The sequence below is a fragment of the Musa acuminata genome, unplaced genomic scaffold (genome assembly GCF_036884655.1).
Source record: "Musa acuminata AAA Group cultivar baxijiao unplaced genomic scaffold, Cavendish_Baxijiao_AAA HiC_scaffold_1139, whole genome shotgun sequence".
In the NCBI taxonomy this organism is placed as follows: domain Eukaryota; kingdom Viridiplantae; phylum Streptophyta; class Magnoliopsida; order Zingiberales; family Musaceae; genus Musa; species Musa acuminata.
Window position 1 is genome coordinate 637,409 of NW_027021351.1, and position 71,279 is coordinate 708,687.

At 36.6% G+C, this 71,279-nt stretch overlaps 3 protein-coding genes and 1 non-coding gene across 9 annotated transcripts; 2 read left to right on the plus strand and 2 right to left on the minus strand.

Moving 5' to 3' along the window:
* Window positions 1-463: 463 nt before the first annotated feature.
* Window positions 464-7,144, minus strand: LOC135671513 (LIM domain-containing protein HDR3-like). Of its 6 annotated transcripts, none has more exons than XM_065179698.1 (12): window positions 6,695-7,138; window positions 4,791-4,942; window positions 4,540-4,621; window positions 4,282-4,396; window positions 4,074-4,194; window positions 3,853-3,936; window positions 2,919-3,038; window positions 2,562-2,774; window positions 2,420-2,482; window positions 2,235-2,350; window positions 1,774-1,832; window positions 464-1,054 (listed from the first exon to the last, which is right to left on the minus strand). In XM_065179698.1, the coding sequence occupies exons 1-12, from the start codon at window positions 6,738-6,740 to the stop codon at window positions 726-728; spliced, it is 1,500 nt and encodes a 499-aa protein (XP_065035770.1). In that variant the 5' UTR covers window positions 6,741-7,138; the 3' UTR covers window positions 464-725. The 6 variants fall into 6 exon arrangements, 5 of the variants coding, with proteins under 5 accessions (XP_065035770.1, XP_065035769.1, XP_065035771.1 ...); XM_065179697.1 differs by having other exon boundaries at window positions 4,282-4,402; XM_065179699.1 differs by having other exon boundaries at window positions 4,074-4,402; window positions 6,695-7,144.
* A 25,925-nt stretch (window positions 7,145-33,069) lies between these two features.
* On the minus strand, window positions 33,070-33,228 carry LOC135671528 (U1 spliceosomal RNA). Its single transcript, XR_010512764.1, has one exon. It is a non-coding gene; the product is annotated as a U1 spliceosomal RNA (small nuclear RNA).
* A 355-nt stretch (window positions 33,229-33,583) lies between these two features.
* Window positions 33,584-50,369, plus strand: LOC135671507 (uncharacterized). Its single transcript, XM_065179680.1, has 2 exons — window positions 33,584-33,981; window positions 49,614-50,369. Exons 1-2 carry the CDS (start codon window positions 33,654-33,656, stop codon window positions 50,147-50,149), a joined length of 864 nt encoding a protein of 287 aa, XP_065035752.1. The 5' UTR covers window positions 33,584-33,653; the 3' UTR covers window positions 50,150-50,369.
* Window positions 50,370-59,761: 9,392 nt separating this feature from the next.
* LOC135671390 (probable transcriptional regulator RABBIT EARS) lies at window positions 59,762-60,514 on the plus strand. The gene has a single exon (XM_065179493.1). It carries the CDS (start codon window positions 59,762-59,764, stop codon window positions 60,512-60,514), a length of 753 nt encoding a protein of 250 aa, XP_065035565.1.
* Window positions 60,515-71,279: the final 10,765 nt, after the last annotated feature.

A 71,279-nucleotide genomic window follows, 5' to 3' on the forward strand; every position in this document is an offset into this window, starting at 1 on the left:
AATTGATAATAATATAATTATAAATAGTAAATTAATATTTTATTATTTAAAAAAATCAATAGTAAAAGGGGATGATGAACAGTAAATTTTTATTATAATTAATTCACTTTGTGAATTGATTAATGTAAAAGAAACGTGACGACGAAAAGTATATCATTCAAATAAAATTGACGAGTTAAATCACTTTACACCGATTAATGTAGAAGACGAAAGACTTGTTTTGGATATCATATAAAGGTATTTTCAACACTAAAGGGAAAAAAAGGGAAACATTGATGAGGAGAAATAGAAAAAGAACGTCGATTGGAGGGGAGAGAAAAACTCAAAACGAAATTTATCCTATATAAATTTGATATTATCCAGTCGGTCAAAGGATGAGCCAACCATCGAGTGCGGTATGGCCTTCAGCCTCCAATGAATACACCATAAAGCAACATAGCCATCACCCAAAATGCTAAGCACATGTACCGAAAAGCAATGACAGATGATAACAAGTATGAAATGTGACTGAACATCTCATTCAGCCTCTTTCCTCCCATGCAAGTTGTGACAGAATATATGATTGTTTGAATGAGCAGCAATCACAGCATCTCTCAGTCACAAACGTTGCTTATTTTAAGACATCATTCCAAGCTTAGTTTACAAGTGCTTATTTTGCTCGCAACATAAAGCAATGCCACCCATTTGGCTCCCCATGAAAAATTATGGGACTAAGCCAATGCCTTTCACACAGGGAAAGCTCCTGTGAAGTGTATATGATCAAGGGTTCGACGAAGCCCATACTTGTTGACGGCGGCATTAGCAGCTCTGAAGCCTTCGCCATAGGCAGTGGAAGTGTCGTGAGCAATTTGGTGCATGAAGAACTCTCCTAGTTTTTTCTCGGTGTCAGACTTTGCTGCTTTCTTAGATGATGGCATTGCGGATGATGAAGATGGAGCATAACTTGATGAGGATGGCACACTCGTTGAACCTGGCATGATCTCGGATTCGAGCCACATGTGGGAGAGAACCTGGCAGATGCCTTCCTCCACCTCAGGGCTTAGATCACGATAGCCTGATTACATATAAGAAAATGTATAAGACAAGAATTAAGAAAATGTCATAAATTTACATGTAGCAAGATTGCATATAAACTAAGAGAAGTACAAAATCGCAATGCAATTTAGCATCTCTTATGGTGCTTTTGTAATCTTTGGTTCATCAGCTATAAAAGTTCACGGAAAGGAATCTTAAATCACAGATTAATTCCTGAGGAGTTCAGAAAATCATAAAAGATATGGTCATTCTTGGTGGCACTAATACGATGGTCATTCTTGAGGAGTTCAGAAAAGATATGGTCATAAAAGATATTAATTCCTGAGGAGTTCAGAAAATCATAAAAGATATGGTCATTCTTGATGGCACTAATACGATGGATTAGGACAATTATTCACTTTGAGGCCTAGCAAATTTAATGAGCGGTGCTCACTCAAATTTCATTGATGTAGGCTGGGCATAAGATCTAGATTGGATAAAATAAGAGACTCTCCTGGCTGCAGTGCTCTGAAATTGGCAGTCATTGATATATACCTGATTGGCAATCACAAGATTCAAACTCAAATCTTCAGTAAAGAGATCAAGCAGTTTCCCAGCCAATAAGTAGATGATGACTATTTGTTTGTTGTATCATAGTGACAATTTTGCATTCAAAGGTATAGCATAGAACAACATAATTATATGAAATTTAACATCGAATGATGTAATAGTTGTAACCCCAAAAAATAGAAAATATACCTTTGAGACGTAACCAACCATGCATCAATTCATGAGCAAGAATTGAACCTGTTAATAGTCTGCATTTAGAAGGATAAAGAAAGGTGTCAGGATACCCGGTATAATTTGCTAAACGAAATGGATATTAGCAGTTTAATGAACAAAAAATTTTTGACAAATTGACTTCCATTTATCCAATTCAGTCTTCATAAAGTTTCACCCTGATTAAAAAAGAAGCATAACTTTTTTCTACAGCATAAGCATTCTTAACATAATACAACATGGTAAAATGCCCACATCTTCAATAGATTATCATGTTGAATGATTAATTTGATCAACATGAACTTTTAAGGAGAGGAACATAATGATCACAGCACTTCAGTGAACTATGATCATATGACTCAAAACAAAAATTGTAATAGATAGATACCAGTATAAATAAAGATATCTGACTTCCAGCCTGTTATCAAGTTGATAATAACCTGGGGAGGCCATATAAAACAAGAATTGCAGTGACTTCACATCTACGGATCAACTTTTGTGGGTGTGTCCGCATGTCCAGAATTTTGTTTCCCCCAATTCTTGGCCTTTTATGTATCTGTATGTTTGAAATTGGCTTAGAATTCATTCTAGTCTAACTTAAACAAAATGGAAGGAGATTACTCACACTGCTGACGGTTTGTTCCTCAGAAAGACATAAGCCTCTTGTTTCAGGCATGTGATGATGACCCTGTTGAAAACAGCTTCAGAAATTAGAACTATCTACAAGAGGAGAATGTTAAAACTCAAGACAGCCAAAGAAAGCTTACATATTTCTCCCCTTCCATGGCCTCATTAAGCGCCTGCCTTTCAACCAAAAGCATGGGAATTTGTTGATCTATTCTCATGTTCATTCCTTCATAATAATCTCTAATTGAGTGGTACAGGGGTTGACAGTCACCAGCATCCATGATAGCAGATTCAAGGCATTCCAGGCACAAGCTACGGCCTTCTCCTAGATAGATATATCTTGTGTTTCTTGACTTCAATATGAAGTAGTGAAAGCAAAATTGAGATATTAGTAAAGATGAATGTTCTATTCATCACGAGCAATTATTTTGCTTGACCATTTACATATATGAAAAAAGATTTGGAATTTTCTCCGGTGAAGCAAATGTCTTCCATACCTCCATTCTCTCACAACTACAGCATCGAGGTGTGTGGTCATGTTCATGTGAAGGACAATACTTTTGGCCCCAAAAGGGGTGAGCTCTATACTCAATTAAACCAGCCCTGTTTGTTGGGATCTGTTGGGGAAAAAAATGAACAGAAACCATTTGCTTGCTTGCTTATATTATAGCATGTTACTTCTAGGTCAATTTTTGATATAGAAATATAAATAACTTCGTCTGGAAAGTGAAAGAAGATCATTTTCAAAAGTAATGAAATGTTAAGCTTTCAGCTGATTGAGAAGGTTCAATATTTCTAGATGGAAAAGAGAAAGACATCAAAGATAATTTTCATCATTTTAAGAACGTAAGTATAATTGCTTGTGACAACTGACTATCAAACAGCAGATTCAAGTTTTCATTATCCAAATAATATCATTGGTAATAGATACAAAAGTACAGTTACTTGCAACAGCTGATACATATGGTGAATATTAGAGGATTCAAACTCGCATGGGATCCTAATCCAGAAATATAATTAATATAAGAAATAGATGGATCTTTTAGAAGCTCAATTTCTTAGCTGTGGTATAGATTTCATTCAGGAAAGAGTTTAGAACAAAGTGACATATCTAAGGACTGCAGTGGTATTAAATAAATGTATATGCTGGTATTTAGAGGAAACATCATTGCTAATTCTCATACTAATGATATCTAGTCAAGTTGAAGAGGGAAACAATCCACCGAAGAATTTGTGCAGGAAGAGGAAACATAATAAAGGCCAAACAGATTCTCACTAAAATGATAGCATGAAGGACTCAGAAACAAGCAATCCAGAACAACATGAACTTCTGCACTGAAAATTATTTAATCTTCTGATGACACAGTTTGTTAGAAAAATTTATACAATAGAAATGATAAAGTGCACAAATATAGAAAGATAAATTCTTACAAATTCATGGCAGACATCACATTTGGGGTGATGCAACTCCTTATAACATGACTTGTGGTATGGGTAGGTGCCTGACAAAGAAAACTAAAACAAGCACCATGTTTTAAGATCTTTTTCACACTAAAAACTACTCAGAGAAGACAGATGCCAGTATATTATGTGACAATTCTTACAGAAGTAAAGCAACACTTTTTTACTAAAAAGCTAACAGATTAACACACCTCAGTCTCACGGATAAGCTGACCACAAGCATAACACCGAAAGCATTGTGGATGCCAAAATGTTCCCATGCAGCTCAAGTAATGTCCATAGCCTATTTCATGGTGACAGCCTCCACAAATTCTGCAGGACACAATGCACAGGCATAGTTGTGTGGTGATGTGCCATAGCAAGATAGCATATAGACCAAGATGAATGACAAAATCAAACCTGTATCCTCTTGGTAAAAACTGCACAGGTTGATATGGTTGATAGGAGGGCATGCTCAGACTTTCTTGGATAGCTTTAGCTAGCTCGTCATCATCAATTCCCTGGCCCCTGTATCCTGGAGCTATCACAGAAAGTGACCATACAGTAAGGTATCAGCACTTGAACCAACCTCTTCAGACATGGAAGGGGAACTGCTTGAGACATGATTCCAAGATGTCTGAAAAGTCGAATTTCAACACCCCAAATAGTTGAACTTACCATTGGGTTTCTTGGCATCCTCGACAAGAGAAAGTGCATTTGCATGATCCAGGTCTTCATTTGCATCTTTAGATTGGTCATCCTGGTAAGAGCTTGTGCACGAGAATTTCATACAATGATATAGAACAAGAGGAAATGGACACCTAAATGAAATTCAGATAAATTTTTGGAAACTAACTAATGTGTATTAACAATTATTATGAGAAATTTGGCATGCGGTCTACATGATCAAATCAGAGAGGAATCTTTACCGCTGGTTTAACTGGTCTATGCAACATGCTCTCTCCCCCAATTAGATGTGAATGGCGTCCATTTGACACTCTACAACCTGTTCCTTTGAAAAACTTGCAGAGCCACCTCATGAAGCGTGACCTTCTCCAAGGATATGATGGAGCTGTATGTCCTGATCACATAATGAGATTCGACATAGTTACTATAAGATCACCATCAGACATGAAATTCACTGATAACATGCCCATCATGTTATTTATCTTTCTTAACAAAAAGAAGACATGACAAGATCTGTGATATATACAGCTGATATCATGAGCATGTGAAGCTTGATTGATTCTGTGTCAAAAATGTATACCAAAGAGAACCGAAACAGAAGAAAATTTTAACAGAATACAGTATATTCAGATGAATTCAGGGTGCTGATGCTTCAGATTTTATGACATGGTGACCACATGAAGTTTCCTACTGCAGAAAATGAAATTCTCTGATTAAAATGAGCCTCCTGAAATAGAAAATGTCATAGAACTCTTCATATTTCCAACATAACCATCATTTTCTACTAGATTAGAGTCATGAACTCATAGACTATTTTGCTTCTTTAGCCTCTTGTAGGTTTTCATTGTATAATGACTTTCTCAAGTACTGCAGAGTATTAATTCATATAATAATCACACATGCTACACATCAGAACCCTTACGATGATAAGGCATTTAAACTTCAAACATCAGACTCCAACACTCAGAGAGCTGGGCTCAAAAGTGCATATAGTTCTCCACTAATTGCATAAGATGTTTGTTTTGGTCTCAACATAAATTGCATTTCCGCAGATCCATTGTTGCAGTGGCTATCCCTTGAAATGGAATGAGGATAGGTCTTGTTCTAGATCATGAACAGTCGATAAGATGCTGGTGATGCCCTTTCCAAAGTATCGAATGAAGGTTAGGCAAACTGTGTTTCTAGTTTAAAAACATTGGGTCAGTATTATCCTTCATTTTAATCCTTGGGGGATTCAAAGTTCCATCAATGGTTGTCTTTTAGTTCTTCATTTGCTCCATTACCAAGCAATTTTCCATAATTTCCTTTATTAAAATCCTCTAAAGCCAGGCTAGCAGAGAGAAAGTTTGGGTGCTCAAATCAAAACAATGGTTTGTTCTGCTGGTGGCTAACTTATGCTAAATTATGTGTATTCCAATCTTCGGTGAAACTGGCTAGAAACTTCTTAAAATTCGTAACCTTCTAGGAAGATCAGTCTTCCAAGCTTTGAGGAATGAGAAAGCTGCACCATAGCTATGATGCATGAATGAATGTGACTCTATCAGCTTGGGAAATATTAAGCAAAAGCCAAAAGTTTATGTGCATGTCATTGATTGACCTAAAGAAGGAAAAGTTGACGTACATGACAATGATTTCTCTCAAATGACAACACTTTTGGATGTGTGCCTTCATATCCATGTAGAAAATCATTGATCCTTATCGCATTGGATTGTAAATTCGCTTAATCTGAAACTTCTTTTTCTTTTACTATAAACAGCAAAAACACAGTTATAGACTATGGTGTAGATAGTTGACTGAGTGGACCGACAATTTCTCATGATTAAAACAGGGATTTTGATGCCCCTACAAATTCTGGTGTCAACGACAAGGAATTAACGATCATATGCATCAATTCCTGATAATACCCACAAACTCACCTCAACAACCTCGAATCACAAGTGGAATCATCATCGCCACACATAGCAATCAGAAATTTCGACGATGATCACAATCTAAAATTACGAATACCACCAATCGATAAGCAGCCCTAAATACTCTCTCTCTCTCTCTCTCTCTCTCTCTCTCTCTCTCTCTCTCTCTCTCTCTCTCTCTATCTAATCAGATTTTTGAATCAACGAAACTAAGAAATAAGCCATCAGATGGTTACCATATGCGCGAGGCCGGGAGACGTAGCTGGAGTCCGAAGAATCCATTGCGGCGGCCAGGACGGGAGCGGCGACTCCACCACGGAGAGGGAGGGAGGAAGAAAAGGACCTTTGAGAGGGGAATAAAGGAGAGGGGGGGTTGGAAAGGAAGGGATTGAGGTGGAGATGAGGAGGAGGAGGAGGAGGATGATGGGGGAGGGGGCGGCGGCTCGACGATAAGGCATCTCTAAAAGCTCGGGCAATTATATATATATACACGCACGCACATGCATTACATATATGATTGTGATGGCGACGACAGGGAGGAATCGGGGGATGGGAGGAGGGGAATAACGTGAGAGAGACGGGGGAGGGAGGGAAGGAAAGAGAGATTCCTTTGTCGCTGCAAAGGGAATGCGTCCAGAGTGGAAAGGAAGCGGGGGGAGGAGGAAGATGACGATGAAAGAGTAGGAGGCGATAAGGGGAGGGAGCGCGTTCGCTTCCGTTTTTGCTTTGGGTTGGAGCCCTTTTTCGTCCACGTGGCTTGAATCATTTGAACCCGTTTTTTTTGTCGCGGTGGTTTTTACTTTTACAGATATATCCTTCCAAGGTTCAAAAATAACATATTTGTCACTGTAAAACTCAAAATAACTTGTAAATCCTCTAAAGTCATTTTCTTGTTTAGTGTAATTGACTGTTTGCTTCTATAGCCCTCTTACAAAACAATTTAATTAAAGAAATAGACTAAAAAATATTAGAAAGATCTTTATAAACTTTATTTGAGTTTCAAATATGTATAGTTCTTAGTTTATGAAAATAAATAGAATTTTTTAAACATGATTATAGTGTTTTTGATATATTTTTAAAAATAATGTAACCTTACTACAAAACACTAAGGGAAATGAACTCAAAATATATTAGGAAAAATACTTAAGAACCTTATTCGGTTTTCAAATAGGTATGGTTCTCTATCTAACGAAATAAACATATAAATAATTTGACTCTTATATGAGTTACAGTATTTTTCAATATGATTGCAATGTTTAAAGTATATTTTGAAAAACATTGAACAGAGAAAAATAAATTAAAAATATTAAATAAAAAGTACTTATGATTCAGTAAAATATAGAATGGATTTCAAAAGAAAATTTGATAGTACAGTTATATTTGATGAAATAAGTTTTTCAGATAGAAAAGGAATGAACTCACAATAATACTTGAATAAGATCGAAAAATAACTCACAACCAAATTTAAAATCAAAAGAGATACAAAAAGTTTACCACCCAAAGAAAATTAAATAAGGATACTGAAAAATAAAAGATTCACCAGTCAAAAAAATATCCAAGAGATACAAAGTTTCGGCCAATAGAGCTTCTGTCAATATCATCAGTTTCTAAACTCATTTCTAACCCCTAAACACCAAAATAAGTATTAGTGCATGAAACAACCCTTCATGTATAGGGAATTTTAAAATTAAGTGTTTTACATTAGGTAATCAATTTCTTTAATGCATTCCTTGGTCATGAAGAAAAGTACCTTTAAACAACTATAATTTTATCTAAAGAATGTGCTAATGAGCGGTCATATTTGAGTGAGCTGAGTTGAAAAATATGAGGCAACATTGTGGGCTGAAAAAAATACCATAGCATCAACAAGGTCCATATGAGTATATTGTAGCAAATTAGATACTCTCGTGTCAATCTCCCCTAGTTGAAAAAGACTTGTCCTCAAGTCCTTATTTGTTTCATCAACATGATTATGAAAACGACTTAAATCAGCCACATTAAATGTTAGGGACACTCCATTGTTGAATCTCAGATTTTGATAATTAAATCAATTGGTGAATTAAATAATATAATCCATGTGTAGAAATAAGTGATGCACGACTAACTACGATCGTGAGAAAGACAAAACGATTAAAGAAGAATTGAAATTGGGCCGGAGTCAATAATCGGGCATCAGGCCGAATGAATCGAGGGATATACCAAAGGATCAGATGATGTAGTGAAAGCTCACCGAAAGTTTACCGGGAGTTCATCGAAAGCTCGTCGGAAGTTCGCTGGGAGTTCACCGAAAGCTCGTTAGGAGTTCGCCGGAAGTTCACCGAGAGTTCGATTGAACAATTGGCATGCCAGACAACTTAGATTATGTATATCATAATTATTTTAGCCTTAACTATCATATTTAGAACTTTAATTTGATTTAATTTTGGAAGAAATCCTACTAACTCAATTAGGGGTTAACTAGGCCCAAAACAACACTGAATTGGGTCGTTGGTTGGTCCATTCAGCCACTTGGAGCCAGACAAGCGATGGTACCGCCTAAGGCTCAACCTCGCATATGGCTTAAGTAGTGATACCACCTAGACTATGCGGTGGTACCATTGACAATTAATGCTGCTAGGCGATGGTACAACTAGAACCCGATCTCTGAGGCTTTGTCAAGAGATCGTACCACATAGTATCAGTCTGCAGGTGGTGATACCACCCAATACTAGCGGTGGTACCATCCAGTACTGATGAGAGTACCGCTAGTACTCTAGAAACCTAGGATGAGACACTTTTTGACTTTATTTTTGAAGCTATTGGGGCCTATAACTACCCTACTCTTTCTTGCATAAAAAAACAACAAAAGTGTGAACAAAAATGTTGAGATTTTAGATTTTAGATTTTAGATTGTATAATGCTAAACAAAGAAAACAAACAACTCGAGGAAAATAGTGCACTGGTGGTGGCATTGCTAGACTGGTAGTAACACCACCAGTACACACTAGTTGTAGGTGGTAGCACCGCCCAACTAGTGATACCATCGCCCGCAACTTTGCCCTATAAAAACTCAAGTTATGGCTGGTGGTAGAACTGCCCCAACTCTCTCTACACCCCTTTAAACCTCTCCACACCCCTCATTCCTCTTACTATCCCTCTAGAAACTTAAAAAAAACCTTCATCCTTTGCAAATCTAAGGATCAATCTCAACTTTCCAAGAAATCATTACAAGGGTAATCCTTAAAACCTTTCTCTCAATTCATTGATAGATCTTGATTCTTATATATAGTTCTCTTATTGATAATATGTGTAGTTTCATGACCTCTAGAAGATCTAAGGGACAAAGGAAAGAGGAGATTAGATGAAACCTATAATTTCATACTCTTTGATTCCCCTAAACATGCCCTTAAATTTCCAACCTTTAAGTCTATAAGTGTACATAAGGGAAAATATGTAGATTTAGAATAATTGAGTAATTTAGAACCAATTTAATGGTTCATTAACTTGAATGTCTTTCTGATTCTTCAAATGAGTGAACCCATTTACCCAAGACTTGTTCGGTTATTTTTGTTAGGATCAAGAATGGCACTAAGAGGGGGAGTGAATTAGTGCAGTGGAAAACTTTTCCGATTTCAAGTATCTTCATTTAGATTAAAACCGATTCTGACGAAAATAGTTTTGATTCAATCCGTTTCGAAGATAAATTGAATTTAAAAGCTTTCGTAAAAGTGCAAAGAGAAGATTAAGGAGGTTTGCAGTAATGTAAATTGCACAAATGAAAAATCAAACCAGAATTTAGAGTGGTTCAGTCGATGTGACTAATATCCACTTTCGGATTCCTCCTCCGTTGAGGTCACCGGCATCTACTAAAGTCCTTTCTTTAATAGGTGAAGACCAAACACCTCTTTACAGCGCTTTCTCCTTTTTCCGAGTTTAGGAGATAACCTTTACAAGCCTCACTCCTCTTTCTTGGATGTTTACAAAGCTAAGAGAGGGAGGGGAGGACTCTTTCTAACTTTTACAAAACTGAACACCCCAGAGATTCAAGAAGATGTTTAACACTTTCTTGCTCTTTCATGCAGAAAATGGTAGAGTTTTTATAGGCCCCAATGGCTTCAAAATTGGAGTCAAAAAGTGTCACATCCATGGATTTCAGGGTATTGGCGATATCATCGCCGTTATTAGGCGGTACTACCATCGTTGGTCTGACACTAGGCGTTACCACCACCTGACAAGGGCAGTACCACCGCTAGCAGCATTCATTACCGACGGTACCACCGCTTAGTCTAGGCGGTACCACCATCCAGACAACCTGAGACACTGTCACCCAGGCGGTGCCACTGCCGACCCTAACAGTGCCACCGTTGGCCAAGAATTTAGGTGCTGAATGGGCTACTTAATTCGACCCAATTCAGCCTTGTTAAGGGCCTAATTGGCCCCTAATTAAGTTAGTGGGATTACCTCACAATCCTAACTTAATTTACGATCTAACTACGATAATTAAGACATAATCATAGCACTTTTTGTTCCTGTGTGTCAATTGCTCTTCCGGCAAGCTTCCGGCAAACTTTCAGCGAACATCCGATGAATTCTCGGCAATGTTCCGGCAGACTCCCGACAAGCTCCTAGACTTTACGACGATATTCTTGGCAAGTTCCGATGTGATTCTTTGGCAAGCTCCTAGACTTCTCGGTTGGTTCTGACAGAACTTCCGACGAACGTCCGGACTTCCGACGAACTCTCGAACTCCCAATGAGATCACGATCTTGACTCTGGCACAACACCTGCTTTATGTCGTACTGTTATCGTAGTTAATCCTACACACTTTTCTCAATATATGGATTAGATCAAACAATTTACAATTGACTTCATCGTCAAAATCCGAGATTTAACAATCTCTTCCTTTTTGACGATGACAATCAATTGATGATGGAGTTAATCTTAACTCCCCCTATCTATATACCATACTTGAGAAAAGATATTCTTAAATTCAAGGCCTTTGAATTCAAGAAACAAACTGATAAGATAAATTTATTAAACTTATCAACATGCACATCATGATTCCTATCATGATCTAACATTCTCAAAATACGATGCTAAGTATTTATCAAAATGATGTTAAGGCATGACATCCATTTTCAAGTATGATATTTCAAATATGAAAGATGACAAAGATAGTAATTCATTATTTTATGGCAAGATATCAATTGTAAAATAACAAGTTAAGCTTTAGATATCTTATTATTTCTCCCCCTTTGTCATCAACAAAAAGGAGAACAATTTAACAATGCAAGTGTGGTAAAAAAAAAATTCAAGCAAGTTTCACACTCAAAAAGTTCTCATTATTAAATATTATCAATATTAAAGCGATAGATTCTATCAACTTCTCCCCCTTTGTCATCACAATTTTGCATAAAGAAGAGGAAAGAAGGTAAGGAGGAAATCCATTAAGAACTAAATTTATGAAATGATTTGAATCAAGTCAAAAATGACAAATAAGTTTTCGTTAAAACATGCTTTCAATTTGACAAAGAGAAGAGATTCATGAAAAGGATCGAGATATTCATATGAAATCAAATCTCCAATCTTGCAAATAATTATCACAGACGAAAATTCATCTTACAAGGATTAAGATATCCATTGTAATTCCTAAAATTTATCTTTTATGAGAAGAATAAGGAAGAATTCATGGGAGAGGAGTATCACATGAAGGAGAAATTCACGAATAAAACTTCATAGTGAGAAGAGCATTACATCAAATCCATTTCTTATTAAAAATTCATAAGAGTGATATCTGTGAGAGATGCATTTGTCAATGACTTCCATGTATCAAACATCAAGATATTTAAATGCACAATCACTTTATGCATGATAAAATATTTTGGCATAGCCTTTCATCACTCTTTGTATGAAATATTATTATTGCATTGTAGCATTTAAAAGTTCACAATATTAAGATATCACAACATCATAAAATTTTCAGCATAGAGTTTTGACATTAAAGTACGAGTTATAACATCGAAGTAAGCATTTTATTGTCATGAAGCACACAACCTTATTTACATCATCATATAAAATTTGCATTATAAGAGGAGAAGATTCGTACTCAAACATCATATAAAACTTGTATGGGAAAATGCATATGGCTCATTGCGCATACTATAAGATCATGATTTAAGTGAGTAATCCAAAAAATCAAGAAAGTCCAAAAACAAATTTTAACAAATTCATGTATTCGGACAAATTAATATTCCTAATTCTCTTCTAATAAAATCAAATTATTTTTCACTTAAAGGCTTTGTAAAAATATTGGCTAATTGATGTTTCGTATCAATAAACTCTAAGATTACATCATGATTATTAACATGATCTCGTATAAAGTGATGCCTAATATCAATATATTTAGTTCTAGAGTATCAAATGAGATTTTTTGTTAAACATATTGCACTTGTGTTATCGCATTTTATAGGAATGTTTTTAAGATGAATCTTATAATCCTCTAAACTGTTTTTCATCCACACAACTTGTGCACAATATGCACTAGCTGTAATGTACTCAGTTTCGGTTGTAGATAGTACAATCGAGTTTTGTTTCTTGGAAGACCAAGAAATAAGTACGTGTTCTAAAAATTGACATGTTCCGAATGTGCTTTTTCTATCTAATCTACATCCAGCAAAATCCATATCAGCATAAGCAATTAGTTCAAAGTTCTCGAATTTTGGATACCATAATCCTAGACTAGTGGTACCTTTAAGATATCTAATAATTCTCGTAACTACTTTAAGATGAGATATCTTAGGATTATATTGAAACCTAGCACAGAGTCTTGCACTAAACATGATATCTGGTCTAGTTGCGGTGAGGTATAGTAAACTTCCTATCATACCCCTATAAGCTTTTTGATCAAAGCTTTCTCTACTTTCATCAATGTCTAACTTAGTGGAGGTACTCATAGGAGTATTGATAGTCTTTAAACTATCCATATTGAACATTTTTAGCAAATCTAAAACATATTTTGTTTAACTAAGAAAAATACAATTACTTAATTTGATTTGTAAGCCTAAAAAGAAAGTTAATTCCCCTATCAAACTCATTTCAAATTCAAGACTCATACTTTTAGCAAATGATCACATAAAGATTTATTCGTGGAACTGAAAATAATATCATCAACATAAATTTGAACAATAAGAAAATTATTTTTAATTTTTTTGATAAACAATGTAGTATCGACCTTGCCTTTAGATAAATTATTTTCGATAAAAAATGAGCTGAGTCTCTCATATTAAGCCCTTGGTGCTTATTTCAATCAATAGAGAATTTTAGTCAATTTAAACACATGATTATGGAGATTATCATTCTCAAATCCGGAAGGTTGTTCAACATAAACTTCTTCAGAAATAAAGTCATTAAGAAAGAACTTTTAACATCCATTTAAAATAACTTAAAAAAAAAAACTTAAAATTGTTACTACTAGCATAGGCAAGGATCATCCTTATGGTTTCTAATCATGCCACAAGAGCGAAGGTTTCTTTATAATCGATACCTTCTTCTTGGTTGAAACACTTGGCTACTAATCTAGCCTTATTTCGAACCATAATACCAAATTCATCTTGCTTGTTTCTAAAGACCTATTTAGTACCAATAACTAAATGGTCATTTGGCCTAGGAACATGCTTCCACACCTCATTTCTCTCAAATTGATTCAACTCTTCTTACATTGTGATAACCCATAAATCATCTTTCAAGGCCTTGTCAATGCATTTTGGTTCAATTTGAGAGAGAAAAGCAGCGTTGGCACAAAAAATTTTAAGAGAAGAACATGTTTGAATCCCTTTTAATGTGTCTCCTATGATTAGCTCCTTAGGATGAGCATCTATATACTTCCATTCCTTGGGTAAGGATATTTCAGAAGAATATGCATCCAAGTTGCTAGATAGAGAAGGGGTTTTATTTAAATTCAAAGCATCAAAATCATTTTTCTTGACTTTGAAAACTTTATTGAAAACAACATGAATAGACTCTTCTATAATTAAAGTTCTTTTATTAAAGATACAAAATACTTTAGAAATAGAAGAATAGCCAAGAAAAATTCCTTCATCGAATTTTGCATTAAATTTTCTTGAGGCATCTTTTTCATTCAAGATAAAACACTTACACTCAAAAACTTTAAAATATGAAATATTTGATTTTTTATTGTTCTACAACTCATAGGGAGTTTTGGCGAGTAATGGTTTTACTAGAACTCTATTCATGATATAGCATGTCGTATTTATGACTTCAGCCCAAAAATATTTGGGTAGGTGATGTTTGTTTAACATGGTTCTAGTCATTTCTTATAAGTTTCTATTTTTTCTTTCTACTACTCTATTTTGTTGAGGATTTCTTGGAGTAGAGAAATTATGATTGTATCCATTAGATTCACAAAATTATTGAAAATCATGGTTTTAAAATTTACCACCGTGATCACTCCGAATTGATGAAATCATAAAACCCTTTTCGTTTTGAACAAGTTTACAAAACTTAGAGAAATACCTAAAGCAATCACTTTTGTGTGTCAAAAAGTAAGTCCATGTGTATCTACTATAATAATCCACGATGACAAATGCGTATTTGCTTCCTCCTAGGCTTGATGTAGTAATTAGTTCGAATAAGTCCATATGGATTAATTGCAATGGCCTAGAGGTGCCTATTTGGTTCTTTGGTTTGAAACTACTTTTTATTTGCTTTCCTAGTTGACATGCATCACATACATTATTTTTGATGAACTTAATGTGAGGAACTCCTCTTATAAGTTCTTTAAATGAAATTTGAGATATTAGTTTCATACTTGAATGACCTAGCCTCCTATGCCAAAGCCAAGCATCATCATTCAAAATCGAAAAACATATTTTATTACAAAGATTATTAATGTCGATAGTGTATATATTATTTTATTTTAGAGCAATCATAGATGTATTTTTGTATAGTTTTTTAATAATGCAAGCATTGGATTCAAATCTAATGATGTATATTTTATCACACAATTGACTAATGCTCAAAAGGTTATACTTTAAGTCATCAACTAATAACATATCTTCAATAGAAAAGGTGGATTTGTTACCTATGGTTTTTTGCCAATGATTTTACCCTTGTTGTTATCTCCAAAAGTGACATATCCTTCGTCTATGCTAGTGAGCTTAGAGAATTGAGATGGATCTCCGGTCATATGCCTTGAGCATCTACTATCAAGGTACCATCTCTTGCTCCTAGCTTGTGACGGTAAACATTTCTACAAAAAAGGATGATTTTTAGGCACCTATTTGACCTTGGGTGCCTCAAAAATTGATCTACATAGCTTATCATGTTGCATTGAGTCATTTGAGATTCTTTTAGGAACCCAAATTAATTTGTGCAGGCTATATTTCTTAAATGAATAATGATAAGCTATATGCCCAAATTTGTAATAAAAGTTATATTTATTTCGGGGTAAAACATGTAAAGTAGGGTCTTTAACAAAGGTGGTTGGATTTTGGTAAGAACTACTCACAAATCCGATTCTGCCTTTTCTATGAACGTGACCCTTGTTGGCAAGGATCATGTTCAAGGACTTGTTACCAACCTTAAACTTTTTAAAGGTTTCTTCGAGTAACAAGTTGTCCTTTCTAAGTGTTTCTACTTCATGGCATTTTATGCAGGGAGCTAAACTATCATCATGCTCAATTTTAGTCTATCAAATCGCTAATAAGAGAGGTATGTTCCTTTTTTAAAGAGTTATACTTTTTACTCAAAGTTCTACATTCATCAAATAATTCATGAAATAAACTTAAAAGCTCATCAAAAAATAAAGTTGCATCTAATGAACTTATTACCTCATCTCCAATAGCCATTAGTGCATAGTGAGCAACTTGCTCGATATTGGTTGGCTCCTCTTCTTTGGATGAACTTGAGTTGTCCCATGTTGCTTTAAGAGCCTTCTTCTTTTTTGGTTGTCTCTTCTTTGCTTGGGGACATTCGCTCTTGTAATGTCCCTGCTTCTTGTATTCATAGCACATCACTTATTCTTTCTTAGGTTCAATTTTATTTTTAGTATCACTTTTAAATTTATTTTTTTTATAAATTTTTTGAATCTTTTTGTTAAGAGTGCGAAGTCTTCATCACTTGAATTTTCTTTCAAGTGGTCTTCTTGAGTTCTTAGAGCCATATCCTTCATTGTTCTTTGGAAGGTTATTCTTTGGCTCTTCATGAGCATTACAAGTCATCTCATAGGTCATTAGTGACCCGATTAGTTCTTTGAGAGGAAAGTTATTTAAATCTTTGGCCTTTTGAACGGCCGTGACTTTAGGGTCCCAACTCTTTAGAAGAGATCTTAAAATTTTATTAACAAGTTCAAAATCCGAGAAACTTTTACCAAGTCCTTTTAGACCATTGACGACATCCGTAAATCAGGTATATATATCTCCAATGGTCTCATTCGGTTTCATCCGAAATAACTCATAAGTGTGCACTAAAAGATTAATTTTCGATTCCTTCACTCTATTGGTGCCTTCATGAGTCACTTCAAGTGTGTGCTAAATATCAAACGCAGTTTCACAAATAGATACATGATTGAACTTGTTTTTATCTAAAGCACAAAACAAGACATTCATAGCCTTAGCGTTTAAAGCGAAAGTCTTCTTCTCCAATTCATTCCAATCGTTCATTAGAAGAGATGACTTTTGAAACCTATTTTCTATGATATTCCATAATTTGAAATCCATTAAAATTAAGAAGATCCTCATTCTAGTCTTCCAATATGTATAATTCGTCCCATTGAACATAGGCGAATGTGTAATTGAATGACCCTCTTGGTTGTCGGCAAATACCATCTCTTTTGGGTTTAAAACCAAATGAGAGTGAAACTTGCTCTGATACCAATTGTTATGATCAAGAGTGGCATTAAGAGGGGGGGTGAATTAGTGCAGCGAAAAACTTTCCCGATTTCAAGTATCATCGTTTCGATTAAAACAGATTCTGACGAAAATAGTTTCGATTCAATCCGTTTCGAAGAGAAATTGAATTTGAAAGCTTTCGTAAAAGTGCAAAGAAAAGATTAAGGAGGTTTGAAGTAATGTAAATTGCATAAATAAAAAGCAAACCAGAATTTAAAATGGTTCAGTCATGTGACCCACATCCACTTTCGGATTCCTCCTCCGTTGAGGTCACCAACATCCACTAAAGGCCTTCTTTCAATAGGTGAAGACCAAACACCTCTTTACAGTGCTTTCTCCTTTTCTCGGATTTAGGAGATAACCCTCACAAGCCTCACTCCTTTTTCTTGGATATTTATAAAGCTAAGAGAGGGAGGGGAGGACTCTTTCTAACTTTTACAACACTTAACACCCTAGAGATTCAAGAAGATGTTTAATACTTTCGTGCCCTTTCATGCAGAAAAGGATGGGGTTTTTATAGGCCCCAATGGCTTCAAAATTGAAGCCAAAAAGTGTCACATCCTCGGATTTCGGGATACTAGCAGTACCACTATCATTACTGGGCGGTACTACCATCGTTGGTCTGACACTGGGTGGTACCACCGCTGGTAGCATTCATTGCCAGTGGTACCACTGCCCAGACAACCTGGGACACTGTCTCCCAGGCGATGCCACCACCGGCCAAGAATTCATGTACTGAATGGGCTACTCAATTCGGCCCAATTCAGCCCTATTAAGGGCCCAATTAGCTCCTAATTAAGTTAGTGGGATTACCTCCCAATCCTAACTTAATTTACGATCTAACTATGATAATTAAGACATAATCATAGTACTTCTTGTTCCTATGCATCAATTGCTCTTTCGGTGAGCTTCCGACGAACTTCCGCTGAACATCCGGTGAACATCTGACGAACTCTCAACAATGTTCCGGTGGACTCCCGGCAAGCTTCTGGACTTCACGACGATCTTCTTGGTAAGTTACGACGAGCTTCTTTAGCAAGCTCCTAGACTTCTCGGTTGGTTCCGACAAAAATTCCAACGAACATCCGGACTTCCGACGAACTCTCGAACTCCCAATGAGATCTCGATCTTGACTCCGGCACAACACCTACTTTATGTCTTACTACTGTCGTAGTTAATCCTACATACTTTTCTCAACATATAGATTAGATCAAACAATTTACAATTGACTTTATCATCAAAATCTGAGATTCAACAATTTTAACAACTTGCATGTGGATGAAAATAATAGGGTGTCCACTTATCTCCTAGGGCATCACATACCCATTATGGATAGTGTAATTTGCAACCTTATAGAAATTCCTGAAAAAAGAAAGGTTGTTACTTTAGAGGATAATGGGACATAGAATCAGTTGGGGCTATATATTCTGAGGCATTAGGCACTATCTTTGGTAAACCAAATTTGTCTATTGTTCTAAAAAGTTATGAACATTTACTACCCTTTAGCATAAAATTACTTCATCATATTGTAATAAGCATTCTACTTCCAAAACAACATCATCATGATGAAGTCAGTCAAACGAAATTAGGAATAATGTATTGGATTATGGAAGGACATAAAAATTGCTTTGGATATCTGATACGACAAAACATGATTGATCTGTCCACAAAAGTTATGATACTTTCATATGGTGGTTTAATTACTAGACTAATGCATGCCCATGACATAGTTATTCTACCTGAAGAAACCTTAAAACTAGATCGATTCAATGGCATCAATAGAAATCTATTAAGAAGATTAAGATATATAGTAAGAAACAAAATTTGGACTAGATTACCCAAGAGGACTGAACCTCCCCCACTTGAACCAAAACTAAAAACACATATATAGGGAAAGTCATTATCCTCCTATTAGTCCCTTTGAGGCAGCACCTCTAGCAGAGCAAGCACCCTCCTCATATATCGATTCAATAGTGACTCAACTAGATCAAATTGAACTACGTCAAGTTCATATCTTAACCGAGATGCAGCAAATTCATCGGCAACTTAATACTTTATTTAGGTATTTTGATTTACCACCACCTGAATAGGTTGTGTATTTTCTTTTACTAATAAAAGGGATTAGGGAACTAAAAAGTACCATGATGAGTTGTACTCTTTAATATACTATATTTCTTATATTCTATGATATACTTTTTGATGTTATGTGTTTTTCAATATTATGATGCGCTTTGGTATAATGCATGCAACACTCTAAGAATTAGGCATGATAAATCTTTTGAATGCATAAATTCCTTGATACATTTTTTGAATTTCTCATATTTTCATAATTTGAGTTTTCTTTTTAAATCAAGATCAATTTTTCTTTCTCGTGATATTTATAAAAGAAAAGATTCGACTCATAGACTTTTGGCATTTACAACTTGATGTGTTATTTTTCATTTGACGATGATGAGTCTTCCTCCTATTTGCAAAAGAAGAGCCTTGATTCATGGATTTTTTATTAATAACTTGATCTTTTATCAATTCCTATGAATCCTTCTTCCTTATATTTACAAAAAAAAGGATTTGATTTATGAAGTTTTATTCATGAATTTTTTATCCTTCATTTAATGATCCTTTCTCATAAATTCTTCCTCACTCTACTTACAAACGAAGAATTTTTATCCATGGACATTTAGTATGTGATAATCATTTACAAGAATAGGGATTTGATTTTTTTTTTTCTGGACATCTTGATCCTTTATAATGAATCCTCTTTCTTTGCTATAGTGGAAACTTATTTCAATGAAACTTAACTTTCATGAATTTGGTTCTTGATTTTTCATGGAGAATGAATTTCTCCATTACTCTTCTTCTTATTTTTATCACAAAGGGAGAAAGAAACAGGTACATCTCAAGAAGAATCAAAAACCTCTTGCACATGTAAAGCAAAAATGCTATCTTGCCCATTTCAAAAAGCAAAAGTAGTTATCATGCAAAGTTTTTGCTTAACTTCTCATTTTTGCTAGCTTTGATAAATTGGTGTAAAATTTACTTCAATAATTTTTAAATACTTGCATTGTTGAATGATTCTCCTTTTTGTTGATGACAAAGGGGGAGAAATGATGATTGGTATCAAAATGTTGATTTAAGCATGAGAAATAATGAATGTTTGGTATCATGAAATGATGATTGGTCTCATGATCAAAATGTTGATTTAAGCATGAGAAATGATGAATGTTTGGTATCATAAAATGATGATTGGTATCATGATCAAAATGTTGATTTAATGCATGAAGTGAAAAATGCTTAAAATTTTAATATCTTCACATTATGTATGATATGCCCAAAATAATGTATCATAAATGCTTTAGTATCATGTGTGATATGCCCAAAATGATGTATCATGAATGCTTTAGTATCATATACCCAAAGTGATGTTGATTTATTTTTGGTATCATGCATGAAGTGAGGATAAAATGTAAGGTTTTGAAATTATGCATGAAAATATAATAATACACAAACATATGAAATTTTGATTTGATATATTATACTCTGATCGAAATTATTTCACTTGAATTCAAAAGTCATGATTCCTTTTGATTCAAGTTTGGTTATCTCAATATGACATATAGATAAGGGGAGTTAAGGTTAACTCCATTATCAATTGATTATCATCATCAAAAAGGGGGAGATTGTTGAATCTCAGATTTTGATAATGAAATCAATTGATAAATTATTGATCTAATCCATATGTTGAGATAAGTGTTGCAGGTTTAACTATGATAATGCATAATACATAAAGCAAATATTGGGCTAGAGTCAAAGATCGGATGATACGCCGAATATTCGGACGATGTGTTGGAAGCTTGCCAAGAGTTCGTCGGGTGTTCGTCGAGAGTTCGTCGGGAGCTCATCGAGAGTTCGTCGGGAGCTCACCGAGAGTTCGTCAGGAGCTCATCAAGAGTTTGTTGGGAGTTCGTTGAGAGTTTATCAAGAGTTCGCCAAAAGCATGCCGAGAGTTCACTAGAAGTTCATCGAGACTTTATCGAAAGAATAATTGACATACTAGATAAAGATTGCTTAGTTAATACCTTAATTATCGTAGTTAGAACTTAGATTGAGTTAGGATTAGGAGGTAATCCCATTAACTCAGTTAGGGACCAATTGGGCCTAATTTAGGGCTGAGTTGGGCCGGATGAAAGGCCCATTCGGCCACTTGGAGCGTTGCCAAGCGGTGACACTACCCAGGGTGGGCGGTGGAACCGCTTGAGGCTCAACCTCCCAGGTGGTATGGGCGATGGTACCGACCAGACTGGGCAGTGGTACCATCGACAAATGTTAGGATCCCTTTATTTTCTAACCTTTTAAATAATGTTTATTGAGTATGTTTAATTCAGTTAGAGTCGGATAGAGTTTATTTAATATTTATTTATTATTAGAGTCCAAGTCCTAGTGGACTTTGGGTGGAACTTTATAAATAATGATGTAATCGTTTCTCTTGGGTAATTAATCAATCAATGAAATATTATTCCAGTTTGTTATGATAAACCCTAGGAGACCGATCCCCTCGAAGTGATCAAGGAGGCTGATCCCCTCGAAGCGATCATTATCAATCCCTTTTCTCCCCTTTCTTCCACGATAAGATCTTAGGATCTTATCATTTGGTATCAGAGCCTTATCATTTCTTTCATTTCTTTTACGATAAGACTTTAGGGTCTTATCATTTGGTATCAGAGCGGCGATCCTTGGCATTCTCGCTGTAGTGTTGTCGTAGCCATAAAAAAAAAAAATTGTGTGAGGAAGGGTGAAGCCAGCAGCCACAAACGCTGATCCTTCTTAACCGAGAAGGAACCTCTACGTCTTGGTCAGCGACCATCGTTGCCCCTTCTCCACCATCGTTGCTACTACCCAGCCAGTAGCCGCCACCACCGCCGCTGCCCCCTTGCTGAAGTTATCTTCATCTTCGGGAAAAGAAAGAAAGAAAGAAAGAAGAAGAAGAAGTCGTAGCCATCCCTACTCCTACCAGACTCCTGCCTCTGGCCAGTCCACCCGCCGCCGCTGCTTCCCGACCGAGGGACCACCACTACTGCTATTGTTGCCTAGCCAGTAGCCACCGCTGCCCCCACCTGGCCAGCGACCTCTCCTTCTCGCTTCCCCATCTCGCTCGAGCGAGAAGGACTACCGGCGCTGTTTCCTAGCCAGTGGATATAGAGCCCCTCCTTGCAGTAGTTGCAGAAACAGAGCTTCCTCTGTTGTCGCAACCCCTCGTCGATCGTAGCCAGCAGACCACCCCATCGCCGCTTCTACCATCGGCGACACTGCCCTAGTCCGCCATTATGCCACTCCCTCCTTGGGTCATAGCCGCAGTCGACAGTTGCCGCAACCCCTCCTTGCAGCAATTGCAAAAACAAAGCTTCCCTTGTTGCCATAGCCCCTCGTAGATCGCAGTCGTGCCTCCAACAGCCACGCCTCCTCTAGCACTCCTCTTCCCCTCAAGCGCCGTCGCCGACCAACCGACCCACCACCGCTGCCAGCCACTGTGCGATGACTATCGCTCGCCTCCCAACCACCGCTCCCCCTTGCTCTGCATCTTTTGTAACCGAAATAGAGCAAGCATAGGCAACTCACCTTGCTGCCCTTGTTTCCAACCGCACCACAGTCGGGGGTCCCCTTGCTGCTGCGAATGTCGGCTGCCGCCATCATCACTACTACTGCCCAGCCAGTGACGACATTGCTCGTCGCCCAGTCGTGATCCTCGCAGCCTCCCCCTTGCTATGGCGACAGAAACAGGGCAAATCACCGATTGCCCTTGTTCCCGCAGTGCCATCGTCGATTACTATTCTCCACTACAATCTCAACCCCGGCCACTTCAAAGCTGCCTCTCCCTTGCTCTACCTCCGCTATCGTAGCTGCCGGATGCCATCATTGCAGCCTCAACCTGACTATTTAGCGATCACTCCCATGAGTCATAACAGTTGCAATCGTCGCCTTCCAGCCCCCGATGCTCTCATCTCATGTAGTGACTGAAACACAGGGCAGCACCTCTTTCTCCTCGACAGCATTGTAGCTACAGTGCAGATGCTCTTGACTAGATATCAAAAACAAGAATTGGGGATTACCGACTTACAATCGTACGCAATGGCTGCTGATAACTCAGTGAAAGCACAAAAGGAAGCATTAGAAATCAAAACTGAGAATCGGCTATAAGAAACCCTTCATGATTTCAAAAAGAGCTTATTGGAGCACTTTAGCGGGTTTCAACAAGATGGAAGCTCAAGTTCTACGTTGAAAAGGGCCCCAGAATGGTGACAAACACTACCCACGCATTAGGGTAGAATTTTCATGATGGGAAGATGGGGATCCGGCTAGTTGGATCTCTAAGACGGAAAATTTTTTTCGTTTTCACAAAACCCCAGAAGAATCTAAGGTAGAAGTGGCCTCAATCTAGCTTGATGGAGATGCGATCCAGTGGTATGATTAGTATGAAACTTTTCACGAAGTTCCTCCATGGGAGTAGTTCAAAAGAGGGCTTCTTGTTTGCTTTGGTCCATCCGAATATGAAAATGTTGATTGCCAGCTTGTCAAAATTTGTCAGACTTCTACAGTGTTAGAATATCATATTAGGTTTGAAAGATTATCAAATCAAGCTAGAGATTGGTTGGACCAACAACTTTTGGATACATTTATTGAAGAGCTTATTCCAGAGATCCAATGTGAAGTTAAGGCTCATCAACCCTGCACTATAATAGTTGTGATTTTATTTGCATATCTATATGAGAAAAAAATTAGCAAAGAAAGATCAGTAAGGGGTTTGTACTAGATGAAAAGTGGAGTATGGAGCACCGATATAAACAAGGGCAACTTCTGATGATTAAACCTATTGGAGAGGAACCGAAAGCTAAGAATGTGGACTCCAATCATGAAGGTATAGATTCTAATAAAGATGTTGGACCTATCATATATACAATGCATGCATTAGCCGACTACTCTAACCTGCAAACTATGGAAGTTGGCGGAACTCTAGAGCATTAGCCTATTATAGTTTTGATTGATACTGGTAGCACTAACAATTTTATGGATAGTGAGACTGTTGATCGATTGGCCCACCACATTGAAGGCTATGACAGATTCGAAATAAAGATCGCTGATGGGCGAATTTTCATTTATGATAGCAAATGTTCAAAGATAAAAGTGATTATAAAGGGCTAGAAGTTTTCTACAATGATTGTTACACTGAAAGACCAAGATATTGCTTATACTAATCAAAAAGTGGAGACCATACTAACTTGATAAATGGGTTGTGATGCGTTATAAATAGCCTATGATTGAAGTGCTGAAAGAGAAGCTCCCCGAGTTTAATGCTGCTTAGCCTTGAGGACAAGGCTGATTTGAAGGAGGCATAATTATTATGATCCCTTTATTTTCTAAGCTTTTGAATAATGTTTATTGAGTATGTTTAATTCAGTTAGAGTCGGATAGAGTTTATTTAATATTTATTTATTATTAGAGTCCAAGTCCTAGTGGACTCTAGGTGGAACTCTATAAATAGTGATGTAATTGTTTCTCTTAGGTAATCAATCAATCAATAAAATATTATTTCAGTTTGTTATAACAAACCCTAAGAGGCCGATCCCCTCGAAGCGATCATTATCATTCCCTTTTCTCCCCTTTCTTCCACGATACGACCTTAGGATCTTATCATTTGGTATCAGGGCCTTATCATTTCTTTCATTTCTTTTATGATAAGACTTTAGGATCTTATCATTTGGTATCAGAGTCTTATCATTTCTTTCATTTCTTTTACGATAAGACTTTAGGGTCTTATCAAATTAATGTTGTCAGGCGATGGTATTGCCCTATCAAGCTATGGTACCGCTAGAGCTTAATCTACGAGTCTCTATCAAGCGGTAGTACCACCAGACTAGGCGGTGGTACCACCCAATGTCAGAGTGTCAAGTGGTGGTACCGCCTAGTAATGGCGGTGGTACCGCCAATACCTCGAAAATCTGAGATGAGACATTTTTTGCTCTAATTTTGAAGTCATTTAATAAGATTGAAAAATAGCTCACCAAGTTTAAAATTACAAAGGGATATAGAAAGTTCACCACCTCAAGGAAATTAAACAATGATATAGAATTGAAAAATAAAAGACTCACCACTCAAGGAAGCATACAAGAGAAACAAAGTTTGAGAGAGAACTGCCAAAGAACTTCTATCAATATCATTAGTTTCTAAATCTATTTCTAACCCCTAAACACTAAAATAAGTACTAGTATATAAAACAATCCTTCATGCATAATTAAGTATTTTATAGTTGGTAACCAACTTCTTTAATGTATTCCTTGGTCATAAAGAAAAGCATCTTGAAATAACTGTAACTTTATCTAAAGAATGTATTAATGAGCTGCCATATTTGAGTGGGTTGAGTTAAAAATTATGAGGCAACATTGTGGGCTGAAAAAAATACCATAGCATCAATAAAGTCCATATGAGTATATTGTAATAAATTAGACATTCTTGTATCATACTAGTTATATGAATCAACTTTAAAAAATTCAGTTTTTAGTATTGAGTTTCAGTATTTTTAGCAATACCAAAAAATGACTATAATATAGTAAAAAAATAGTATAACTAATATTGATCCATAGAATCCTAAAAATTGATCCATAGGAATTATGAGAATCAATCTAATTCGATGGACTGATTCATTATATAAATCGATCCATAGGAAAAAGGAAAGGAAAAAAAGAGAAAAAAAAAATAGATGGGTGGCTATTCATATGCCAAATTAGGCAAAGAATAAAAAGCTATTAGAAAATTTTAAAAAGAGGTATTTTTAGGAAAAAAAAAATCCAAAAATAAGATTTTTTTTCCAAGAAATCATTCTACTTTGTGTCACGCACTACCAAATTTTTTAAATATTTTATTTATGTAATCTCCTTAGTATTTATTGATAAAATCATATTAATTATTATTAATACTTAAGGCTGTGCTATTTTTTATTTTATTTATATATCCCTTTCAAAGTTTGAAAATAATGTTTCCTTTTATCACTATGAAATTTACTATGACGTCAGATACTTGAATTTCTTTATATATGTAACTCTCAGCATCCCAATAAAGATAGAGTAATTACTATTAGTTTAGATATGATTTATAGCTGAATTTAAAATTTTTAATTTTTAAAAAATATAAAATGTTGATTATCACTTAGACTTATTATTTGACTTTTTATTTTTTAAAACTTACTTTAAGAGTCTAAATATGAAAATTATTAATTTAAGATAAATATATGCGATTCTTAAATGGCATTAATGTCAATTTTTCAATATTGATATGTTGAAGTCGGAGTTAAGAACTTTAAGAAAAAAGCTAAGACAATTCAATCAAAATACTTTCATTTAGAATTATGTAAAATAATTTTTAGCATTGATGCTCTACATATAAGGCATGGGCAATTGTAGCTATAAAAAGACTTACCAAGTTTATTTCCTTATAGGACTTGGATAAGAAGAAATAATATTTGAGAAATTATATAATTAAGTATTCTTGAAGGAAGGAGTCTCTTATTGAATCTCGGATTTTGATGATAAAATTAATTGATTGATGAGTTTATGATCTAATCTGCATTTTAAGAAAAATAATGTAGAATTAACTTTGATAAGAAAAAAGTAAAACGATTAAAGCAAGAAGAATCAAACGTTGGGATGGAGTCAAAAATCGGACATCGGGCCGGAAGAATCGGACATTACGCTAAGATCAAATGTTGCGGGAGACAACATGCCGATAGATCGGGAGATACGTTGAAGGTTCGAACGACACGTCGAAAGTTCGTTGGGAGTTCGGATGAACAAACAACATGCCAAACAACTTAAATTTCTTGTCTCGTAATTGTTTAAGTCTTAATTATCATAGTTAGGTCTTAAATTGAGTTAGTTTTGGGTGTAACCCTATTAACTCAATTAGGGACCCTTTGGGCCTGATCTGGGACTGAGTTGGGCTCATTCAGTGACCTATAGTTAGGTCAAGCGGTGGTACCGCTAGAACGTATCAAGTGTACATTTTTCGAAAGACCCGACGATGGTATCGCCCAGACTGGTGGTAGTATCACTAGTACATGGTTTCCCATAAAGTCTAGCGATAGTACCGCCCAGACTAGGTGGTAGTACCATTAGTTGTCAGGGGTACAGGTGGTGGTACCACCCAGTACTAGTGGTAGTACTACTAGTATCCCTGAAACCAGGGATGAGACATTTTTTGGCTCCATTTTTGAAGTCATTTAGGGTCTATAAATATCTCACTCTTGTTTGCTTGAGAAAACAAGAAAAGTGAACAAAAACTCTAGTGATTCTGAATTGTAAAGCTTTGAAAAGTGCTAAGTGTCTCCTCCTCTTTAAGTTTTGGGCTTATTCTAATAGATGTGTGAGACTTGTAAATGTTCTCTCCTAAATATGTAAAAAGGAGAAAGAGTTGTAAAGAGGGTAGTTAGTCTCCGTCCATTGAAAAAAGATCATTAGTGAACATCGATGGCCTCGACGGAAGATGAATCGAGAGTGAACATAGGTCGCGATGACCAACCACTATAAACTCGGTGTACACTTTCTTCCTACTTTTCATTGTCATTACTTATTGATTCAATTATCTATTATTCTCACTTGCTTTCTAAGTTTAAATACTTTCTGATACAAGCTTTATCGAATAAAAATTTTAAATCAATGTTTTTACGAAAGCATTAATTCATCCTCTCCTAATGTCGATATGGTCCTACTAATTAGTATTAGAGCCAGGTTTGCTTGTTAGGGTGGAAGTGTAAAATAATTTTTAGCATTGATGCTCTACATATAAGGCATGGGCAATTGTAGCTATAAAAACACTTACCAAGTTTATTTCCTTAGAGGACTTGGATAAGAAGAAATAATATTTGAGAAATTACATAATTAAGTATTCTTGAAGGAAGGAGTCTCTTATTAAATCTCAGATTTTGATGATAAAATTAATTTATTGATGAGTTTATGATCTAATCTGCATTTTAAGAAAAATAATGTAGGATTAACTTTGATAAGAAAAAAGTAAAACGATTAAAACAAGAAGAATCAAACGTTGGGACGGAGTCAGAAATCAGACATCGGGCCAGAAGAATCGGACATTACGCTAAGATCAAATGTTGCGGGAGACAACATGCCGATAGATCGGGAGATACGTTGAAGGTTCGAACGACACGTCGAAAGTTCGTTGGGAGTTCGGATGAACTAACAACATGCCAAACAACTTAAATTTCTTGTCTCATAATTGTTTAAGTCTTAATTATCATAGTTAGGTCTTAAATTGAGTTAGTTTTGGGTATAACCCTATTAACTCAATTAGGGACCCTTTGGGCCTGATCTGGGACTGAGTTGGTCTCATTCAGTGACCTATAGTTAGGTCAAGCGGTGGTACCGCTAGAACGTATCAAGTGTACATTTTTCGAAAGACCCGACGATGGTATCTCCCAGACTGGTGGTAGTATCACTAATACATGGTTTCCCATAAAGTCTAGCGATAGTACCGCCCAGACTAGGTGGTAGTACCATTAGTTGTAAGGGGTACAGGTGGTGGTACCACCCAGTACTAGTGGTAGTACTACTAGTATCCCTGAAACCAGGGATGAGACATTTTTTGGCTCCATTTTTGAAGTCATTTAGGGTCTATAAATATCTCACTCTTTTTTGCTTGAGAAAACAAGAAAAGTGAACAAAAACTCTAGTGATTCTGAATTGTAAAGCTTTGAAAAGTGCTAAGTGTCTCCTCCTCTTTAAGTTTTGGGCTTATTCTAATAGATGTGTGAGACTTATAAATGTTCTCTCCTAAACATGTAAAAAGGAGAAAGAGTTGTAAAGAGGGTAGTTAGTCTCCGTCCATTGAAAGAAGATCATTAGTGAACATCGATGGCCTCGACGGAAGATGAATCGAGAGTGAACATAGGTCGCGATGACCAACCACTATAAACTCGGTGTACACTTTCTTCCTACTTTTCATTGTCATTACTTATTGATTCAATTATCTATTACTCTCACTTGCTTTCTAAGTTTAAATACTTTCCGATACAAGCTTTATCGAATACAAATTTTAAATCAAGGTTTTTACGAAAGCATTAATTCATCCTCTCCTAATGTTGATACGGTCCTACTAATTAGTATTAGAGCCAGGTTTGCTTGTTAGGGTGGAAGTGAAAAATAATTTTTAGCATTGATGCTCTACATATAAGGCATGGGCAATTGTAGCTATAAAAACACTTACCAAGTTTATTTCCTTAGAGGACTTGGATAAGAAGAAATAATATTTGAGAAATTACATAATTAAGTATTCTTGAAGGAAGGAGTCTCTTATTAAATCTCAGATTTTGATGATAAAATTAATTGATTGATGAGTTTATGATCTAATCTGTATTTTAAGAAAAATAATGTATGATTAACTTTGATAAGAAAAAAGTAAAACGATTAAAGCAAAAAGAATCAAACGTTGGGACGGAGTCAGAAATCAGACATCGGGCCGGAAGAATCGGACATTACGCTAAGATCAAATGTTGCGGGAGACAACATGCCGATAGATCGGGAGATACGTTGAAGGTTCGAACGACACGTCGAAAGTTCGTTGGGAGTTCGGATGAACTAACAACATGCCAAACAACTTAAATTTCTTGTCTTATAATTGTTTAAGTCTTAATTATCATAGTTAGGTCTTAAATTGAGTTAGTTTTGGGTATAACCCTATTAACTCAATTAGGGACCCTTTGGGCTTGATCTGGGACTGAGTTGGGCTCATTCAGTGACCTATAGTTAGGTCAAGCGGTGGTACCGCTAGAACGTATCAAGTGTTAATTTTTCGAAAGACCCGACGGTGGTATCGCCCAGACTGGTGGTAGTATCACTAGTACATGGTTTCCCATAAAGTCTAGCGATAGTACCGCCCAGACTAGGTGGTAGTACCATTAGTTGTCAGGGGTACAGGTGGTGGTACCACCCAGTACTAGTGGTGGTACTACTAGTATCCCTGAAACCAGGGATGAGAAATTTTTTGGCTCCATTTTTGAAGTCATTTAGGGTCTATAAATATCTCACTCTTTTTTGCTTGAGAAAACAAGAAAAGTGAACAAAAACTCTAGTGATTCTGAATTGTAAAACTTTGAAAAGTGCTAAGTGTCTCCTCCTCTTTAAGTTTTGGGCTTATTCTAATAGATGTGTGAGACTTGTAAATGTTCTCTCCTAAACATGTAAAAAGGAGAAAGAGTTGTAAAGAGGGTAGTTAGTCTCCGTCCATTGAAAGAAGATCATTAGTGAACATCGATGGCCTCGACGGAAGATGAATCGAGAGTGAACATAGGTCGCGATGACCAACCACTATAAACTCGGTGTATAATTTCTTCCTACTTTTCATTGTCATTACTTATTGATTCAATTATCTATTACTCTCACTTGCTTTCTAAATTTAAATACTTTCCGATACAAGCTTTATCGAATAAAAATTTTAAATCAATGTTTTTACGAAAGCAATAATTCATCCTCTCCTAATGTCGATACGGTCCTACTAATTAGTATTAAAGCCAGGTTTGCTTGTTAGGGTGGAAGTGTAAAATAATTTTTAGCATTGATGCTCTACATATAAGGCATGGGCAATTGTAGCTATAAAAAGACTTACCAAGTTTATTTCCTTAGAGGACTTGGATAAGAAGAAATAATATTTGAGAAATTACATAATTAAGTATTCTTGAAGGAAGGAGTCTCTTATTAAATCTCAGATTTTGATGATAAAATTAATTGATTGATGAGTTTATGATCTAATCTGCATTTTAAGAAAAATAATGTAGGATTAACTTTGATAAGAAAAAAGTAAAACGATTAAAGCAAAAAGAATCAAACGTTGGGACGGAGTTAGAAATCAGACATCGGGCCGGAAGAATCGGACATTACGCTAAGATCAAATGTTGCGGGAGACAACATGCCGATAGATCGGGAGATACGTTGAAGGTTCGAACGACACGTCGAAAGTTCGTTGGGAGTTCGGATGAACTAACAACATGCCAAACAACTTAAATTTCTTGTCTCGTAATTGTTTAAGTCTTAATTATCATAGTTAGGTCTTAAATTGAGTTAGTTTTGGGTGTAACCCTATTAACTCAATTAGGGACCCTTTGGGCCTGATCTGGGACTGAGTTGGGCTCATTCAGTGACCTATAGTTAGGTCAAGCGGTGGTACTGCTAGAACATATCAAGTGTACATTTTTCGAAAGACCCGACGGTGGTATCGCCCAGACTGGTGGTAGTATCACTAGTACATGGTTTCCCATAAAGTCTAGCGATAGTACCGCCCAGACTAGGTGGTAGTACCATTAGTTGTCAGGGGTACAAGTGGTGGTACCACCCAATACTAGTGGTAGTACTACTAGTATCCCTGAAACCAGGGATGAGACATTTTTTGGCTCTATTTTTGAAGTCATTTAGGGTCTATAAATATCTCACTCTTTTTTGCTTGAGAAAACAAGAAAAGTGAACAAAAACTCTAGTGATTCTGAATTGTAAAGCTTTGAAAAGTGCTAAGTGTCTCCTCCTCTTTAAGTTTTGGGCTTATTCTAATAGATGTGTGAGACTTGTAAATGTTCTCTCCTAAACATGTAAAAAGGAGAAAGAGTTGTAAAGAGGGTAGTTAGTCTCCGTCCATTGAAAGAAGATCATTAGTGAACATCGATGGCCTCGACGGAAGATGAATCGAGAGTGAACATAGGTCGCTATGACCAACCACTATAAACTCGGTGTACACTTTCTTCCTACTTTTCATTGTCATTACTTATTGATTCAATTATCTATTATTCTCACTTGCTTTCTAAGTTTAAATACTTTCCGATACAAGCTTTATCGAATAAAAATTTTAAATCAATGTTTTTACGAAAGCATTAATTCATCCTCTCCTAATGTCGATACGGTCCTACTAATTAGTATTAGAGCCAAGTTTCTCTCGATTGATTTAACATCTAAGAGTGACTAAATAGCTTTTGCTGGTAATGTAGAAGGTCACTCTATTATTACTATCATTTAAGGTTTGCTTGTTAGGGTGGAAGTGGAATCGAATGCTTTGGTGCAGCTGTTTCTTGCGGAGCAAACCTCACATGGAAATGGAACTGGACTGCTTCCTTGTTGCCCGTGATATGATCGTCTTCTTTCTTCCACTCCTACAGCAACAAGTCTTGGCAAAGTCTGATCGTAAACGCCAAGCCCGCACTGCAGCTCAGCCTGTACCGACATAAAGAAGCAGAAGCAACGATATGAGTTACAAAAATGGTGGCTCTCAGCGTGGTCCTCACGGTGGCGGCCTTGTTCTCCTTCTTCCACCTGCAGCTATGAAGCCGAGGCCATGAAGGCGAGAGGCGCAGGCAGCGGACAAACCCATGCTGCCACCACTGCACCAACTCCACCCCGCCGCGGTGCAACAGGTCGTGCCGGCGCTGCGTGGGGCTACCGACGCTAATAGTGTTCAAATGGAATTAGAAAATTGAATCAAATCGAAACCACCTAATTAATTATCCTAATTGATTTAAATTAATTAATCAAACCGACCAAATTAATTAATTTTAAATTATAGACTAACTAACTAAATCGAATTAATTAATTTTAAATTAATAAATCCAAATCGATTCCCAGCGAATCCAACTGGTCACATTGACCCAAAAGATGAAGTCGAACGAACACAAAAGTTTGGTATAAACTTGGTAGGGGCCGCGCGTGCGCGTACCCCCCTATCACAAATTATGACGTCCACTCTCCCACTTGGGGAGATGGTAAGCCAATGCTCCTCCAACGTGCAATGGAGGCCATTGGCTTAGGCCATGAGCCTTCTTGATCGCCCATAGACCCCGTCCAGGTAAGTATGTTACAATCGTAGCACGAATCTTCTTTTAAGCATCTCTGCGTTCTCGCCACCCTTAGATTCCTCGATGTGGGACTAAACCCCTCGTGTGAACGAAACGTTGATTAATTGTGATATAGTTAATCGTAAGGTAAGCAATATATGATTACGTCACATTATATGTACACATATGCGATCTTTTCTCTGTTATGCCAACAACAATTATGAAGTATGTCGGGCCACTGGGTCCGATCAGATTAGCCTCATAGTTGGCACGAATGTTGAGGCATAAGAGTGTGGTCCAATTAACTACGATGTTATGGTTAACCAAGTCAAAATTCTCCACCGGTCCGACCCGAGTCGGACTCGAAAACGGCTTAGGGTTGTCCTCAGATGTAACTCACCCTCCGTATGTCGCCGTTGTTCTGAAGGAAGCGGAGAGGGGAAGATGGCGGTGGACATGGGGAAGCTGCGATGGGGGGAGCTGGAGGACGACGCGGAGGACCTGGACTTCCTGCTGCCGCCGCGGGTGGTGGTGGGGCCTGACGAGAACGGGGTGAAGAAGGTGATCGAGTACCGGTTCGACGAGGAGGGGAACAAGGTGCGGGTCACCACCACCACCCGCGTCCGCAAGCTCACCCGCGCCCGCCTCAGCAAGCGCGCCCTCGAGCGCCGATCCTGGCCCAAGTTCGGCGATGCCGCCCACGAGGACGCCGGCGCCCGCCTCACCATGGTCTCCACCGAGGAGATCATCCTCGAGCGCCCTCGCGCCCCCGGTTCGATCCTTTCCCTTCCCTTCCTCCTCGTTACCTTCTTTCTCCTTTTTCTTTCCGGGAGACTCGGTAGTCATCTTTTTAGGGTTTTCTATTAATACTCGATCTAGTCGTTTTCTTCATGGGTACGATCGATCTCGTTTACACTAAATTCTTTCTGAAGAAGAAAAGAACGTCAAAAGGTCATTATTTGTGATTGGTGATGCCAGTTTCTTTTTTCCTTCTCCTATTGCGAAAAAAAAAGAAGGTTTTTTCATGTAGGAAGTTTTCAGTCCTGGATCTATGGCGCAAATCCATTTCTTTAAGGCACTTAGTGGGACTTGGTTGAAGTTGCGTGGCGTAATTTAGGGGATCAATATGGGACCTTGCCTTATCCTTTGTTTTCCTTGATTACTTTTATCTGGATCTGAGTTGAAAAGCCAATTACAATATCTGATTATGTTATGTGAAGCGAATTCGGGCTGCTTCTTGATTCCTTTGTATGTTTCACTTTTAATTTTCTTCATGAAAAGCAGGACAGTATTGTACCATTTCCAATAATTCCGAATACAGGCCTTTAAAGAGAGCCTGAAGTTTCAGTGCAGTTTGGATGACAACTTAGCTAGGTGATGGGTGATATTGGCCTTTACCTTGTAGCATTCGACAAATAATTATAAGGGGCATGTTCTCTAACTTATGGGTTTAAGGATTAAAGGCAAATCAAGTGCCTCACAGGTTCTTTTCTAAGAAGCACAAACACGTGCTTTTGGTTGACGCATCCGGCACGTGTCAAGACACATGGACACATGTGTCAGATACTTGCTTGCTGCACTGCACTCGTGTGGCCCTCAGAGTGCCATATGCTTTACAAGAAAAGAAATCTGGAGATGGTCACAAGAAAACATATATCAATTATATTCAAACATTCTTAAATATTATTTGACGGACTCAACTTTTGTTTTGGATACTTAAATTTTGATAATTTTAATTGTTTTAACCTGTATAATGATATTTATTTGTTCATATTGTTGACTTTATAAAATTTAAATATAAATACTATAAAACTCATGTTAATCAAATATTATATATACATATTAAAAAATACATGTGTTCTCGCTGTGTTCGTGTCCTAATTTTTTTAAAAAATGGCATGTCGTCGTGTCCATGTTGCGTTGTATCTGTGTCCCTGTGTTCATGCTTCTTAGGTTCTTCTTCCTTCTCAATTCTCTGGTGATTGCTCTTTTTATTATTTTAATACAACAAGTCATTCGGGGACATTAAAATGTGTCTGACTTGGCTTTTGTTATATCACTATGATATAATCAATTTTGGTTGTGTCAACCTGATGTGACACAATTTATCTGACTTGGCTTGTTTTGTGGGTGTTATCACGTTTGGAAGAGGGGAAACTGCCTTGAGGGATTGCAGTCACGACCCAATCAAGGAAAAAATTTTCTCACGTTAAAAAAAGGTCCATCTTGTTTTGGTCTTACAATAACAATAACAACAACAACAAAACCATAAGTTTCAACTATTTGGGGTCGATTATATAAATCTTTTACCACCATTGATACTGTAATTTGGTCCATGTTTATAAAAAATGGCATAAGAGTTGCTGCCACAAAAATTAGTCTGTTCATCACAGGCAAGAAGAACATGTAAGAAGGTTGGGTGTTCAGTCTTAGTAAGTTCGAATTGAGATCACACTTGGAGGGGCCTTCTTATATAATGCTTATTCCTTTAGATGTCAAGCTGACATGCCATGTCCAGTACTCGGACTGGTTGGCTTCACGTGTTCAAGAATATTGTTCACATCATTATGTCTCATTTTTAATCTTCTTCATGAGATTTAGTTCTCCATTGTACCATATAATGAGTCCAGATGAAAGCCTTGAAGGGGAGCCTGAAGTTTCAGTTTAGTTTGGGTGACAACTTAGCTATGTATGGGTGATATATTGGCATTTAGCTTGTAGCATCCAACAAATCATTTTAAAGGGCATGTTGTCTAATTTATATGGGTTGAAGGATTAAAGAGAGAAAACAATAGTTTTTTAGGAGGTTCCTCTTACCTCTCAGTCCTCTAGTGATTGCACTTGTTATTGTTTTAATAAAATAAGTCATTCAGGGTAACTAAAACGTGATTAACTTTGTTGTGTTATAGCACCAACTAAGAGGATAAGTGTGAAAAAATGTAACTTAGTCCTAATTTGGGATTCACTAGTGGTTTCTTTTGTTATATTAGTAGCTCATTGGATTAGTGACTCACTATGTTATCATTGTTTTTGTGCTTAATAATTATTTTATGATAATGGTATCTTTTGTTCAAAGATTATTATTGTTATTTTTGTTATTCTATTCAACCTTGCTTTGGACTGTAACTTTACTCTATATTCCTGCTTGTATAATTTATGAGCCTGTATAATTTATGAGTGATCATTTTTGCATCTTGATGTTGATAATGAATAAGGTTGCTATCTTAGGCATATTTCGGTTTGGACCTAAACTTTTCATGGTTTTCCCATATGCTAGATGGGATATGTTTTGTTTTAGATACTTTGTATATGTATTTTTTACGTGCTTTGTGCAACTTTATCTACACTTCCCTCTATTATACCTTCTATCATGTCTTAATTAAATATTTTGAAAAAAGTGTTATTCACTGATATGGAAATGCTTAACTCATTTATTTGGTGGAGTTTAAGTTGTGATGGGAGATAATATTCATCTTGTCGACCATTTTTCTTGATGGTGTCCTCAACACCTAATTTCACAATACACACAACTTGGCAGTTGGCAACAATCTGGATCAATAGATAATGTTAATTTAGTCATGAACATGAATGATATTTATAGAAAATTTTCAGGTTCCTGTGGAAGAAACTGTGTTGCTTAACTACTTTGTATGGAGACTCGGCATTGTCTGGATATCTTATGTTGCTAGCTAGTGATAGGTAGAAGTGTAACTACTTTGTATGGAGACTCAGCACTGTCTGGAGATTTATCTTAGGTTGCTAGCTAGTGATAGGTAAAAGTTTAATTATTCTCTTGAGGTTGGACTATGAAGAATTTTAGGATTATCTCAATATGTACAATTATGTGATTTTATAGATACTGTAGGAAATCGAGGGAAACTTATTAAGATGATGGTGTGACCATGTGAGGGAAATTAAATGAGGACTGAGATAACTAAGTGGGCAATTATTAGTAGTAGACCTAATTTTGGGTGGGAAGGGTTATTTTGAGTAGTCTTAATTTGTTATTGTAACACCATACTCCTAATTCGTATCCTACATGTATGATTGGAATATGATGTCATCTATTCGTTTACTAATGCTATAAAAAATAGTATAGTAGAAAAGTGGACGATTTTGAAAAATGCTAATTTGCCAAACAAAATGACAAGGGTTTCCCTTTTACACATTGGTGTTTGAATTTTGTACATATGTTATAAGCACATAATCTCAAACTACACATGGACTTTTAATCCAAAACTCATGTACATAAAAATGTGCCTAGTCATTGTCTATATCTACTTTGGCATGAGTCCATACCTGTTTATCTCCTTACTCATCTCATGGATGGAGGAATAGTATATTTACTTGCAAAATAGGGTATACAATGAGTGATAACCCAGAAAGTATAAACTTTCAATTTAACATATTAACGTGAGCATGCATTGTGCCATATTTTAAATCTTTTTAAATCAAATGCATTAAACATTTCACAGCAAATGTATCATAGCATGACATATGCCTAATAAGGAGACAAAATTCTCACTTAAAGTGAATCAAAACACATCTATTCAAGAATAATTCATAGTACCTAGCACCAAAGATTGTAATTTCGATCAATACCAGTATATCGAGCCCTGCTTGGTATGGCGTGTACCAAGGTGTACCGACGATACTCCCAAAATCATTAAAAAAACCTTCAAAAATACTTGAAAAATAGAAAAAAAAAGTTAGACTAAAATTTTTAAGTTAGAAATAAATATAAATTTTGTATAATTTTAGCAAAAAGAAATATAAATTAAGAAAGAATAGTATCATATATCTTTTTCGATTACATTGAATTGACCTAATATCGATCAAATTTCGATTAAATCATCATTAAGGTTACTAATCATGGTATTAAAAATCTAATTAAACTTATTATACCATCACAAATATATGATTGACTCCTTAATATGCATGAAATATAAATATTTGACTTATTAAGTGTCTAATTTCAAAAAAAATCAATATTAAACGTATTAATCACAACATTAAAGATCTTAATTATTTCCTAGTTAACATTATTCTATCATCAAAAACATATCAAACAACATATTAGCTATTTTGTTTTAATTTACTTGTAACTCCCAATGTAAAACACATATTTTGCAGGGTCATAATATGTCCAAATTAAAATCCTTTTATTTTAATTTACTTGTAACTACCAATACAAACAATAATTTGTAGCAAAATTTTGGTATAGTATTCTCTGAATTAGACTATATCTAACCGATAAATTCACCTAAATTCCATCATCAATTTGTCAATAATTCAACCTATAATCTATCATATAGTGGTTACCAATTAACGAACTATATAATTCTACGAAATAATTTTGTTTCACTATTATTGTTGACCAAACCATCATAAATTATCATAACATTTTGTAGGAGCTCAGGAGCTATATAAAACTAAAACTAGAATCATTAAGAGGCTAAAGTTCCATTCAAATTCACTACTTGAATGAATTTGAAACTATGTTTAGTAAATGTATACAAAATTTTTAGAATCTTCTATTATGTTCTGCTAAAACTAGGTTGAGACTACTTGAGTTTCTCAGGCTCATCTTGGTGTATAAAGATGATATTCATTCAATTCTAAATCTTATAAAACCCTAAGGGATCTTTTTACGACATATCAAAAGAATATGGTTTAGTCATATTCCTAAGGATGTCAATTTAGCTTAAAAAAAAGGAGATTTTGAGCACATATTGGAACACCCATAACTCTATGCACGAATCTCAGATTAACGCAATACAGAGGCCTTAGATTCATAACAAATTCATATACAACATATTAAAAAATCAGAGATTAAATCAAATTTTAGGTTACTCAAAAGCAGTTAAGAAGTTCAGTCTACAATCTACAAAACTAAAACCCTAGGTTTAAAGGGGGAAGAGTTAGGTTTTCTTACCTCACTCTTTAGGGAGAAGAAGTGGAGAATTAGGGAAAGGTGTTGGGTTGGTAAGGAGGATAAAGACAAAACAAGGGGTGCTCGTTTAAAGCTGCTTAAGAGGTAGCCAAGAGGTCTTGGGTTTAGTCCCCTATGCCTCATCTGAAGTTTCCTTTTTTTTCATTTATTTCTTAACATAATTTTAATGTTAATACATCTTTATATGAGCTTAATTTGGGTTGATAAAAATAAAAGATTTTCACTCTAAGTTTATCCTTCAATCTCATTTATGGAACTCAATATTTCTTAGGGTAACACTCTTCTTTGATTTCTATCTTCACTTAATTATCCATTACTCGATTCATGCATAAGTAACTTGTTATCTTCTACATACATGATGTTTAAACCTCAAGTTTACTTTCTTTAAACATGATTAAACTTATTCAAGCCTTGAGAATCACTTAAGGCTTAGTATAATACAAAAGTATTTTTTAATCATTGTATAGATGATTATTTTCATGACTTAACCTCATACTCAAGTTTGCTAGCCAGCGATTTAATAAGGCGCTCGGGCGCCTAGGCGTTCGGGCAAGGCGAGGCCCGAGTGCCTCGCTTCACTTCTAGGCGGCGCGGTTCAAAGAGGCGCCGCTTGGGCGCTCGCCTGAGCCCAGGCGCTGGGCGCTTCGGGTGAGCGCCTAGGTTAAACCAGGCGACCGAACCAGGATTTTAGGTCTGGTTCGGTCTCCGGTGGTTAGTTGGTTCAATCGAACCAACTAAAACCGATATCAGTTGTCGTTGCCTAACCCTAACCTTGTTCGTTGCCACTGTTGCTCCCGCTCCCGCTGCTCGCCGCTGTCGCTGCTCACTACTACTACCGCTGTCGCCGCTCCCGCTGCTCGCCGCTCCTGCTCCCGCTGCCGCTGCTCGCTATTGTTGCCGCTATCGTCGCTTGCCGCTCCTGCTCCTGTTGCCGCTGCCTCCTTACACTCCCACTCCCGCTGCCGCTGCCTCCATACACTCCCACTCCCGCTCCCGCTGCCTCCTTACACTCTCGCTCCCGCTGCCGCTGCCTCCTTACAATCCCGCTCACGCTGCCGCTTCCTCTTTTCTCAGTCAGCACCCCCTTACACTCTTCCTTCTTCTCCTTCTGTATACTATTAACAGTATATAACAGTATACTGTTTTAAATATAATTATTTAAAATTTTAAATAATTATATTATATATTTTTATATTTTAGCACCTCGCTTTGCTCGGGCGAGCGCCTCGGCAAGGGCCTAGCGCCTTGGGCGTTTTTGGACCTTAGCGCCTTTTGGCGCCTAGCGCTTTTTAAATCACTGTTGCTAGCACAAATAGGTTTGTCACATTGGACTATATTTTTTCGCTGCAAAACATACTTAAAATAGACATCAATGCTTATATATACTTTAAATAGTATTTGGAAGAACTTTGTGCATGACATTCTTGAATGCATGTATGTCAATTATAAATACCAATAACATGAGCATGTCATATGTCATGATTTTTAACCATAGACATCATAAAAATATATTTTTAAGTAATGATAGCATATGTATTTTATTTGTGCTTCCATTGGCATGTTAGGTGTGTTGTATGTGTGAGAATTTAGGTACTACAACTTATCAAAAAAAAAAAAGAATTTAGGTACTACAATTCTTCCATCGTAATAAAAATTGTCTTTGAAATTTCCTACTTGAGTAGCTTTGGACATTTCTTACTTTTGTTTTTTCCTCTTTGAGTTGTTTCTTTCATTTTATGATTCCTCCATAGCACTTTGACTAATGAAATCTTCTTATTTGTGAAGTTGTCTCCATATCAAAAATTTATATAGCATATTCCATGTATGTCAAATTTTCGCCCAATTCTATTGGCTCTTCTTCTACGACATGAGAAGGATTTGAAATATATTTCCTTAACATTGATACATAGAATACATTATGCACATTTACTAATGTAGGAGGTAAGGCCAAATCATTAACTTCATCAGGAATTTTATATGGTCCTACATATCGACGACTTAGTTTACCTTACTTTCTAAACCTTACAGCTCCTTTTATTAATGCCACCCTTAGAAATACCTTGTCTCCTATCTCAAATTTTAAAGAGCTCTTCACAATATCTATATGACATTTCTGCCTACGTTGTGTCATTTTCATCTTTTAGCAAATCTTTCTACTACTTTTTTTGTTTCTTTAATCAAATCCGGATCTATATATTTTCTTTCATCCATCTTAACCCACCCAATGAATAAGTGATTTGGATTTCTTGTCGCATGATGGTGCCGTCTCAATTGTTCTTTGATGACTATTATTTATAGGCAAAACGTGTCAATGGTAAATATTTGCTCTATGATTTTTTAAAGTTTAAAACACATGCCCTTAGCATATCCTTTAATATTTGAATGATTCTTTCAGATTGATCATCTCTTTGAGGATGAAAAATAATGTCAAAAGCTAACTTTGCTCTCATTGCCTTATAAAGACTCCTCTAAAATCCTAATGTGAATCTTGAGTATTTATCTGACATAATAGCCCAACGTTCATCATATCTCTTACTAGTTTAGACAAACCTATGATAAAATTTATGTTGATCTCTTCCCATGTCCATTGGGGTATTACTACCTGGTGGTTCTTGATGTTCTATTTTTAATTGTTGGCATACGAGACACTTCTCAACAAATTAGACCATATACTTCTTCATTCTTGGTCACCAGTAGTATTATTTCAAATCCCTGTACACTTTTGCTATTTTAGGGTGCACTAAGTATAAAGCTGAGTGTACCTCTATTAAGATTTTGTGTTTTATGCCACTTTCTTTTGGTACACACAATTTATACTAAAATCTGATTACTCCCTTTGAAAATCATTTTTTTTGGCCTTAATCTCAGACCTTAATTGGTTCAAGCAAGGACCATTAACTTGTAGCGCCTTAATTTTCTCTAATAGTGTTGGTTGCAATGACAAAGTTGCTAGTCTCCCAATTAAACATTTAATGATCATATCTGTTTCAAATTTCTACATGTCTATTTGGAGAGGCTTTTAAACTATTGATAAAGTAGATAGGTTGGTTGACTTTCTACTTAAAACATCAGCAATTACATTTACTTTCTTAGGATGTTAATTAATCATATAATCATAATCTTTTGTTGATTCCAGCCATCACTTTTGCCTAATGTTCAACTTCTTTTAAGGAAGTATTTCAAATTTTTGTGATCATTATAGAATTCACATTTCTATCTCATACGAATGATGCCACCAAATCTCTAGGGTAAATACCACCATTGTCAATTTCAAATCATGAGTCAAATAATTTGTAACACCCTACTCTTGGTCCCATCCATGCCCTACATGTATGACTAAAGTAGGATGTTACTTTTTAATTCTTTTACTACTATCAATAGGAGTGTAGCAGAAGAGTAGGCAATTTTAAAAGTAAAACATGTTAATTTACTAAACAAAATGACAGAGTTCTCCCTGTACACAGTGATTTTGACACTTTGTCACAAATTTAGCTAGAATTGCCTAAGTCATGAGGCGCCCTTGTAGTAAAGTCACGGACTTAGCTAGGGTTGCCTAAGTCGTGAAGCACTCTTGCGGCAACTTCTCGGACTTAGCTGGTATTGCCTAAGTCATGATGCGCCCTTGTGATATATGCGTCCGCAAAAGGTTAGCCTAGTTGCAACCTCGTATAGGTCCCGAAGGATCTGTAAAATAGCAAGTTGATTAGTTTGAAAACGAGCGGCGAACAAGTCCCGATGTTTCGCGAAGAGGGAAGCTTTATAAGCAATTCAGTGAGCACCTTGAGTGCAAGAGAGAAAAGAGATGAAGGAGAAAACAAGGACTTTAGAAGGTTGAACGAACAATTGTAAGTCTGTAAACAACTGCTCACTTGGTGTCGGGCACAAAGGCAAGTTCCCGTTAAGTTAACATGCAAACTTGTGAAGATTGTTCAACGCCCGACCCAGCGAACACTGATGCAAGCAGAGTCCCATCATCAAATTCTTGACCCAAATCGCAGTAACGGAAAATATTAGTTGCAAGAAGAAGGGGATCAAATCCAAGGTAGAGAAAGAAGACCTAGATCGAGGAGAGATCACTATGGTGGCGTCGGAAGGAGCCCCATCGATCGATTGTAGGGTGTGGAGATGCTGCCGCACCACAACGACGAGGAGAAGTGGCTGGCGGGGGACATCGTCGACATTTAGCACAACGCCTTAGTTGGAACCCAATCCTGTTCTGATGCCTTAATTGCTAAACGTAACCTTCACCATTCGCCCAACATTGTTTTGCTTCTCGTTTGACCCCGATCTCCTATCCTGTGTTAGGATTCCAATGACTTGAAGGATACGCTCAGGTACTTGGTGCAGATGCTATCGGAGCTACGGACCTCTATGCTCTCTCTGCATAAATACTACGAGCTCCGTGAGTTAGGATATCTGTTTGATCTTGCTTGTAGTGAATGTTGCTTATGTAGAAGTTGAATCTTAATGTGTTTCTTTTTCAGGGACTAGGAAGATATGCGAGCAAGGGTTTTCAGTTATTTTAGGTGTACCGCCCGGTATGCCTTGGCATACACCTCAGTACATACCGTACCGAGTAAGGCTCGGTACGTTGGTGCAGATCGAAATTGTGAACCTTGACAAGGAAACAAATCAAGAAAATTCACTTATTAAAACCAAGGTTTGACATACTGGTCCGAGCTGGTGTGTCGATCAACGGCACATGTGTTGCTTTGTACTGGTGTATCGACACAGTACGTCGATGCGTACCGTGTTTGGACGAGGAAGAAAAAGAGGTTGAAGAGGAAGGTTTGTTACAGGAACGGAAGACGAAGGAGGAGAGAGGAAGAAGAAGAAAGAAAAGGAGAAGTGCAACGATACTTGGGAAGTAGCGACAGTAGTGATAGTGTCGAAGGGAAGCAACGATATCACAACGACGAAGAGGCAGTGTCGTTGCAGTGGCAAGCAGCAAAGAGGCGGTGCCGCTACAACATCGTTACGGCGAAGTGGCGAAGAGGCAGCTTACAGCTTCGTAGTTAAGAAGAGCCCTAATTTGCTTTTTTTAGTGCTGAAATGGATTGGGGTCCATCACTTTTTTATTTTTTTATAATTTTAATTCGGATCGCTCGAAACAGGGTGGTTTGTGTATTGGTACGTACCACCCAAACTACATCGTTTTGGGCAATACGACAATCCCTGATTAAAACTTACCGGATGATCGAGCAGTGTCCATGCTTTTACAGATATAGACAGTCCACATGGCTCATGACCACAGCTCCGATACCACAACATGTAGCACCATATTTCTACTTTCATTTATATCCTATATGCATGACTGTAATAGGATACTACCTTTTCATTTACTAATGTTATAAAAAATAATATAGCCAAAAAAAGGATAATTTTGAAATATGTTAATTTGCTAAACAAAATGACAAGGTTTCCTTATACATATTGGTGTTTGACACCTGTACATACGTTATAAACACAATCTTAAACCACACATGCATTTTCAATCCAAAACTCATGTACATAAAAATGTGCCTATAGGTCGCCATCTATACTTGCTTTGATATGGGCCCGTACTTGCTCACCTCCTTATGTATCTTATGGATGGATTAACAGTATCCTTACTTGCAAAACAAGATCTATAATTAGTGATAACTCAGGAAGTATAAACTTTCAATTTAACATATTAAGATGAGCATGCATTGTGTTATATTTTCAACATTTCAAAATCAAATGTATTAAACATATCACGACAGATGCTTCACAACATGATAGATTCCTAATAAGGAGATAAAATTCTGATTTAATACACATATTCAAGGATAATTCATAGTACCTGCAATAGAAATTATAATATATTCATGAACTTTATTACATATTTCATAATATATATGTGCACTCTTATACCGCACGTCATAATGCATATATGTACTCCCACACCGCACATCATAACATATATGTACACTCGCATACCACATGTCATAGCATATACGTGCACTCTCATATCACATGTCATAACATATACGCGCACTCCCATACTGCATGTTATAATATCTACGTACACTTTCACATTATACATTATAATATATATGAGCATTCCCACATTGCACGTTATAATATATACATGCATATTATTTTTTTTCATTGCAATTCATATATTTTCATGCTTATGCAATGCACACATTAATATTGAGTTTAGACCTAGCTTATGACCATCTTGTCATTCAAAACATGTTTTTAAATATACATTACGCTCATGATCATCTTATCTTTTAAAATATACTTTCAAACATAAATTAAAAACATGTCAATCTTATTATTCAAAACATGCTTTCAAAATACATTTTGAGTTCACATTACACACACACACACACACACACACACACACACACACACACATATATATATATATATATATATATATAAAATCATTATTTTGTAGTAAATTAAGCTTATACTTTATTTGCCTTAAAATGAAGTTTTCGTGATAAGGCCATGATCCTCATTGGTTGGGTGTGCTAGGGAGCTGAAAACATATCAAATTTAGAACATAGGGTCATGATACGTCTAAATTAAAATCCTTTCATTTTAATTCACTTATAACCAAGGTTTGTAATTTTGTACCTTATCGAAGTATCGAGCTCAGCTCGGTACGGTACGAGTATACCGAGAGTATATTGCTCGATATATATATATATATATATATATATATATATATATATATATATATATATATATATATATATATAGTGACATCGTCTCGTTTCTTCTCCCCACAAACCTCGCGAAGCTTCTTCTCCCTATGCGGATGAGGAGAAGTTGCAGACGATGCCGAGGCCTCGTTGCCTCAGATGAGGAGGCGACATTTCATTTGCGGCGTCCGGTGAGGGAGGGCGGCGACGGATCGGGATTGTCGAGGGAGAGTGACATCGGATCTCTAGGTTCTCCCTCTTCTTCCTTCTCCCTCGGCTAATACCGCCCAGTAGCGGGCGGTGACGATCGAAATCGACCATCACCGACTGATTTCGCGTGGTAATGGGGCGGAAACAGCCCCAATCGACGGTATCGCCCGGTAGCAGGTGATCCGCGTACCGATTTGCTGGCGGACCGGTACGTATTGCCCGGTACGGGCGGTATCATTTGAAATTAAAAATATAGCTTATAACTCCCAATGCAAATTAATTTTGGTATAATGTTCTCTGAATTATACTATATCTAACTTATAAATTCATCTAAATTCCATTATCAGTTTGCCAACTATTCAACTTATAATCCATCATATGGTGATTACCAATTAACCAACTACACAATGCTACAAAGTAATCTTATTTCACTATTTTTGTTAACCAAACTATCATAGATTATTATAAAATTTTGTAGGAGCACAGGAGACATATAAAACTAAATGTATATAAAATTTCATCTAAAAACAGAATCATTAGGAGACTAAAGTACCCTCCAAATTCAACTATCATTTTTTATTCTGTTCTATTGAAATTCGGTTAAGACTGCCTGAGTTTCTAAGGCTAATATCTTGGGGTACAAAAATGATATTCACTTAATTTCAAATCCTACAAAACACTAGGGATCCTTTTATGACATATCAAAAGAGCAAGATTTAATTATATCCCTATGGGTGTTAATTTGGCTTGAACAGAATCCCTTCACGAAAAACAAGGATTGTAAACACCCATAACACGATATACCAATATCATATTAAGACAATATCAGAGGCCTTAGAAACATAATTAATTCATATACAACATATCTAAAAATCAAACATTAAATCAAATTTTAGGTTACACAAAAGCAACTTAAAGACAATATGCTAAACTAAAACCCTAGATATAGAGGGGGAAGAGTCAGGTTTTTTTATCTTAATCTTCCTTACAGTCAGGGTTCTTGAGCTTCAATGAAGAAAGGATTGAGCAACTGAGGGAGAAAGTGAAAAATTAGGGGAAGGGGTTGGGCTGGTAAGGAGGATAAGACCAAAACTAGATCTGCTTAAGAGGAAGCTAAGGAGTCTTGCGTTCAATCCCATATGCCTCATCTGCAGTTTTTTTTTTCTTTTCTTTTCCTGGCATCATTTGAATGTTAATACAACTTAATATGAGTTTAGTTTGGGTTGATAAAAATAAAGGGTTTTCACTTTATGTTTATTCTTCAATCTCACTCATGGATCTTAGCAGTTTTTAGGGGAACACTTTTTTATTTTTATCTCCGCATAATTATCCATTACTCCATGCATGCATAAGTAACTTATTATCTTCTATATATATGATGTTTAAATCTCAAGCTTACTTTTTTTAAAATATGATCAAACTCATTCAAACCTTGAGAATCACTTAAGGCTTAGTACAATGCAACGGTCTCTTCGAATCACCGTGTGCATTCTTATTTTCATGACTTAACTTTATACTAAGTCCGCTAGTATAATTAAATTTGTCGAGTCAGAGGATCATACCTTTTCGCTATAAAACATACTTATAGTCATCAATGCTTATATATATTTCAAAAAATATTTGGAAGAACTTTGTGCATCATATTGTTGAAAGCATGTACATCAAATATAAAAACTGATAGCATAAGCCTGTCATATATCATACTTCTTAAGCATAGACATTTAAATATATTTTTAAGTAATGATAATATATGTATTTTATTTGTGCTTCTATTAACATGCTAGGTGTGTTGTAGTGTGAGAACTTGGGCACTACAATGATGGTGTCCAGGAGTTTGAAGAGAAGATACATATGGGTCAGCGAAAGCAAAATTTTCGTGTTGATGGAGATTGAGGCATTGTTACTAAGAAATCAGTTCCCACTCGAGCTGGCATTCTCATGAAACTGAATTGGGAAACTTCTGCTGTTAGGTTTATAAGTTTGTGGGATCGATCAACCCAATGGAAACAGATAACTAAAAGAAAAAAGGTTAAGGATGGTCATGGAAAGGGAACAGGAAGGGAGGATGTAATGGCAATGTGGCTACCCATTTGACCACTGATGATTGCATTCTACTTCCCGAGCAATCCTATTTGAGAGGAAGTCTTAGTTTGAGAGAAAGATTAAACAAGGGATTCTTGTATTTACACTTGGATCTCCTTTCTAACCTTGTTACACTGAAACTAGAGAAAACTCCCACTATTAATCTTACTTCGTGTTGTTAGTCTATACTAAGATAAAAGCTTCCACATCAGATTCTTCTGTTAGGTTATTTGTTTTTTATCCATAGGAGTACCTGAACTATTTCATAATTTACCTTTTTCCTGATTTCTGCTTTAGTACGTTTTGAAACCCATTTCTAACACTAGCAACTATCCGCTGAAGAGAAAGGAATGATGCATCTTATGCCTGTAAAGGTTGGACGTATAGGTATGAATCAATGATTTTATGGATTTTTCAAAAAGCATTGGATCTGGAGGCAAAAACAAATCTAAGTAGGCATTTGCATCACATTATATTAATGTCAAGAAGGATGATTAAACAAAAACATAGACAAATTATCTTTAGAAAGTTGTTAGTACTGTGAGATGCATAGATCGACGTTGTTTCTAGTCCTGTTGACTTTGATGATGTGACTTCTTCCTTAGGTGATTAAGGATAAACCTGAGATACATAATGTTTCAAAAGTTGATAAGTATGGTTATGATAAATTCACTTGATTACTAGTCTTGTTGATTTTTCTTGATAAGACTTGGTGACTTCAGTGATAGAGGGCAGACAGGAGAGATCATGTCAAGGAAGTTTAAAATTATTTTGATGATGAGCCATTTTATCCTCGGTTAGTCATGATTCAGCGCAAGGAGTCTCAATAGAACCAGAACAATGCAGTTCTGTTTGGAGAACCACTTAATATAATTGATAGTTTTGAGGTTTAGCATACGTTTAGCTGATTTTTGGATGCTGTCGGAGGGTTAATGATACTGACAGTGACACTATTGGTGCACGGAATATTTTTGGAAGAAAATGTATGACTTAGGTGTGTATTTGTAGTGGAGTGATGAAGTTGGCACTTTGCTCAATCAGATGCAGCATCGTGTCATTGATTCTTGATAAATGTGTGATAATAAGGACCATATATTTGTTCTGATTTAGCCTTTGTTTGAGGGGGATACTGTTCATATGTCAACTGGGGATTGTGCATGTGAAGTTGTGTGGGTGTCTTGCTATCATGTATGATCTCCATCTCTATTATGATTAGTTAAAGTTGGTTCATATATCATCGTGCTGTTCTTAGCTATAGAAAAAGTCATTTGTTCATGTTCAATCTTTTGTGGATTTTTTAGGCCAATGCTATATAAGACATCATAAGCTTCACAGTTATGACATGAATTCAACATCACAATAAACAAATGAGACAGGACCTGTATTTTTACTCAAATTTAAATTTAGACTATCATGCATGCTTTCCTTACAATTATCTCTCTTTTTTCTTGTTGTCCATCGACATCCACCTTTTAACAGGTAGCAAAGCCGAAGAGCCAAAGGTCGCTGGAGATCCATTAGCTGCCATGGGCAAAGCTGGTGCCGTCCTTATGGTGTGCAGGACCTGTGGCAAGAAGGGTGACCACTGGACATCGAAGTGTCCTTACAAGGATCTCGCACCGCCAACGGACAGCTTCATCGACAAGCCCCCAGGTGCTGAGACCGTTGCGTCGCAATCTGGCACTGGCAAGGGTGCGTATGTGCCGCCCAGCATGAGAGCGGGTGCGGAGAGGAGTGGGACGGAGATGAGGCGTCGGAATGATGAGAACTCCGTGCGTGTCACCAATCTTTCGGAGGACACCCGTGAGCCGGACCTGATGGAACTCTTCCGGACCTTTGGCCCTGTCACTCGTGTGTATGTTGCTGTAGATCAGAAGACTGGAGTCAGTCGAGGTTTTGGTTTCGTCAACTTCGTCAACAGGGAAGACGCAGAGCGAGCCATCAACAAGCTTAATGGCTATGGCTATGACAACCTCATTCTGCGAGTCGAGTGGGCGACACCAAGGCCCAATTGAGTCTCTTCTGGCTTCAAGCTGTTCAGATGAGGAACCTTTTCTTTCTGCTGCTTTTTGTTTTGTCCGTAAACTTGATATTGAGATTTGCACATTTTGCATGATGCTAAATTGTTTCTAAGAACGCAGCATATTGGTTCGGATAATGCTTGCACTACTGTTATTATTATTAACATTATTATCTGCCTTGAGTGTGGAAAATGAAAATTATATTGTTGTTTTAGTCTTATAATATTTAATTCCCACTAAAAAAATATCTTCTTAATGCTCAAAATTAAAATAGTAATGATACAATGAAATTTAAATATGGTTGAATTGTTTTCTTCACACTTCAAAGTCTTCTCAGATAAATGATTACCACACTCACGTTGTTCGAGCTGTGCCATGCCAACGCCAGCTTCGTCAGCAGGACCGTTGCATTCGAGCACCCCGTGTTCGAACCCCCACTGCAATTGTCCCCCTCGGTCGCGTCATCCCCTGCCGTCGCCGTGCTATTCCGCAGGCACGTCCGCGCGATGCCGCACGCCCCCTCGTTGCTCACCACATCCCACAGCCCGTTGCTCGCCAGGAGCAGGCACTCGTCCCCTTCCTTCCTCTCCGTCACCTCCGGCTTCGATATCCATGAGGTGCATGGCACATCAAGTTCCAACTATACAACTATGCAACATAACCACCCCAAGAGCCTAGGGCGGTGTCGTCTGACACCGTAGAAGCACCCCCCAGAGACGCTATCTCGTCATAGGGGATGTCCCACCCTCATAAGGGTCAGCGGGCACACCAAACTAAGGTGCGACGGACTCTCGCACGCAGGGATAAATATCTCTGGCCAACCCCAAGGAAGGGGAGAAAGAAAAAGGGGAAAAAAAACCAATCTAACTTGTTCGTCGGAGGGGCCAAAGTCGGGACACACCCGACGAAGGCCTTTTTGCAGAGAGGTGGTCGTCATTAAGCCGTAGGCGCCTTCACCCCAAAGTCGTCTCCCAATACGCAGAGGAGGGCGACCCAGTGGCTCGGATCCGACAGGTGCCAGTCTCATCTCCCGATCCAAAGAGGAGCTCACGTGGTGAGGAAGGTCGTCATCTATCCTAGGGACGAGCGGACACGTCTTCCCACAAACGGAGCTCGAGGTCGACGAACCTTGGAAAGACAACCCTCGCATTCCCACCAGAAGTTCTCGACGTTGGCAGATGGGCCTAACCGTGTTGACTCATCAATCACGGTACATTTGTTAACCAACAGATGGATAAGAAACAAAGACGATGAATGAAGATAACAGGTGATAAGGTCTCACGATGGAAGCAAAGGGTGAACACGACTAGCAAGTGACAATGATAAGACAAAGACGATAGATGAAAAAAAAAAAAAGGGAAAAGAAGGATTATTTATGAGATTAGCGACACAATATCAACAAAAAACGAAAAACAAAAAACAAAGGGCATATTTAAAAAAAAAAATAGAAAAAATATATATCTAATATATTTTTTAAAAAAGTATTTGATACAAATTATTTTTATTATTATTAATATATTTCATGAGACATGCACCACTAAGACTCCAAGTGGCTTCTGGTTCTCGGTGAAAGAGAGCGTTCCCACCTCGTTGGACGGAGGTGTGTCCACGCCCGATCGACATCCCCAACTCCTCCGGCAGAACCACCGTGATGCTTGGCAGCTGTAGGAAGACAAGTGTCGGTGGCTCGTCCGCAGCATTGCCCATAGATGATCGTTTTCTCGCGTACATACATACGGATGCTGATACGTATTCTCTACCATATATGCCAAAGGGAAAAGATGAAGAGCCTCTGAATTCTTTGATGGTTGCATACGGAATGTGTAGACGACTTCAGGGCACGAAAGCGAGTCCATGAAAACAAGAGTTGGAGCACCAGACGTAAGCGGATGAGTTGGTGGACTGATAGAGACTTAACGGGTGGATCTCCCGGAGGCGGAGACCACGGAAGCGATGGGGCCCACTAGGCGGAGGATTTCGGAACGTGGGTGGGTAGTTGGCAATTGACTCGTTTAACTCGGATTAATCACGACTAATTATAGATAATATTAATTACTTTAAATCTAATATATTTATAAATATATAAAAATAAGGTTAATGTTGTCTGAAAAGTAATCCGAAAGAATGAGATGGTTTCCACTGAGAGTCGATCATAATTCACCATAATGAACATTGTGTTCTGATTGATTGATTGATTGATGAGATTATTCTTAGTTTTCTTTCAATGGCCAAAGTTGAAGGCCAGCATAGGCTATTTGGCCCAACTGAGAACCGAAGAACCAGATGGAAGTATCCTATCCTCAACTATTTATTTGATAAATTCTCGAAAAAAATTTTAGTTTTAAGAAATTATTATAGAGCATTCTTATTTTTTTAATTTTTGTAGAGTGTCTTTTTTCATAAAATATAATTTTGTCCATTGCTTACGCCCCATTGATCATCACCTCTACCCCTAGTCACTTGCTCTTTCGCCCCGGTTGCCTCTATGCATAGGTCTTTGGCCATCGTCGCTCCTGGTATACTCAATAGGTACCATTCTAATTGTGTTATCGGGGGTATTTGAAAGATTATAATAAATAAAAGATGCGTTTGAGAAATATGAAAGAGTAGATATCCAAAAAAAAAAAGTCAAAAAAAAAAGCTTTTCCATATAATTAACCCATATTAGTTATATATTTTTAATAGAATACATAATAGTCCAACCAGTTTGATCCACCGATCTCATCATGATAATTATGTATGTGTAATGCTCAAACATTGTGTTTATTTATGTTTAAATCTTTAAGGTAACCTGTTTGTGAACCTTTTATTCTGAAAACATCCAATTGCTTGAGACTCTTTATACTGATTCCTGAGCATGTTTTACTACCTAAAACTCTAATTATAAGAAGAAAAACAAATCTGACTTGCTATATCAAGACTTAACCTCTCGTGTTTGGCATAACTATATAGACTAATATTTACTAATCTTGATTTGGCAAGCAGAACCTAATAATCCATGTGGCATTTGCATTCTTTTAGTAATTGTATTATATAATAAAGATTTAATCATAAATCTCAACAATAGACTTTTATAATTCATTAAAAAATAATGATGTAGAAAAATAAGAGACATCAATTTATTAATCACCGTCGCTCTATTTTCTTTTGATCTCTCTAATTCTTAAGGTCATGTACAACAAAAATGACAATAATGTCATAAAGTTCAATTATTTGGGGTTGACTATATATCTTTAGTTAACTGAAGATTATTTAAATATTTATTTATAGTATTTATTAAAATAAAAATATTTAGTTTTTACTTATAATTAATATTAAAATAATTTTCTATCTTCATCCATTTGTTTTCGTATAACTAATAATTATTTTACCTCTTTTGATTACTAATAATTAGCACATACATGTACTATCTTAAACGATTCTTTCTTATTTTATTTTTTTATCAAAATAATATTTAACTATTCACGAATGAAATATTTCTCTTCCTATAATAACTTCATACTTTTTAGGAATCTCATTGCTAATAAAACTCTTAATTCTCAATTCTATTGCGGCTTCAAGATCAATTCAACAATTGACTTGTGTGGTGAGACAGTGGTAGATCTAGGAGGATGTTTCTTTATCTCATTCTACCGATAAGTAGTCTTCCATATTATATAAAATATATCATCTTTTCTTTTCAGGAATATCAAGGTTTTAATGTGGTTCAAGTCAATACACAATAATATGCAGTAAGATTTATGATTGTGAGGGATGACAGTAGGATCTTTTTCAAGCGTGTTCTTGAAGAAATCAAAGCTTGTTCTTCATCATGTGACCCAACTTGCAAACAAAACTTGGCTCAGTCTCTTGCAAGCTTGATTAAACTAATCTGATTTGAGTTTGGAGTCTAGTTGAAGGATCATCATTAAGATTCTTTGGACATATTATATATTTCTGGTGGAGCTTGTTGTTTTCTGATGGTTTCTGCACCTTGGGGTGATGTACAAAGTATTCAATAAGATTCACAAGCAAGGAAATTGAGTTGAAACTGATTGCTATCATTTTAATGAGTAGTTTATGTCAAGTGATGCACATCAACAGTGTTGTAGAGAAATTAATTGTGAGAGGTGTTAACATTTTATGCAAATCATGCAGGACCAGTTTGATGCTTCTTGATTTGATTAATGCATGTATATTTAAGTTGGGGCATTTGGGAGCCAACCAGACATGGTGTTCAGCAACACAGCCAAAAAGAGTCAGACCACTGACAATATTAGTTATCTGCTTCATGATTCCACATTGGTTTCATACTTCTTTTCACTCACTAGGAGAAAGAAATCTGGTCATGTCAAGAACATAGATCAAGAGATTTGTCATAAATTGATTCCTGATGATAGTAAAGAGCTTCATGATCTATTACTAGTATTATTAATCATGTATTTAATCTCGTATTGAAAGTGAGTTAATACTTCGATTGATTTATAAAGATTTCATCAATATATTCTCATTAATTTGAGCTTAAATATTTTGAACTAGTGATTTAAAATCAACGAAATTAACAATTAGTAGTTAAGAGAGTCTAATTCTTTTTAGATCAATCATTAGGTCGAGTAGTGACAAGTGAATTATCTAAGATGTACAAACTCTTGATTTAAAGTTATTATAAAAATATTAATAATTAACTTTGATAATGATTCACCAAATATTCACTTAAAAGTCCGAAGCAAAAGGCCAAGAAAAAAGATATATTTCGAGGCATAAACCCTAGTAAGCTTTTTTTGATGTCATGATCCGATTACAAGAGATAATCGATTTATTCTTGATAGACCATGTGATTTAACATCCTCGTTAAAACCCAATTATAATCCATGATTAAATCTTTAATCCTAATACTTGCATTTATGGGTGTGATGTTGTCGTGAACATAGAAAGAGAAGACAAAGATCCAAAGCATAATATAGAATCAAATCTTTATCATCGTCCTTTCTACTTAGACCATTCAACATGTCATGTACTAAGTCGCTCTGATATAAGTTATGATGTCTAAATTGAATAGAATTATGTGGCCAAAACTACTTAAAATCAAATTAACTATAAAACACTCGTAAATCAATTGAAGTCATCTTCTTCCATTTCCATATGGGCTGAAAGTGCTGCAGTTTATCTCACCTAGCAAAATCTATCATATCATATAATCAAAAATAAAATGACCTGAAATAGGGAATAATTTCTAGGAAAAAGAAGTACAGCAAGAATCAAAACAATGGAAACCTAATTTGGTGCCATCTACCGAGACCACTAAATACTTTGAACTGTTGTTAATTCATGTCCATCTGGATCACAAGAAGAAAAGAACACAATTCAAACTGACAATTATGTACTTTAAATCCTAGTTTTGTAGGCCGCCGCCTGTTCGATTCCTTGAAGAACAAACATTCACTCACTCTTATGCAAAAGCTTAAGGTCTATAAAGTACACTGTCACCTAACATTCAGTAACAAAGCTTGTGATGAGATCATTAGATGAAGGAATATTACTGTGATGAAGGAAGGGAAGAGAACATTTTATGGCAAACAGAGGACTGTTCGAATTCAGTACACAGAACAAACAGTCATGAAAAAGCATGCTTGTAACAATTAGCAGTAGCTTTCTTGTCCAATAGAAACACACACACATGTAGTAGTTGTCTTTAACACACTGATAGCTGCAACGAAGGCCACTGTTCTTTCTTCCTACTCTTTAATTACTGTTTACAGAAGATCCCTCTAGAAGAAGGAAGAGAGAGAGAGAGTGATCGTCTAATTTGTATTAATATGTTCCTCTCCTATTTATACAGATTAGGAGAGAAGATTTTTCTCTAAAGAATTTTTCTCAAGAGATTTCCTTAAACAATTAAGGAAATCTCATCTACTATTAGGCCCCCGCAAGATGATGCTCCTATTAAGAAAACCAATCCTGAACCGATGTAATGCAAAAATTTTACAAGCTAGATACTTCATGAGTGAGTCGGCTAATTGATCAGCCGTATGGATATGAGAAACACGAAGTTGACGGCGGACAACTTGATCGCGCACAAATTGGAAGTCGATGGTAATATGTTTCATACGGGAGTGGAACACCGGATTAGCGCACAGATAGGTAGCTCCGACATTATCACAATATATTATAGGAGTGGAATTGATGTTGAGTTCTTGGAGTAGATTTGTGATCCAATTGAGTTCTACAATAGCAGTGGCAATGACACGGTATTCAGCTTCAGTTGTAGACCGTGCGACTATCTTTCGCTTCTTAGAACTCCAACTGATTGGATTAACGCCAAAGAAGATAATATACCCCGATGTGGATATTCTATCATCAAGGTTGCCTACTCAATCAGCATCGGCAAATGCATGAAGATGAAGTGGAGAGTGTTTACGAAGAAAGAGACCATGATTGAGGGTCCCTTTAATATATTGCAAAATCCTCTTGACCGCAAACCAGTGCATAGTAGACGGTTGCTGCATAAATTATGATAATTTTTTCACTGCAAAGGAGATGTTTGGACGAGTGAGAGCTAAGTACTGTAAAGAATCAACAACTTGGCAGTATTGAGTAGGTTCCATTGCAGAACTTCCATCCGATAATTTGAGAGAACCACTAGTAGAGAGGGGAGTGGTAACTGCATTTGCATCCTACATGTTTGTCTTTAATAACAAATCTTGAATGTACTTTCGTTACGATAAAAAGAGACCTGAAGATGTGATTATAGCTTCGATGCCCAAAAAGTAGTTCAAGGGTTCTATATCTTTAAGCGAGAATCGATCAGCCAGCTGTTTGATGAATGCTTGGATTTTGATGGGATTGTTGCCTGTGACAATAATATCATCCATATATACTAGAATATATATTATGTCTCCATGGTGGTGTCGTAGAAATAATGAAGTATTAGATTTGGAGTTGAGAAAGCCAACGGAAGTCAAAAAGGAGCTAAGTTCAGTGTACCAAGCTTTTAGAGCCTAACAAAGTCCATAAATGGCTTTCCGAAGTTTGCAAACATGCTTTGGATACTGAGCATGAGTGAAACCAGGAGATTGTTGCATAAAAATTTCTTTGATTAGAGACTCCTATAAAAAGGTATTATTAACATCCAATTGTCGTAATTTCTAGCCTTTAGTGGTAGCCAGACTCAAGATAAGCCAGATTGTAGTGGGCTTAACAATAGGACTAAATGTCTCAGTGAAATCAACTCCAGGTCGTTGATGAAACCATTTGGCGATGAGACGTGCCTTATATCGGGCAATAGAGCCATCTGGGTTCCGCTTAATTTGAAAGACCCACTTACACCCGATGATGTTTTATGAATGATGAAAGGGTATTAGATCCCATGTTCAGTTATGGAGGAGGGCATTATATTCCTCATACATGGCAGTATGTCAATGTAGAGATTTTTGGGCTTGAGTGAAGGTGGTGGGTTCAATAGTGGGGGATGATGAATCCATGATAGCATGTAGGTTAAGGACATAACGTGGTTTGAAAATACCACTCTTAGAGCATATGGTCATAGGATGGTTGGAGACTACAAGATTGGGAGGCAGTGTTGGTGGAATAAGCGGTTGAGGGTCAGTGGCACAAGTCAGGTCAAGTGGAGACACATCATGGGCACTTGGTCGAGAAGGAGGTAAAGATAATGGTTGTGTTCTGGAACATATTACCCCATCAATTGGGGAAGAGAGGAGTGGAGTAGAAATAGAAGGAATGGGCAATTGCTGAATTGGAATAGTATAGTGTGGATCAGGAGGGGAGGAATTGGATGATGTTATAAGAGGCTCATTCGATTGGACCGGAGGTATACTCTAGTGAGATAATGAAGTGGTCCGCATGGCAAGAGAGTGAAGGTTTTGGAAAAGAAAGTTAGACTCAATAAAAACAACATGACGTGATATTGTGAGTGTTGAGATTATAGCGACGGAAAGCATTATGTTCAAGTGAGTAACAAAGATACAAGGAGTAGATCGTGATATTAACTTATGAGAGGTATAAGGGCGTAACCAAGGATAACATAGACCACCGAACACTCTAAGTTTACGAAGGTTAGGGGGGTTTATGAAATAGTGTGTCAAAGGGGGACTAGTATTGTAATACTGGGGTAGGCATTCGATTAATAAGGTAGACAGCAGTTTGAAAGGCTACTGTCCAAAAAGTTGAAGGCATAGAAGCCTAATGTAGAAGTGTGAGCCTAGTTTCTACTATATGCCGATGTTTACGTTCGACGGAGCCAACTAGTTGAGGAGTATGCAGACCTTGTACTTGATATACGGTTGAGAACACAGTTGTAACTTCGTTATGATTATGTAACAAAGGAAGCTGCTGCATGGTGGAGGAGTCCTGTCGGCCTCTGGTGAGACTAGAAGGGGAGGAGTAGCAGTGCTGTGACACAGTGGCGCTGCCTTTTACAATCGAAGGAGAAGAATAGCGGCGCAGGTGTACACAGGCAGCGACGTAGGTGTACGTATGGACGGGCTTCTCGAACTCGCCCTCCTCGAGGGCACTACTACTGCCGAGGTTCTCCTTGAAGAGGAATACTTTGTTACCGTGGTTCTGAAGCGAGATATAGCCCTCAGATTACTAGGGTTATTGCTCCGTTACCATGTTAGAGGATTTCTATTAGAAGATTTCTAATAGAGAAGAGAGATTTTCTCAAATCTCATCTGCTATCAAGTTTATCCTTTTTTTATTGAGGAGAAGATGCCAATCTCTATGAGGTGGATATCAATATCTTTTCTTATTAGATTTAGTTAACCTAATCTGGAAGAAGCAGTTGAATACTCAAGTGCATGCACTACCACGAAAATTCCAATCCAAAAAATGATGCACAATTTAGTAGGTTGATTATCAAAGCAAGATGATTTCATGTTCATGAAAATATATATTTTTTTTCGTAAATCTAAAAAGTAATCAACATAAGATTTACTTAACTTGACACTCTTTGTCTATATCTACGAAAAACAAATAAATTTTTTACCAAACTATAAATTCTTTTGGGCTACACAAATCTTTATATAGATGTTCTCGCATAAACACCGTGAAACCTTAAGAACACCAAATACCTTAGATAGATCGAGTATCAATAAGATAACTAAACCCTAATTTTTAAGATTCTTTTTTCTTTGACATATAAAAGTTTTTTTATACTTAAATTAAAACACAGACTCCAAAAATCTGACCAGTTAATCCAAAGTCAGACCACAATTGAAAGGCTGTCCCATTCTTCATCAGAGAATCGTGTGATGCATATTTACCTCCACTCTTTATCGGAAGAAACAACCTTGAACTGCTATAATGGACAAAACAAGCTGAGTTGTGGGTGGGATCAATCGCTGCTGATGGTGGAAAGCAAACTCTACCGATAGAATCAGAAGCGTCATGACAAGCGAAAGAGGGCCTCCAAGTTTACCATGAAGAGACTCTCTAGCCTTGCATTTCCTCCATAGATTCCCATGTACCTTTCCTTGTCTTCAACTTGGATGCCGACGCTCTGCTGCTCCAACTATATCCCTCTTTCTCTACGCTTTTCGATGGCAGCACACCGGCATAGCAGCTGAGTAGTGGGCAGCTCGTCAAGATCTTCATCCAGGAACGAGAGGTATGGAGCAAGCGAGATGTTGGATGTGGGCAAGAGCAAACTACAGCAGCAGGCCTCACCTCAGCACTCAGATCCATAGACTCTTCTTTGGATCTTCCTACAACCAATCATGGGAGGAGAAAGCCTTCGCCGAAGACGCTGCAGGCCACTTGGGAGGCTGCGTGTGGCCTCCGAGATCTTATTCATGCAGCTTTTGCAGACGAGAGTTCCGGTCAGCACAAGCTCTCGGTGGGCACATGAACGTGCACCGAAGGGATAGAGCCAGGCTCAGGCAATGTTCGAGCGTCGGCGGAGAAGCTGGCGAAGACCAACAGCATCCAAATCCTTGCTTAATGGTGGCCATGGCCTCAGAGCATCCACCGCAGGTTAACCCTAACCCTAATTCTGGCGTTCCAGCATCATCTGTCCCTCCTAGGGTTCCTGCTGCAGCCACCAAAGGAAATTGGACTGAGGACGCCGTGTTCTCCCCTTCCTTCTCTTCATCCAGAGCTGGTTCCATGGAGCATTCTACACCTCTCCATCTGGTTCTCGGCCCACAGCTGAAGCTCGGGGTGGAAAACTTGGGGTCCGAGAAAGCCTGTGACGATGAGGAGCAGAACCGTAACAAGAGAAGAAGAACTGAGACAACGCCTGTTTTCTTCATGAAATCCTTTTCTTGTGATCAGCAACGAGTTCAACCTGAGGCACTAAACCATGACACAGTTGAAGAGTTGGATCTTGAGCTCAGGCTTGGAGATGCTCCCAAAGTCAACTAGAATTTGGATCTCTTCTGCTTTCATCAGTATGTATATTAACCTTGTGTTCTTAGTTATCTCAATTATCTTTCTAATTGTGAGGTCTCTTCTCCCTTTCTCTTCTCATATTCCTTGGAACTCAAATTTTCTCCTTAGTTAGATATTTTAACTATGAGAATATGGATGTAGAACAATTAGAATAAAACATCATCTTCTCTATGACTAAGGATTGCTTGCATAGGGATATATAGTGATTATCTACAAGCCGAGACCGAGAGAGAGAGAGAGAGAGAGAGAGATGCTGTTGCACCTTAAAGATCTGATTTATTTCAAATAACTATTAAAGATCTGATAATAGAATTTTGTTTTTTCGAGAAAGACAATCATTAACATAATAAGGATTTTGTCTTTCAGATCTACTGAAAGAATGTGTTTGTTCTAAGGATTTCTTTTTCTAATGTTAGACCAAAGTGACAAACCATCCACTTCTTGCATAATGAACATTTTAGAAAGGATCAAATAGGTTTCCATGAGATCACAATATTCTAATTATTTCTTTCTAGTAAACATCTCCTTAAATTGCAGAAACACATGATGGCAAACTATCAATTATACAAGGAAGAATTCAATTATTTAAATGTATATGTTCTAGAAATATATATTTTTGTCATAACATAGACAAAACAGATTGCTTTTTTTTTTTTTGCATGAGTGAAGGAATTTGAATATGGCATATATGCTTTTTACTTCTTTTTAGTGTCTTAATTTTGTCCATAAACACAGAGGAGAAGATTAATACTTTGCATGCAATTAAGTGGAGTCATTTATTCTTTCTTTTCTATACATTTTTGTTTGAGTGAGTGAGACTCAACAACTCAAAAGAGATGAGTGAATTAAACTAGTCAGGATTAATATATATTAAGTCAAATATCAATTCAATCTGAAAATTTAAACTAATAAATTATGAGTTGGACTCATATAATTATTTTCTTAGTGTTTTTTTCAATCTCTCATCAAACATAAATATCTTCTAACATAAGAAACAGAAAAATCTGAGATTTAGTGTGCATGGGAAGTGGTGAGATCGATTGGCTTTCTTTCTGCTCCTACATTTCCAGCCTAATAAGTTCACTCACTGACACATTCGGCCAGTCGAATCAAACCCTATAAATCTGGGTCTTGTTTAGAATGTGCAACTCCAAAAGCATCAGTACACGGATTCCCTTTTCTGCTGCATTTAAGAGCATTGCTTCTGGCTTTTCTCCCCCTTGCAAGGCTCCAAATCCGATAACACCAGGGAATCACACCATTATAGTAGTAGCTCACCATGCATCCTCCATTGACAACATCGAAGAGAATAACCTCGACCGCCTTCTTCGCTGCTCTTTTGTTCCTTCTGCTGCATGACCGCATTATCTGCAGCATAAACCACTTCACTGAAACCCTAATGAACTCCAGAGAGTATATATATCATGGAAAGGCAACAGAAGAATATAAGAGATGTGAAGGTGGAGGCTGCATGCAAGAGAGGTCTGTGACACAAGATAGAGTATTCAAAGGGAGTGGCTTTGTCTTCTTCTTCGTTGGGATGCTGGATCTGACCCAAGTTCGTTCAGACATGAACAGCTAGTGGAGTAGGGAAGTACAGAAAGAGAGAGGTTGTTTGATTCTGAGCAAAAGTGTTGGAACAGTGATGAAGTAGAGCACATGGTGGGGAAGGTGTCGTTTGTAAAGATTAGGGTTTATACAACTCAGGATAGGAATGAGGCTTGGTTGGGGTGTGTGAAGACAGGACTGTTCCATTAATTAATGGAAGCTTTGGCAATGCTGTGACACCTTAGATAGCATAAAACAACTGTGTATGTTACAATAAAAGTCACCAGAGAATATGGAATCAAGTGTACTGATCGAGATGTTATTAATCTGAAAATGTTTTATCAGCAGGCAATTGGAGGACTAAATATTATTATTATTTTTAATTTTTATTAGTACCCTTGTCTCTGCCTTAATTGTTATCTTTGCCTTTTTGCCTCGACCTTTATATATTCTTTTATCAAGGTGGTGGTGTTTTTTATTATAGAACCTGTTTAGTTATACATATTTATTGGTTCTCGGACCATCAAAGAACCCATTAATTCATCATTGTCTATCTTCTTAAGATCTTTGGATTTCTTGATCAAATAAACTATATATACTCATTGAGATGTTAGTGATATAAGAATCTTTTCCAAAATTTTATTGTCACTAACCTCTTCACCATTGGTTTTCATCTTATTCGTGAAAACCAAAGTACGAGAAAAATCATCTGAGATAGATTCACTTTGATTCATCTTCAAACTTTTAAACTTTGATCTCAGTGCTTGTAGGTATACTTTCTTCACCTTAGTCATGCCTTGATAAATATTCTTAAAGGTATTGAGTAGATAGAGCATCATGTGAAGTTTTGGTTACGGAGATCCTTCTCAAAGATATTGGGTTCTACTGCTTAATAAATAAAGGTAAGAGCCTTTCTGATTTTTTTTTCTATGATATTTGATCTCGACCTTTTGATTTGGGGTGTAGAAATTTTTTTTTTTTTTTACTAGACTATGTAAAACCTTTGTTAATAATATCTCAAATATCTTGATATTTAAAAAATACCTTTATTTAGATGCTCAAGTAATAATAGTTTTTACTAGTGAATCAAAGAATTTGAGGTTAAATTATATTATTGAAGGAAACCATGTGGATTATCTTGTGGTTGATATCACTAGTGTTGCTGTAAGAATTCTTCTCTCTATAGTTTCTCTATCCTTGGATTTTCTCTTTCTATACTTTTTCTCTCTTCATATTTTCTCTCTCTCTATTATTTTTCTATTAAAAATAGAATTTTTCTCTTTAAAAAGAATCATTTCTCTCTATATTGCTATTTCTCTCTCTAAATAGGCTTATTGCTTTCTTTACAATATTATTTCTCTCTCTAAATAGTGTTATTTCTCTCACTATAGATTTATTTTTTCAATCTAATAGGATCTAATCAGGATTTTCGATGGGATAAAATAGGTACTCACAACATTTACTATTCTCTTAGATCTCACACCTCTCTCTTAGGGTGGATCATTCTCTCTCTTGATCTATCTCTTCAAGATCTAATTTGATCTTGACGATTAAACCCACTTTAATATCATGTTGAGAGAGAGATTAAGAAGAAACAAAAAAAAGTTAGAGAGGAGAGAAGAAAAATGGAGTGCACGAGTCTTACCCACATTGAACTACACTTAATATGTCTATAAAATAAAAAATAATATGTATATGTTACCCTCACCTAGTGATATGATTTGAAATATTTATGACTTATAAATATGATAAATGACATGCTCATATTTTTTATTTTTAAGATTAATATACATGATTTCTAAAAATATTATTCTTAGTGTTCTATATATACATAAGTATTAATATTTATTTTAAACATAACGTAATAAGTTTAGTAGATTTAAATATGAGATTAAATTATGATAATAATATAATGCTCGAGTCTCACACATATTAAATTATAACTAGCACGTCAATAGAAGCATAAATAATATATATATATAAATAAATAAATAAATAAATATATATATATATATATATATATATATATATATATATATATATATATATATATATATATATATATATATATATATATATATATATATATATATATATATGTTATCTTGGTTTTATGATATAATTTATGATAATTACGTTTTATGAATATGATAAATAATATGCACATATTTTCGATATGATAATATAAAAAATTAAATTTAAAGACATAAATTTGATTTGCATTTAAGTACATGACATTTACATATAATATAATATAAAAAATCTAAATATTCTAACGGACTTTAATGCAAAGTTAAATTATCTTAATATTTAGGATATAGTAGAAGTATTTATGTTCGAGGATCACTATATAAGATGAAAAATATTATTAAATTTTTATATAATTTAAAATATTGATGCATTTGATGATATATCAATCTTGATTAATTTTTAGATTACATAGGTAAAATTTATAAAACTTAAATCTTTATTTAAAGAGAAGAATATAATGTTTTAGTATTATAAATATAAATATTAAAAGGATAAACTGTAAAAGTTACCAAAAGAAAAAGTGCATTTCATCCCACCGCCTCCCACGCACCTTTGCAGGAGGTAAGTCGGTGGAGGAGAAGGGAAGGAGAGGAAGAAGAGAGGAAGAGAAGGGGAAGAAGGAGAGAAGAGGAGAGAAGGTTGCGCTGGGGGAGAAGGGAAGGAGAGGAAGAAGGGAAGAAGAAGAGAAGAGGAGGTTGCGGCTGCGGTTAGGGCCGTGGTCGTGGGAGAAGAGGAGAACGGAAGAAGTAAAAGGGAGGAAGGAGAGAAAGAAAGGAGAGGGAAGAAGGGGCAGTGTTGAGATCTGATTCATAGTTATCTATCTAGATTGTTATCATGATCTAGTGGTTACATAATGATTTCAATAACCACTTCAATCATGATCTAGTAGTTATAAGGTGGTTTCAATAACTACCTCATGATCTAGTAGTTATAGGGTGGTTGTCACTAGGTCCTATAAATAGGACCGTAATTCATGTAGCAAGGCATAGAAGTAGAGAAAGATAGAGAGTCTGTGTGCATTTGGTATATTGTAAGTGTTCTTATCAATTCTCCTGTTTTTAATACTACGTCACTTTTCTTGAGTCAAAAGGATTCTTTTTACTCGTATCGTAGTATTTGTTTTTTCCTTGCTCCTCCATCCCCAACATTTGTGGTATCAGAGCCTAGTTTCAATCTGAACTGGGCATTATGGCTTTCAATGGCAATTTCATGTCTCAACCCCTTATCCCTATCTTCTCGGGCAAAAGCTATGAATTTATCCCTATCTTCTCGGGCAAAAGCTATGAATTTTAGAATATCAAGATAAAGACTCTATTCAAGTCTCAAGATCTTTGGGACTTAATAGAGAATGGATATGCAGATCCAGATGACAAAATCAGGCTGAGGGAGAATAGAAAGAAGGACTCAAAGGCATTGTTCTTCATTCAACAAGTTGTACATGAGACGATCTTCTCAAGAATTGTAGCAGCGACAACCTCAAAGCAAGCCTGGTTGATACTTCAAAATGAATTTCAAGGCTCATCAAGGGTGATTACGGTAAAACTCCAAACCCTCTGTCGTGAGTTTGAAATTTTGTTCATGAAAAGCAATGAATCGGTGCAAGATTTTCTTTCTCGAGCGACTGAAATTGTTAGTCAAATCAAATCTTATGGTGAACATCTTCCTGATCATATAATTGTTGCAAAAGTTTTGAGAAGTTTAACTCCGAAATTTGATCATGAGAAGTTTAACTCCGAAATTTGATCATGTTGTTACCGTAATTGAGGAATCAAAAGATTTATCTACTTATTCATTTGATGAACTAATGGGTTCCTTGCAAGTACATAAAGTAAGGTTGAACAGGTCATTTGAAAAAAGTGAAGAAAAAGCATTTCAGGTTAAGGGAGAGTCTTCTACTTTAAAAGAAGACAAAAAATCAGCAGGAAGAGGACGTGGCGGAGGAGGATTTCGTGGTAGAGGAAATGGTAGAGGAAGAGGACACTTTGATGAACAAGGGCAATCAAATTATGATCAAAAAAATTACAAAAGTGGAATTCAATGTTACTATTATAAAAAGTTTGGTCACATGAAGACAGATTGATGGAAAAGAGAAAAGCAAGCAAGCTATGTGGAGAAAAATGAAGAAAATAGTAAGTTATTTATGACTCATTCACAAGTTCATAATATCTCAAATGATATTTGGTTTTTGGATAGTGGATGTTCTAATCATATGTTAGGCATAAAATTAATATTTAGAGATATTTATGAGACTCACAAGTTGAATATTAGACTTGGAGATAACAAGCAAATCCAAGTGGAAGGGAAAGGAACAATTGAGGTGAAGACAAATCAAGGGAAGGTAAAATACCTTGATAATATTTTCTTTGTTCCCACTTTATCACATAACTTGTTGAGTGTTGGACAATTAGTAGATGATGGATATTTAGTAATATTTGATAATAGTTCATGTACTATTAGATATAAAAAAAATATAGTTTGATTATAGTAAATGTTTGCATGACACAAAACAAGATGTTTTCACTTGATGTGTCAAATATTGAAAGGCATGCGCTTATCACAACTCAAAAAAATGAGTCTAGTTTATGGTATTTAAGATATGGACACCTTAACATTAAAGGTTTAAGGTTGTTAAGTCAAAAAGGAATGGTTTTCGGATTGCCCAAGATTAATACACTTGATGTATGTGAAGGATGTATTTATGGGAAACAAAGTAAAAAACTATTTCCTATTGGAAAAGCATGGAGAGCATCCAATTGTCTTGAATTAATTTATGCTGACTTATGTGGACCTATGAATACAAAATCATTTTGTGGAAGTCAATATTTTTTATTGTTTACGGATGATTATAATCACATGAGTTGGGTATATTTTTTGAAATTGAAATCTGAAACATTTGATAATTTTTGAAAGTTTAAGGCACTTGTAGAAAGACAAAGTGGTAGATATATAAAGACACTTCGGACAGATAGAGGTGGTGAATTTTTATCTAATGAGTTTAGTTCTTTTTGTGAAGAAAATGGTATTCATAGAGAATTGACAGCACCATATACACCGGAGCAAAATGGTGTAGCTGAACGTAAGAATCGGACTATCGTTGAAATGGCAAGAAGTTTGCTTAAAGGAAAACATCTTCCAAATCAGTTTTGGGCAGAAGCAGTTGTAACAACAGTTTATTTGTTGAATATTTCACCAACAAAGGCTGTTATGAATCGAACTCCTTTTGAGGCTTGGTATGGTATGAAACCAAGTGTTAGACATCTAAGAATTTTTAGTTGTATTGCTTATGCTTTGGTGAATTCACAAAATCATCACAAAATTAATGAAAAATCTGAAAAATATATTTTAATTGGTTATTCTTTACAATCGAAAGCATATCGATTATATAACCCTGTTAGTGGCAAAGTTATTATTAACAGAAATGTTATGTTTGATGAAAGGGTAAGTTGGAATTGGGAGACCAATAAAGGTGAAACACAAATGCAGATTCCAGCAGAACTAGACACTCCGCAGAATCAAGTGACAGATCCTGCTCCAACAAATTCATCGTCAACCTCACCCAATAGCAGTTCAAATTCGGATTCCTTAGATGAAACCCCTCCAAGAAATTTCAGATCATTGACAGAAATTTATAACTCAACATTTGCTTTGTTTATTTCAGATTCGACAACTTTTGAGGAAGCAGTTAAAAAAGAGGAATAGAGAAAAGCAATGAAAGAGGAAATCAAGTCAGTTGAGAAAAATGAAACTTGGGAGCTAATGGATCTACCGAAAGAAAAGAAAGCGATTGGGTTAAAATGGATGTTCAAAACAAAATTTAAATGCAAATTATTTGGTTTCACTGATAGTGATTGTGCATGAGCTTTAGATGATCGAAAGAGTACTTCAGGCAAGTGGAGCCATAACAATGAAGTATTATGGAACGAATGAACAAGTTGTGGATATCCTCACCAAATCACTTCCAGTTCGAAAGCATGTTTATCTTATGTTGCAAATTGGTGTATGCAACTATGAATCAAGGGAGAGTGTTGAGATCTGATTCATAGTTATCAATCTAGATTGTTATCATGATCTAGTGGTTATATAATGATTTCAATAACCACTTCAATCATGATCTAGTAGTTATAAGGTGGTTTCAATAACTACCTCATGATCTAGTAGTTATAGGGTGGTTGTCACTAGGTCTTATAAATAGGACCGTAGTTCATGTAGCAAGGCATAGAAGTAGAGAAAGATAGAGAGTCTGTGTGCATTTGGTATCTTGTAAGTGTTCTTATCAATTCTCCTGTTTTTAATACTACATCAGTTTTCTTGAGTCAAAAGGATTCTTTTTACTCGTATCGTAGTATTCTGTTTTTTCCTTGCTCCTCCATCCCCAACTGGCAGCAGTTTAGGGAGAAAGATAGAAGAAAGAGAAGAGAGAGAGGAAGATGGAGAAGGGAGAAAGCAGAGGAGGAAAGGAAGAAGAGGTGGTGGCTGCGGGAGAAGAGAGAAATAGGAAGAAGGCGAAGGGAGAAAGCAGAGGAGGAAAGGAAAAGAAGGTGGCAGCTGCGGTTGTGAGAGAGGAAGAGAAAGGAAGGAGAGAAGGAGAGGGAAGAAGGGCTGTGGCTGTTACAGAAGAAGGGAAAGAGAGAAGAAAGAAAGAGAAGGGAGGAAAAGAGAGGAGTAAAAAGAAAAGAATAATAGATAAGAAAGAAAAGAGAACAAAAGAAAGGAAAAACGGAAAGAAAAAAGAGAGGAAGAAAGGAAAAAAAGAAAAGAAGAGAAGAAAACTGTATTAGGATCGAGTCGGCACTAAAATTATGTTGGTTCAGAAAACTTCATATGATTAAAATTGATTTCGGAAATATGTTAACTTAAAATGTGTTCATAAGAATGTGCAACTAAAGTAACGAGGAAGTACAACAATTTGCAATAAATGTAAATAGCAAAACAGAAATGCAAATCAGATTTTATAGTGATTCAGTCATTATGACCTACATCCACTCTCGATTATTCTTCCGTCGGGGCTACTAGTATCCACTAACGGTCTTCCTTCAATAGGCAAAGACCAACCTCTTTTTTACAGCTCTATTCTTCTTTTGACAAGCTCAGAAGATAACATTTATACCCTCACTCACTCCTCTCTTAAACCACACTAACACTTCGAGTTTAAGAGGAGTTCACACTTCGAGTTTGAGAGGAGTTCACATAAGATTACAACAGCATTTTCTTCCTTTTTTGCTCTCAATTCTTGTGTATGTTAACTAGGGTTAAAAGGAGTATTTATAGGTCTCAAGTGGATTCAAACTTAGAGCCTAAAAGTGTCTCATCCTAGGTTTCCCGGGTCCTGGCGGTACCACCGCTTATGTTGGGCAGTACCATCACCTACAGCATTGACACTGGATAGTACCATCGCCTAGCACCCTACCACTAGGCGATAACACCACCTAGCCTAATAGTACCACCATCTAGGAGGCTGTGTCTGGGCGGTACCGCCGCTTGACAAAGTCTTGTAGACTGTGCCACGACGATTTCACCTATTTGGGCCTTTCACCTGGTCCAACACAGCCCAAACTTAGGCCTAGTTGGCTCCTAATTGAGTTGGCCTAATTATATTCTAAACTGCTATAAGCTCAGTCTCCCAAGCATTGACTAGGTAGTGGTACCGCCCAGACATAGTCTTCTAGGCTATGTTAGGCGGTCGTATTGCTTAGACTAGTAGTAGTACTATCAGTGTAAAGTGTCAAGTGATAGTACCAATTAGACTAGGTGATGATACCACCCAGACTGGGTGGTGGTGTTGAATCTCGAATTTTGATGATGAAACCAATTGATAATGTTATGATCTAATATGCATTTTAAGTTATGCAAGACTAGCTTCAATTAAAAGAGGCAAATTGATTGATGCAGGAGGAATCAAATGTTGGGCTGGAATTGAACATGTCAGAAGATTGGACGTTGGACCAGAGGAATGGTCGACATGTCAGCAAAAGGCTTCGTGTCGTGAATTCGGGCATCGGGCCGAAAGATCGGACATTACGCCAAGGAGATCATAAGTTGTGAGTATCAACATGCCGATTGGGCAATACGTCGAAGGAGACGACGATGCGTTAAAGGATCAGACGAAGCGCTAGAAGAACCAATGACATGTCGGACAACAGATGATTCATGCTTTGTAATAATTTGTCTAGATCGAGTTAGTTTACATCATAATTAGGTTCATTTAGAATATAATTAAGCCAACTTAATTATGGGCCAACTGGGCTCGAATTGGGGCTGTTTTGGGCTAAGAGAAAGGCTTATTCAGTGACCCAAAAGTTAGGTTAAGCGGTAGCACCATCAGTCTAGGCGGTGGCACTGCTAGTGGCTCAGTCTCCGAGACACATGCTCCAAGCCTATGTCAGGCGGTAGCACCGCCAGACTAGGCAATGGTACCACCTAGTGTCAAGCGATGGTATCGCTAGGACTTAGGAAACCCAGGATGAGACCTTTTTTGGCTCCAATTTTAAAGTCATTTAGGGTCTATAAATACCCCAATTATTCCTACATGGAGATACACGAATTTAAGCAAAAGAGGAGGAAAGAATACTTAAATAAAAATTGTAATCTCACTAGATCAGTGAGTCTCTTCCTCCTAAAGTTAGAAGGATTCTAAGGGAGGAGTGAGGTCTCAAAGAGAGGTGTAAAAGTTCTCTCCTAAGCCTGTGAAAATGAGAAAATAGTGTAAAAGGGTAGTTGATCTTCGCCCATTAAAGGAAGATCGGTAGTGGAAGCCGGTTGCCTCGAGTAAAGAGGAATTGGGAGTGGATGTAGGTCACGACGACCGAACTACTATAAAAATCTGGTTTGCATTCACTTTATATCTTTTCTTTATATTACAAGCTGATTTCTTAATCTTACTATGCTTTCGTATGCTTTTAAGTTAGTATCTTTCCGATAACGATTTTATCGATCAAGATGAATTTCAGAACCGACGTGATTTTTATCGAAGCACTAATTCACGCCCCCTTCTTAGTGTTGTATTGATCGTAATAGGTAGTACTACCCAGTGTTAGACTGACAAGTGGTGGTATCACCAATTATTAGTTTGGCAGATGGTGGTATCGCCCAGTAATGACGGTGGTATGCCAGGACACGGGAAACCTGGGATTGAACCTTTTTTGGCTCTATTTTTGCCATT

Coding starts and splice junctions, on each gene's coding strand:
- LOC135671390 (XM_065179493.1), top strand. CDS start 59,762: ATGGAGCAAGCGAGATGTTGGATGTGGGCAAGAGCAAACTACAGCAGC.
- LOC135671513 (XM_065179699.1), bottom strand. CDS start 6,740: ATGGATTCTTCGGACTCCAGCTACGTCTCCCGGCCTCGCGCATATG. Junction 4,622..4,790: donor ATAGACCAGTTAAACCAGCG/GTAAAGATTCCT, acceptor AGCTCTTACCAG/GATGACCAATCTAAAGATGC. Junction 2,775..2,918: donor GTAGTTGTGAGAGAATGGAG/GTATGGAAGACA, acceptor TTCATATTGAAG/TCAAGAAACACAAGATATAT.
- LOC135671507 (XM_065179680.1), top strand. CDS start 33,654: ATGGCGGTGGACATGGGGAAGCTGCGATGGGGGGAGCTGGAGGACGAC. Junction 33,982..49,613: donor CGAGCGCCCTCGCGCCCCCG/GTTCGATCCTTT, acceptor ACCTTTTAACAG/GTAGCAAAGCCGAAGAGCCA.